Here is a 71,448-nt window from a genome sequence, read left to right on the forward strand (position 1 = left end):
CGGTGTTGGAGCCCAGGAATAGCAGTTCAGGTGGTAGAAAGATGAACACAGCAGGAGACCTGGATGACACCCAATTACTTAATCAGGCAGAGGAGTGGCAAATTCCTGCGAGATCCAGGCCTGGTTCATTTTCAGGAAAGTAAGCCGGTCAACGTTATCGGAGGATAGTCGCATGCGACGGTCTGTTAGTACACCACCTGCGGCACTAAAGACACGTTCCGATAAGACACTAGCCGCAGGGCAAGCCAGCACCTCCAATGCATACTGGCTTAGCTCTGGCCATGTATCCAGCTTAGAGACCCAAAACTTGAATGGGGAAGAGCCGTCTGGGAGTACAGTAAGAGGGCAAGCCATGTAGTCTGTCACCATCTGACGGAACCGTTGCCTCCTGCTGACTGGAGCCGCCGGTGATGGTGTAGACATTTGGGGCAGGCACACAAAAGTGTGCCAGAGTTGTGCCATACTGGGCTTGCCTTGGGCAGAGGCACTGCTTCTGCTCCCTCTTTGGGCAGAGCCTCCCCCACTGCCTCGACGCACTGAGCTGCTTTGTAAAGCACTAGCAGCACTCCTCTCAGTTGGACAGGAGAAGATGATGGAATTCACCAGTGTGTCGTGGTACTCCCGCAATTTACGCTCCCGGGTCAACGCAGGGATGAGGTTTTGGACGTTGTCCCGGTAGCGAGGATCGAGGAGGGTGAACACCCAATAATCAGGCATGTTGAGAATGTGGTCGATGCGGTGGTCGTTTCTCAGGCACTGCAGCATGAAATCCACCATGTGCTGCAGAGTGCCAACTGGCCCAGAAACGCTGTCCCCTGCTTGAGACATGATCTCTGCCCGCTCGTCATCACCCCACCCTCGCTGTACACACTGACCACTGGACAATTGTGTCGCTCCCTCCTCTGGACGGAGCTCTTCCTCCTCCATTGACTCCTCCTCATCCTCCTCACAAATTGGCCCCTTCGTACCCCTTTGTGAGGAACCACGTGGCGCTGACTCTCCAGAAGCTGATGGAAAAGGTGACTCCTCATCCTCCACCTCTTCCACAACATCATCCCTTAACCCTTGCAAAGTTTGCTGAAGCAGGCAGATAAGGGGGACAGTCATGCTGACTAGTGCATCATCTGCACTTGCCATCCGCGTGGAATAATCAAAAGGACGCAAAACCTGGCAGACGTCCTTCATAGTGGCCCACTCTGTGGTTGTGAAGTCTGATCGGCGCTGACTGCGACTTCTTTGCGCCTGATGCAGCTGGTACTCCATAACTGCTTGCTGCTGCTCACACAACCGCTCCAACATATGTAACGTGGAATTCCACCGGGTAGGTAGGTCACATATGATGCGGTGTTCCGGAAGGCGGAATCGGCGCTGCAGAGCAGCAATGCGGGATCTGGCCAAGCTGGAACGCCGCAAGTGAGCACACTCTAGGCGGACCTTGTGCAGCAGGGCATCAAGATCCGGATAGTCCCTCAGAAAACTCTGCACAACCAAATTGAGCACATGTGCCAGACATGGGATGTGAGTGAGGTTGCCAAGGGCCAAAGCTGCCACCAGATTTCGGCCATTGTCACACACTACCATGCCTGGCTGGAGATTCGCTGGCAGTAACCACACATTGCTCTCCTGCTTGATGGCATTCCAGAGCTCCTGCGCTGTGTGGCTTCGATGCCCCAATGAAACTAGTTTCAAGACAGCCTGCTGACGTTTGGCCACGGCTGTGCTCATGTCGGTCATAGGTAAACGTTCACGGGTCCATGTGGAGGTGGACTGTGACGGATCCTGCAGAGAGGAATCTGAGGAACTGGTGTAAGAGGAGGAGTCAATGTGTACAGACTGGATTCCTGCAATCCTTGGAGTGGGCAGGACACGTCCTGCGCCACTCGCACGATCTGTACCTGGCTCAACAACATTAACCCAATGGGCAGTGAGGGAAACATATCGCCCCTGTCCATGCTGACTGGTCCACGCATCGGTGGTGAGGTGGACCTTGCTACTGACGGCGTTCAATAGCGCATGTTTTATGTTTGCCTCAACATGCCTGTGCAGGGCAGGGACAGCCTGCCTGCTGAAGTAAAAGCGGCTGGGCACCTTGTACTGTGGGACTGCAAATGCCATCAAGTCACGGAAGCTGTCAGTCTCCACCAGCCTGAACGAGAGCATTTCCAGGGACAACAGTTTGGCAATGCCTGCATTCAGAGCCTGTGCTCGGGGGTGGTTGGCCGAGAATGCCCGCCTTTTCTCCCATGCCTGTACTACCGATGGCTGTAGAGTAGACTGGGAGTGTGAGGATGACTGGGAAGGTGGTGCTGTGGGTGGAATTACACAAGGTCTCTGGACAACAGTGCCAGAGGTTCTTCCATGGCGATCCAGGGAGGAAGCCAAACCAGCTGTGCGTGAGCTGGAGGAAGAGGCAACACGAGCTGAAGAGGTGGTAGCTGCCGCTGTTGGTTGGCCTACATCTTCAGTCTGTTTCTGTAACTCCACCGCGTGCCTGGTCCGCACATGTTTCCACATATTTGTGGTATTGAGGTTGCTGACATTTTTCCCTCTTTTTACTTTCTGATGACACAGCTTGCATTTGACAAAACAAATGTCATCTGCAACTGTGTCAAAAAAGGACCAGGCACTGCAAGTCTTGGGAGCGCCCTTTTTGACTTTGGAAAGAGACAGGCTCCTAACGGGTGCCAAAGTGGAGGCTACAGGCTCCGCAGTCTTCCCCCTCCCTCTCCCTCTTTGGACCGTAAGGGGAAGCTCTTCCTCAGAGCTGCTCCCACCACTTTCCTGTTCCTCACGCCACAATGGGTCAAGGACCTCATCATCTCCACTACCCTCTGCCACCAACTGCTCCTCCTGTGTAGTCTCGGCAGCACAGTACGCACCAGAAAGCGGCACCTGAGTTTCATCATCAGATGCGTACTGCGCTGTGGTCACCGGAGGCACTGGCCCACCTGCCTCTTCAGAGTCAGAGAGAAAAAGCTGTTGGGCATCACTGCACACTGCCTCTTCTTCCATTTCTCCAATGCTGCTTGGCTGGCCCCCTGTTTCCAAGCCAAGAGATTCAGAGAACAGAAGTAGAGACGGCTCCTGTCCTGGGCTCTCTGACTGCCTGGCCAATTTGGCAGGTAGTGAAGAGACAGATGGCTGCTCTCCAGTGCTCTGTGCCTGAGAGGATGTGGCACTAACTGAAGTCGATGCCGAGGCGTTAGCTGCCATCCACCCGACAACGGCTTCAATTTGGTCTTCACGCAGCAGCGGTGCACGGCGCTCTCCGACAAAGCTGCGCATGAAGGACTGTTCCCTGCTGAAACTGAGTGACGACGAGTCACCGGCGCCCGCAGCAGGCACAGAATCACCACGTCCTCTCCCTGCTCCTCTCCCTGCTCCGCGCCCACGCCCATGTGCCTTACTCCCTGCCCTCTTCATCTTGGTTGACAGATAAAGATAAGCAGAAAAGTACTAAGGCCTTAGTGTGCTTATTCCTGAAATGCTCCTCCTAACAGGTGTAAGAAACACTAATGTTGTAAAGTGTGGACTAAACTTTATTATTTTTCAAATGTGGCCTACACAAGTGTTAAGTTGTGTTTGGTGAACTTTACTTTTTTTTTGTGCAGATCGGGCTACAGAGCTAGTTTAAATCACACGGAGACTGTGCAGACAGCCGTAAACGGCGCTGCAAGGCCAAAAAACCCTCCTCTAGGTTATCCTATGTAGTGTTTTTCCACTATTTAGCTGGAGACGGGTGGAAAGACACTAATAGGAATTTTTTTTTTAAATTTTAAACAGGCTGCACTATTTGAAAAAAAGGAAAATTTTTCTCAAGGTATGAGCCAGTAACGAACCCTGAGCTGAATCCAACCGGCTATGGCTGCACACAGACTACAGGGCGAGCTGGGCTCACATGGAGACCGTGCAGACAGCCGTAAACGGCGCTGCAAGGCCCAAAAACCCCCTCTAGGTTATCCTATGTAGTGTTTTTCCACAATTTAGCTGGAGACGGGTGGAAAAACACTAATAGGGAATTTTTTTTAAAATTTTTAAACAGGCTGCACTATTTGAAAAAAAGGAAAATTTTTCTCAAGGTATGAGCCAGTAACGAACCCTGAGCTGAATCCAACCGGCTATGGCTGCACACAGACTACAGGGCGAGCTGGGCTCACACGGAGACCGTGCAGACAGCCGTAAACGGCGCTGCAAGGCCCAAAAAACCCCTCTAGGTTATCCTATGTAGTGTTTTTCCACAATTTAGCTGGAGACGGGTGAAAAAACACTAATAGGGATTTTTTTTTTTAATTTTTAAACAGGCTGCACTATTTGAAAAAAAGGAAAATTTTTCTCAAGGTATGAGCCAGTAACGAACCCTGAGCTGAATCCAACCGGCTATGGCTGCACACAGACTACAGGGCGAGCTGGGCTCACACGGAGACCGTGCCAACAGCCGTAAACGGCGCTGCAAGGCCCAAAAAAACCCCTCTAGGTTATCCTATGTAGTGTTTTTCCACAATTTAGCTGGAGACGGGTGAAAAAACACTAATAGGGAATTGTTTTAAAATTTTTAAACAGGCTGCACTATTTGAAAAAAAGGGAAATTTTTCTCAAGGTATGAGCCAGTTACGAACCCTGAGCTGAATCCAACCGGCTATGGCTGCACACAGACTACAGGGCGAGCTGGGCTCACACGGAGACCATTCAGACAGCTGTAAACGGCGCTGCAAGGCCCAAAAACCCCCCTCTAGGTTATCCTATGTAGTGTTTTTCCACAATTTAGCTGGAGACGGGTGGAAAAACACTAATAGGGAATTTGAGAAAAAATGTGCAGCAGGCTGCACTATGAGCAAAAAAGGACAACTGTGTGAGGCAGTGTGAACCCCCCCTGAGCTGAATACAACCGGGTATATGGCTGCACACAGACTACAGAGTGAGCTGCACACACACACACAGAGACCTTGCAGAACGCTGTTAAAACAGCGCTGCAAGGCAAGAGCAAGGTGAACAGTGAAGAACACACAGCATTTTGCTAAATTAGCCTTTGGAAAGGAAAATAAAGCAATTAGCTAGCTCAACTGGCCCTCAGTTAGAACACAGCGTCCTGTCCCTAACTGAAATCACAGCAGAGTGAGCGCAAAATGGCGGCAGCGTTTTTTATAGTGCAGAGTGACATCATTTCAGCAGCCAATCACAGCCTTGCCAGTACTTACATGCCCACCATGCTAAACAGGATGTGCCCACACTTCCAATCATTCCTCATTGGCTGCTGCGTTCAGTTTGAATTCTGGGAACTTCCGATTCCGGTATCCGATACGCGGGAAGTATCGGAATTCGGTATCGGAACTCCGATACCGCAAATATCGGCCGATACCCGATACTTGCGGTATCGGAATGCTCAACACTAGCCACGAGGTCATTTGAAAAGCATGTACGCCCAATACATCTCATGAAAAGTGCATGAGATAATATGTGGAAGCCATCAGGAAACTTGCATTTTATTCCCATTTTGGAAAAGATATAAACAAGGATGAATTAAGATCATGACATTCTGATTCAGGGATTTCCAGTGTAAAATTTAAAATCTAATGATAAACTCTCTTTTCTTACAAATTCAAAGATGACAATGGCATGAACAAAGTGTTAGCTGTTCCCGGCAAGGATTATTTTTTTTATGTTTTGAACTCAATTCCCAAATGATATTTTTCATCACAGTATTGTTGATAAGATGTTAATCTACATAACTTAAATAAAACACATTTTTAACTAGGGTTGAGCGAAACGGGTCGAACATTTTCAAAAGTCGCCGACTTTTGACAAAGTCGGGTTTCATGAAACCCGATCCGACCCCTGTGCGGTGTCGGCCATGCGGTACGCGACTTTCGCGCCAAAGTCGCGTTTCAATGACGCGAAAAGCGCCATTTCTCAGCCAATGAAGGTAAACGCAGAGTGTGGGCAGCGTGATGACATAGGTCCTGGTCCCCACCATCTTAGAGAAGGGCATTGCAGTGATTGGCTTGCTGTCCACGGCGTCACAGGGGCTATAAAGGGGCGTTCCCGCCGACCGCCATGTTACTGCTGCTGATCTGAGCTTAGGGAGAGGTTGCTGCCGCTTCGTCAGAAGCAGGGATAGCGTTAGGCAGGGTCCATTAACCACCAAACCGCTTGTGCTGTAGCGATTTGCACTGTCCAACACCACCTTCGGTGTGCAGGGACAGTGGAAGCTACATTTTTTTTTCCCTCAGCGCTGTAGCTCATTGGGCTGCCCTAGAAGGCTCCCTGATAGCTGCATTGCTGTGTGTACGCCGCTGTGCAAACCAACTGCTTTTTTCAAAGCACAAATCCTCTTGTTCCTTCCTTTCTGCACAGCTATCTTGTTTGTTTGTCCACACTTTTTATTTAATTTGTGCATCATTCCACTCCTTATTGCTGCCTGCCATACCTGGCTGAGATTACTGCAGGGAGATAGCAATTGAAGGACAGTTCCTTTTTTTTTTTTTTTTGTGGGAGATTAAGATTGGCATTTCTGCTAGAGTGCCATCAGTGGGAGAAAAATATTGGCCTTTGGGCTTGTGTGCCAGTCCTAAGCGTGCCATCTCTCTCTCTCAGATAGTGGGCCATAGAAAGCCTATTTATTATTTTTTTTATTGGGTTTATAAATTTTCCCTGGAAAAAAAAAAAAAAGTGGGAGATTAATATTGGCCTCTGGGCTTGTGTGCCAGTCCTGAGCGTGCCATCTCTCTCACAAATAGTGGGCCATAGAAAGCCTATTTATTTTTTTGCTTGATTTGGGTTCCAAAATCTACCTGAAAAAATCAATAAATCAATCAGTGGGAGAAAAATATTGGCCTTTGGGCTTGTGTGCCAGTCCTAAGCGTGCCATCTCTCTCTCAGATAGTGGGCCATAGAAAGCCTATTTATTATTTTTTTTATTGGGTTTATAAATTTTCCCTGGAAAAAAAAAAAAAAGTGGGAGATTAATATTGGCCTCTGGGCTTGTGTGCCAGTCCTGAGCGTGCCATCTCTCTCACAAATAGTGGGCCATAGAAAGCCTATTTATTTTTTTGGTTGATTTGGGTTCTAAATTCTACCTGAAAAAATCACTTAATCAATCAGTGGGAGATAAGTATTGGCCTCTGGGCTTGTGTGCCACTCCTGACTCCTGTGTGCGTCCTCTCTCACTCAGTGGGCCCTAGAAAGCCTATTTTTTTTTTTTCTAAATTCTCCCTGAAAAAACCATTTTATTTTATTTGGTTTCTAAATTATTCCTGAAAAAATCATTTTTTTTTTTTCTAAAGTCTCCCTGAAAAAAAAAAAAAAAATCAGTGGGAGATTAATATTGCCCTTTCTGCTTGTGTGCCAGTCTTGACTCCTGGGTGTGCCATCTCTCTCTCTCCAATTGTGGGCCATAGAAAGCCTATTAATTTTTTTGCTTGATTTGGGTTCCAAAATCTACCTGAAAAAAATCACTTAATCAATCAGTGGGAGATAAATATTGGCCTCTGGGCTTGTGTGCCACTCCTGACTCCTGTGTGCGTCCTCTCTCACTCAGTGGGCCCTAGAAAGCCTATTTTTTGTTTTCTTTGTTTTCTAAATTCTCCCTGAAAAAATCATTTTATTTTATTTGGTTTCTAAATTATTCCTGAAAAAAATCATTTTTTTTTGTATTTTTTTTTTCTAAAGTCTCCCTGAAAAAAAAAAAAAAAACAAATCAGTGGGAGATTAATATTGCCCTTTCTGCTTGTGTGCCAGTCTTGACTCCAGGGTGTGCCATCTCTCTCTCTCCAATTGTGGGCCATAGAAAGCCTATTAATTTTTTTGCTTGATTTGGGTTCCAAAATCTACCTGAAAAAATCACTTAATCAATCAGTGGGAGATAAATATTGGCCTCTGGGCTTGTGTGCCACTCCTGACTCCTGTGTGCGTCCTCTCTCACTCATTGGGCCCTAGAAAGCCTATTTTTTGTTTTCTTTGTTTTCTAAATTCTCCCTGAAAAAATCATTTTATTTTATTTGGTTTCTAAATTATTCCTGAAAAAAATCATTTTTTTTGTATTTTTTTTTTCTAAAGTCTCCCTGAAAAAAAAAAAAAAAAAAAATCAGTGGGAGATTAATATTGCCCTTTCTGCTTGTGTGCCAGTCTTGACTCCTGGGTGTGCCATCTCTCTCTCTCCAATTGTGGGCCATAGAAAGCCTATTAATTTTTTTGCTTGATTTGGGTTCCAAAATCTACCTGAAAAAATCACTTAATCAATCAGTGGGAGATAAATATTGGCCTCTGGGCTTGTGTGCCACTCCTGACTCCTGTGTGCGTCCTCTCTCACTCAGTGGGCCCTAGAAAGCCTATTTTTTGTTTTCTTTGTTTTCTAAATTCTCCCTGAAAAAATCATTTTATTTTATTTGGTTTCTAAATTATTCCTGAAAAAAATCATTTTTTTTTGTATTTTTTTTTCTAAAGTCTCCCTGAAAAAAAAAAAAAAAATCAGTGGGAGATTAATATTGCCCTTTCTGCTTGTGTGCCAGTCTTGACTCCTAGGTGTGCCATCTCTCTCTCTCCAATTGTGGGCCATAGAAAGCCTATTCATTTTTTTGCTTGATTTGGGTTCCAAAATCTACCTGAAAAAATCACTTAATCAATCAGTGGGAGATAAATATTGGCCTCTGGGCTTGTGTGCCACTCCTGACTCCTGTGTGCATCCTCTCTCACTCAGTGGGCCCTAGAAAGCCTATTTTTTGTTTTCTTTGTTTTCTAAATTCTCCCTGAAAAAATCATTTTATTTTATTTGGTTTCTAAATTATTCCTGAAAAAAATCATTTTTTTTGTATTTTTTTTCTAAAGTCTCCCTGAAAAAAAAAAAAAAAAACAAATCAGTGGGAGATTAATATTGCCCTTTCTGCTTGTGTGCCAGTCTTGACTCCTGGGTGTGCCATCTCTCTCTCTCCAATTGTGGGCCATAGAAAGCCTATTAATTTTTTTGCTTGATTTGGGTTCCAAAATCTACCTGAAAAAATCACTTAATCAATCAGTGGGAGATAAATATTGGCCTCTGGGCTTGTGTGCCACTCCTGACTCCTGTGTGCGTCCTCTCTCACTCAGTGGGCCCTAGAAAGCCTATTTTTTGTTTTCTTTGTTTTCTTTGTTTTCTAAATTCTCCCTGAAAAAATCATTTTATTTTATTTGGTTTCTAAATTATTCCTGAAAAAAATCATTTTTTTTTTTTTCTAAAGTCTCCTTTTTAAAAAAAAAAAAAATCAGTGGGAGATTAATATTAACATTTGCGCTTCAGTGACAGTCCTGCGTGTGTGGCATCTCTCTCATTTGTTGCCACCAACAACAGAGTGTGTAACATTGTGCCTGATTTTCGTTGTGGTCTCACCCACCTGTAAAGGGGTAGCTAAATCATACTGAAGTTATAGCTCACCGTGTAAGTTGTGTGACAGCAACAAATACCGTTAGTTTGGTAACGTTTTTAAAACAATGAGGAAGTCTGGTGGAAGAGGTCGTGGCCGGGGGCGTTCATTGTCAGCTGGTAATGAGGGTAGTGGTAGTGGTGGAGCATCAGGTGGTCGTGGGAAAAAAAATATTGCACCTAAGTCTGGAGCTGTGGAGCCAGGTTCGTCGTCTGGCTACACAAGGCCTCGAACGCTCCCTTTTCTGGGAGTAGGAAAACCGCTTTTAAAGCCGGAGCAGCAAGAGCAAGTTTTGGCTTATCTTGCTGACTCAGCCTCTAGCTCTTTTGCCTCCTCTCGTGAAACTGGTAAAAGTAAAAGCAGCGCGTCGTTACTGGATGTTCACGGTCAGGGACAAGTCGCTTCCTTGTCCTCCAGCAAAAACGACAACAGAGAAGAATGCAGCAGGCGACACAACGGGTTACTCCATGGAGCTCTTTACACATACCGTCCCTGGCTTAGAAAGTGAAGCAGTTAACAGTCCATGCCCATTACAAGTTGAATCTGACATGGAGTGCACTGATGCACAGCCACAGCCAGACTACTATGCTGGTCCTTTGACTCAGACCACAACATTGCCCTCGCAGGGTGCTGATCAAGAATCAGACCCTGATGAGACTATGTTGCCCCATCACGAACGCTATACCACCGACCGACAAGGTGACACAGACGAAGTTGCACACGAGCTACAAGAAGAGGTAATAGATGACCCAGTTCTTGACCCCGATTGGCAGCCATTGGGGGAACAGGGTGCAGGCGGCAGCAGTTCTGAAGCGGAGGAGGAGGGGTCGCAGCAGGCATCAACATCGCAACAGGTTCCATCTGCCAGGCCCGTATCTTGCCCAAAACGCGTAGCAAAGTCAAAACCTGTTGGAGGACAGCGTGGCCATCCGGTTAAAGCTCAGTCTGCAATGCCTGAAAAGGTATCCGATGCTAGAAAGAGTGCAGTCTGGCATTTTTTTAAACAACATCCATTTGATCAGCGCAAAGTCATCTGTCAAAAATGTTCAACTACCTTAAGCAGAGGGCAGAATCTGAAAAGTCTCAATACAAGTTGCATGCATAGACATTTAACCACCATGCATTTGCAAGCTTGGACTAACTACCAAACGTCCCTTAAGGTTGTAGCACCCTCGGCCAATGAAGCTAGTCATCAACGCAACATCCCTTCCGGCAGTGTAGGGCCAACATTTTCTGCACCACCTGCAGTATCTGTGCAGGTTTCTTTGCCAGGCCAAAGCAGTCAGGGTCAGGGAATCACCAGTTTCGTAGTAGGAAACACTGCATCTAGGGCACCGGCGGCAACAATACCATCTCCCACCGTCTCTCAGTCTGCCATGTCCACCGGCACCCCCGCTAGTTCCACGATCTCCAGCTCTCCAGTCCAGCTCACCCTACATGAGACTATGGTTAGAAAAAGGAAGTACTTAGCCTCGCATCCGCGTACACAGGGTTTGAACGCCCACATAGCTAGACTAATCTCGTTAGAGATGATGCCCTACCGGTTAGTTGAAAGCGAAGCTTTCAAAGCCCTGATGGACTACGCTGTACCACGCTACGAGCTACCCAGTCGACACTTTTTTTCCAGAAAAGCCATCCCAGCCCTCCACCAGCATGTTAAAGAGCGCATCGTCCATGCACTCAGGCAATCTGTGAGCACAAAGGTGCACCTGACAACAGATGCATGGACCAGTAGGCATGGCCAGGGACGTTACGTGTCCATCACGGCACACTGGGTAAATGTGGTGGATGCAGGGTCCACAGGGGACAGCAAGTTTGGGACAGTTCTGCCTAGCCCACGGTCTAGGAAACAGTTGGCTGTAGCCGTTCGCACCCCCTCCTCCTCCTCCTCGTCCTCCTGCAGAAGCGAGAGCTCATCCACAGACCGCAGTCGCACAACCACTCCATCCGCAGCTGCCACTGTTGCACACCAGGTCTCCCATTATGGGGCAGCTACTGGCAAACATCAGCAGGCTGTATTGGCTATGAAGTGTTTGGGCGACAACAGACACACCGCTGAAGTTCTGTCCGAGTTCTTGCAGAAAGAAACGCAGTCGTGGCTGGGCACTGTAGATCTTGAGGCAGGCAAGGTAGTGAGTGATAACGGAAGGAATTTCATGGCTGCCATCTCCATTTCCCAACTGAAACACATTCCTTGCCTCGCTCACACCTTAAACCTGGTGGTGCAGTGCTTCCTGAAAAGTTATCCGGGGTTATCCGACCTGCTCCTCAAAGTGCGTGGACTTTGCTCACATATCCGCCGTTCGCCCGTACACTCCAGCCGTATGCAGACCTATCAGCGTTCTTTGAACCTTCCCCAGCATCGCCTAATCATAGACGTTGCAACAAGGTGGAACTCAACACTGCACATGCTTCAGAGACTGTGTGAACAGAGGTGGGCTGTTATGTTTTTGTGGGAGGATACACATACACGGGCAGGCAGTAGGATGGCAGACATGGAGTTGTCAGGTGTGCAGTGGTCGAAGATTCAAGACATGTGTCAAGTCCTTCAGTGTTTTGAGGAATGCACACGGCTGGTTAGTGCAGACAACGCCATAATAAGCATGAGCATCCCCCTAATGCGTCTGCTGATGCAAAGTTTGACGCACATAAAGGATCAGGCGTCTGCAGCTGAGGAAGAGGAAAGCCTTGATGACAGTCAGCCATTGTCTGGCCAGGGCAGTGTACAGGACGAGGTAGCGGGCGAAGAGGAGGAGGAGGACGAGGAGGATGATGGGGATGATTATATTTTTAATGAGGAAGCTTTTCCGGGGCCACTGGAAATTGGTGGCGCGGCAAGGCCGGGTTCTGGTTTTTTGAGGGACACAAGTGACGTGGATTTGCCTGAAACTGCCCCTCAACCAAGCACAACCGCAGATTTGAGAACTGGAACTTTGGCCCACATGGCGGATTATGCCTTACGTATCCTCAAAAGGGACACACGCATAACTAAAATGATGAATGATGACGAATACTGGTTGGCCTGCCTCCTTGATCCTCGCTATAAAGGCAAATTGCAAAATATAATGCCACATGAGAACTTGGAACTAATATTAGCAACCAAACAATCAACTCTTGTTGAGCGTTTGCTTCTGGCATTCCCTGCACACAGCGCCCGTGATCGTTCTCACACGAGCTGCAGGGGCCAGCAGACCAGAGGAGTTAGAGGGGCAGAAATCAGAAGTGGCGTTGGCCAGAGGGGTTTTCTGACCAGGTTGTGGAGTGATTTTGCTATGACCGCAGACAGGACAGGTACTGCAGCATCAATTCAAAGTGACAGGAGACAACATTTGTCCAGTATGGTTACAAACTATTTTTCATCCCTTATCGATGTTCTCCCTCAACCGTCATTCCCATTTGATTACTGGGCATCAAAATTAGACACCTGGCCAGAATTGGCAGAATATGCATTGCAGGAGCTTGCTTGCCCGGCAGCTAGTGTCCTATCAGAAAGAGTATTCAGTGCTGCAGGTTCAATACTAACAGAAAAAAGGACTCGTCTGGCTACCCAAAATGTAGATGATCTAACCTTCATTAAAATGAACCACAACTGGATTTCGAAATCTTTTGCCCCACCTTGCCCGGCTGACACCTAGCTTTCCTATGAAAAGGTCTTGCCTGTGGACTATTTTGAATGCCTTTTCCAATCTCGTAATTTTCTGCACCTGATTGTCCAGCATACGACATGTTTACACCTCACTAAATGGCCAAACTCCCCACAAGGGGCCGTGGTATCGACACTTGGCGGCAGCACCCGTGAGAGTGCACTTTGTCTGAAGAGGTGGGTGAGCCCGCTTTTGGTCGTCGGCACTGCCACTGGGTCCCTCCTAGTACAATAAAGTGTCTCTGGCGGTGGTGGTGCGCACCCAACGTCAGACACACCGTTGTAATATGAGGGGCCCTGGGCCTGTACCGCCGGCCACAAGACAGTTCCCCCCCCTCAGCTCAAACAGTGCTCTACCACTTGCAAAATTATCTCACAGCTCCACCAATGTTTAGTCTATGCGCTGACATCCTTCAATGCCTGCCACTGACAATACCATTGTATTGACATTTTTGTTATGTTAGGCCTTCGATGCCTGTCTGCGGTCACTCCTTCCACTAGGCCTCCACTGACCACACCACTGCTGCCCGTGTACCCCTGGAACCAATTTAAAATTGCCTACAGCCATGTGTTATTATTTTAGGCCTTCGATGCCTGTCTGCAGTCACTCCTTCCACTAGGCCTCCACTGACCACACCACTGCTGCCCGTGTACCCCTGGAACCAATTTAAAATTGCCTACATTCATGTGTTATTATTTTAGGCCTTCGATGCCTGTCTGCGGTCACTCCTTCCACTAGGCCTCCACTGACCACACCACTGCTGCCCGTGTACCCCTGGAACCAATTTAAAATTGCCTACAGCCATGTGTTATTATTTTAGGTCTTCGATGCCTGTCTGCGGTCACTCCTTCCACTAGGCCTCCACTGACCACACCACTGCTGCCCGTGTACCCCTGGAACCAATTTAAAATTGCCTACAGCCATGTGTTATTATTTTAAGCCTTCGATGCCTGTCTGCGGTCACTCCTTCCACTAGGCCTCCACTGACCACACCACTGCTGCCCGTGTACCCCTGGAACCAATTTAAAATTGCCTACAGCCATGTGTTATTATTTTAGGCCTTCGATGCCTGTCTGCGGTCACTCCTTCCACTAGGCCTCCACTGACCACACCACTGCTGCCCGTGTACCCCTGGAACCAACATCAGAAAATATAAAAATAAGTATTTTGCTTATAAAAAAGAAAATACTGGAGAGATATCAAATGCAGACATTTTAACATTAAAAACAAACACATACAACAAAAATCTGGTACAGTACTAAAAATGGCCACCAGCTACAATAACTTTCTCCTGCAAGTAGTTAACTGAAAGGTTTTTTCAATTTTAAACACAGATATGGCATCCACCGAGTGTTGTCCTGTCGCGTCTTCTTTATATTATTGCCAAGAAGATGCAAAACAATGAAAATAATAAAATCATTATTTACCAAAAAAATAGAGTAAGTCAAAACCACATTGCAAATAAACATTCATTACAAATAAAGAAGCAGGGCGCGTCCGAGGGTGAGTATATACCTAATAAGAATATAATCACCCTTGGACGCGCCCTGCTTCTTTCCGACAGCCTTCCTTCCTAAGAATCAGCCCTTCCGTGGTGTAGAGAGAGGGTTTGTTACACTCCAAGGTGTTCCCCAGGTTGCCTTTCCTGAGCTTCGATCTTCCGGCTCTCGTTTAGTAGTTGTTGGAAACTACGCTGCATTAGGCCTACAAATTGGGTATGGGGTGTAGAGAGATGGTGTGTTCCACTCCAAGGTGTTCCCCAGGTTTCCTCGCCAATGCTTCGATCATCATGCTCTCGTTTAGTAGTTGTTGGAAACTCCGCTGCATTGGGCCTACAAATTGGGTATGGGGTGTAGAGAGATGGTGTGTTCCACTCCAAGGTGTTCTCCAGGTTGCCTTTCCTGAGCTTCGATCTTCCGGCTCTCGTTTAGTAGTTGTTGGAAACTACGCTGCATTAGGCCTACAAATTGGGTATGGGATGTAGAGAGATGGTGTGTTCCACTGTAGAGAGATGGTGTGTTCCACTCCAAGGTGTTCCCCAGGTTTCCTCGCCAATGCTTCGATCATCATGCTCTCGTTTAGTAGTTGTTGGAAACTACGCTGCATTAGGCCTACAAATTGGGTATGGGGTGTAGAGAGATGGTGTGTTCCACTCCAAGGTGTTCCCCAGGTTTCCTCGCCAATGCTTCGAACATCATGCTCTCGTTTAGTAGTTGTTGGAAAATACGCTGCATTGGGCCTACAAATTGGGTATGGGGTGTAGAGAGATGGTGTGTTCCACTCCAAGGTGTTCTCCAGGTTGCCTTTCCTGAGCTTCGATCTTCCGGCTCTCGTTTAGTAGTTGTTGGAAACTACGCTGCATTAGGCCTACAAATTGAGTATGGGATGTAGAGAGATGGTGTGTTCCACTGTAGAGAGATGGTGTGTTCCACTCCAAGGTGTTCCCCAGGTTTCCTCGCCAATGCTTCGATCATCATGCTCTCGTTTAGTAGTTGTTGGAAACTACGCTGGATTAGGCCTACAAATTGGGTATGGGGTGTAGAGAGATGGTGTGTTCCACTAAAGGTGTTCCCCAGGTTTCCTCGCCAATGCTTCGATCATCATGCTCTCGTTTAGTAGTTGTTGGAAACTACGCTGCATTGGGCCTACAAATTGGGTATGGGGTGTAGAGAGATGGTGTGTTCCACTCCAAGGTGTTCTCCAGGTTGCCTTTCCTGAGCTTCGATCTTCCGGCTCTCGTTTAGTAGTTGTTGGAAACTACGCTGCATTAGGCCTACAAATTGGGTATGGGGTGTAGAGAGATGGTGTGTTCCACTCCAAGGTGTTCCCCAGGTTTCCTCGCCAATGCTTCGATCATCATGCTCTCGTTTAGTAGTTGTTGGAAACTCCGCTGCATTGAGCCTACAAATTGGGTATGGGGTGTAGAGAGATGGTGTGTTCCACTCCAAGGTGTCCTCCAGGTTGCCTTTCCTGAGCTTCGATCTTCCGGCTCTCGTTTAGTAGTTGTTGGAAACTACGCTGCATTAGGCCTACAAATTGGGTATGGGGTGTAGAGAGATGGTGTGTTCCACTCCAAGGTGTTCTCCAGGTTGCCTTTCCTGAGCTTCGATCTTCCGGCTCTCGTTTAGTAGTTGTTGGAAACTACGCTGCATTAGGCCTACAAATTGGGTATGGGGTGTAGAGAGATGGTGTGTTCCACTCCAAGGTGTTCCCCAGGTTTCCTCGCCAATGCTTCGATCATCATGCTCTCGTTTAGTAGTTGTTGGAAACTACGCTGCATTGGGCCTACAAATTGGGTATGGGGTGTAGAGAGATGGTGTGTTCCACTCCAAGGTGTTCTCCAGGTCGCCTTTCCTGAGCTTCGATCTTCCGGCTCTCGTTTAGTAGTTGTTGGAAACTACGCTGCATTAGGCCTACAAATTGGGTATGGGGTGTAGAGAGATGGTGTGTTCCACTCCAAGGTGTTCTCCAGGTTGCCTTTCCTGAGCTTCGATCTTCCGGCTCTCGTTTAGTAGTTGTTGGAAACTACGCTGCATTAGGCCTACAAATTGGGTATGGGGTGTAGAGAGATGGTGTGTTCCACTCCAAGGTGTTCCCCAGGTTTCCTCGCCAATGCTTCGATCATCATGCTCTCGTCTAGTAGTTGTTGGAAACTCCGCTGCATTGGGCCTACAAATTGGGTATGGGGTGTAGAGAGATGGTGTGTTCCACTCCAAGGTGTTCTCCAGGTTGCCTTTCCTGAGCTTCGATCTTCCGGCTCTCGTTTAGTAGTTGTTGGAAACTACGCTGCATTAGGCCTACAAATTGGGTATGGGATGTAGAGAGATGGTGTGTTCCACTGTAGAGAGATGGTGTGTTCCACTCCAAGGTGTTCCCCAGGTTTCCTCGCCAATGCTTCGATCATCATGCTCTCGTTTAGTAGTTGTTGGAAACTAATCTGCATTAGGCCTACAAATTGGGTATGGGGTGTAGAGAGATGGTGTGTTCCACTCCAAGGTGTTCCCCAGGTTTCCTCGCCAATGCTTCGATCATCATGCTCTCGTTTAGTAGTTGTTGGAAACTACGCTGCATTGGGCCTACAAATTGGGTATGGGGTGTAGAGAGATGGTGTGTTCCACTCCAAGGTGTTCTCCAGGTTGCCTTTCCTGAGCTTCGATCTTCCGGCTCTCGTTTAGTAGTTGTTGGAAACTACGCTGCATTAGGCCTACAAATTGGGTATGGGGTGTAGAGAGATGGTGTGTTCCACTCCAAGGTGTTCCCCAGGTTTCCTCGCCAATGCTTCGATCATCATGCTCTCGTTTAGTAGTTGTTGGAAACTCCGCTGCATTGGGCCTACAAATTGGGTATGGGGTGTAGAGAGATGGTGTGTTCCACTCCAAGGTGTTCTCCAGGTTGCCTTTCCTGAGCTTCGATCTTCCGGCTCTCGTTTAGAAGTTGTTGGAAACTACGCTGCATTAGGCCTACAAATTGGGTATGGGGTGTAGAGAGATGGTGTGTTCCACTCCAAGGTGTTCTCCAGGTTGCCTTTCCTGAGCTTCGATCTTCCGGCTCTCGTTTAGTAGTTGTTGGAACTACGCTGCATTAGGCCTCCAAATTGGGTATGGGGTGTAGAGAGATGGTGTGTTCCACTCCAAGGTGTTCCCCAGGTTTCCTCGCCAATGCTTCGATCATCATGCTCTCGTTTAGTAGTTGTTGGAAACTACACTGCATTGGGCCTACAAATTGGGTATGGGGTGTAGAGAGATCGTGTGTTCCACTCCAAGGTGTTCTCCAGGTTGCCTTTCCTGAGCTTCGATCTTCCGGCTCTCGTTTAGTAGTTGTTGGAAACTACGCTGCATTAGGCCTACAAATTGGGTATGGGGTGTAGAGAGATGGTGTGTTCCACTCCAAGGTGTTCTCCAGGTTGCCTTTCCTGAGCTTCGATCTTCCGGCTCTCGTTTAGTAGTTGTTGGAAACTACGCTGCATTAGGCCTACAAATTGGGTATGGGGTGTAGAGAGATGGTGTGTTCCACTCCAAGGTGTTCCCCAGGTTTCCTCGCCAATGCTTCGATCATCATGCTCTCGTTTAGTAGTTGTTGGAAACTCCGCTGCATTGGGCCTACAAATTGGGTATGGGGTGTAGAGAGATGGTGTGTTCCACTCCAAGGTGTTCTCCAGGTTGCCTTTCCTGGGCTTCGATCTTCCGGCTCTCGTTTAGTAGTTGTTGGAAACTACGCTGCATTAGGCCTACAAATTGGGTATGGGGTGTAGAGAGATGGTGTGTTCCACTCCAAGGTGTTCTCCAGGTTGCCTTTCCTGAGCTTCGATCTTCCGGCTCTCGTTTAGTAGTTGTTGGAAACTACGCTGCATTAGGCCTACAAATTGGGTATGGGGTGTAGAGAGATGGTGTGTTCCACTCCAAGGTGTTCCCCAGGTTTCCTCGCCAATGCTTCGATCATCATGCTCTCGTTTAGTAGTTGTTGGAAACTACGCTGCATTGGGCCTACAAATTGGGTATGGGGTGTAGAGAGATGGTGTGTTCCACTCCAAGGTGTTCTCCAGGTTGCCTTTCCTGAGCTTCGATCTTCCGGCTCTCGTTTAGTAGTTGTTGGAAACTACGCTGCATTAGGCCTACAAATTGGGTATGGGATGTAGAGAGATGGTGTGTTCCACTGTAGAGAGATGGTGTGTTCCACTCCAAGGTGTTCCCCAGGTTTCCTCGCCAATGCTTCGATCATCATGCTCTCGTTTAGTAGTTGTTGGAAACTACGCTGCATTAGGCCTACAAATTGGGTATGGGGTGTAGAGAGATGGTGTGTTCCACTCCAAGGTGTTCCCCAGGTTTCCTCGCCAATGCTTCGATCATCATGCTCTCGTTTAGTAGTTGTTGGAAACTACGCTGCATTGGGCCTACAAATTGGGTATGGGGTGTAGAGAGATGGTGTGTTCCACTCCAAGGTGTTCTCCAGGTTGCCTTTCCTGAGCTTCGATCTTCCGGCTCTCGTTTAGTAGTTGTTGGAAACTACGCTGCATTAGGCCTACAAATTGGGTATGGGGTGTAGAGAGATGGTGTGTTCCACTCCAAGGTGTTCCCCAGGTTTCCTCGCCAATGCTTCGATCATCATGCTCTCGTTTAGTAGTTGTTGGAAACTCCGCTGCATTGGGCCTACAAATTGGGTATGGGGTGTAGAGAGATGGTGTGTTCCACTCCAAGGTGTTCTCCAGGTTGCCTTTCCTGAGCTTCGATCTTCCGGCTCTCGTTTAGAAGTTGTTGGAAACTACGCTGCATTAGGCCTACAAATTGGGTATGGGGTGTAGAGAGATGGTGTGTTCCACTCCAAGGTGTTCTCCAGGTTGCCTTTCCTGAGCTTCGATCTTCCGGCTCTCGTTTAGTAGTTGTTGGAACTACGCTGCATTAGGCCTCCAAATTGGGTATGGGGTGTAGAGAGATGGTGTGTTCCACTCCAAGGTGTTCCCCAGGTTTCCTCGCCAATGCTTCGATCATCATGCTCTCGTTTAGTAGTTGTTGGAAACTACGCTGCATTGGGCCTACAAATTGGGTATGGGGTGTAGAGAGATCGTGTGTTCCACTCCAAGGTGTTCTCCAGGTTGCCTTTCCTGAGCTTCGATCTTCCGGCTCTCGTTTAGTAGTTGTTGGAAACTACGCTGCATTAGGCCTACAAATTGGGTATGGGGTGTAGAGAGATGGTGTGTTCCACTCCAAGGTGTTCTCCAGGTTGCCTTTCCTGAGCTTCGATCTTCCGGCTCTCGTTTAGTAGTTGTTGGAAACTACGCTGCATTAGGCCTACAAATTGGGTATGGGGTGTAGAGAGATGGTGTGTTCCACTCCAAGGTGTTCCCCAGGTTTCCTCGCCAATGCTTCGATCATCATGCTCTCGTTTAGTAGTTGTTGGAAACTCCGCTGCATTGGGCCTACAAATTGGGTATGGGGTGTAGAGAGATGGTGTGTTCCACTCCAAGGTGTTCTCCAGGTTGCCTTTCCTGAGCTTCGATCTTCCGGCTCTCGTTTAGTAGTTGTTGGAAACTACGCTGCATTAGGCCTACAAATTGGGTATGGGGTGTAGAGAGATGGTGTGTTCCACTCCAAGGTGTTCTCCAGGTTTCCTTTCCTGAGCTTCGATCTTCCGGCTCTCGTTTAGTAGTTGTTGGAAACTACGCTGCATTAGGCCTACAAATTGGGTATGGGGTGTAGAGAGATGGTGTGTTCCACTCCAAGGTGTTCCCCAGGTTTCCTCGCCAATGCTTCGGTCATCATGCTCTCGTTTAGTAGTTGTTGGAAACTCCGCTGCATTGGGCCTACAAATTGGGTATGGGGTGTAGAGAGATGGTGTGTTCCACTCCAAGGTGTTCTCCAGGTTGCCTTTCCTGAGCTTCGATCTTCCGGCTCTCGTTTAGTAGTTGTTGGAAACTACGCTGCATTAGGCCTACAAATTGGGTATGGGATGTAGAGAGATGGTGTGTTCCACTGTAGAGAGATGGTGTGTTCCACTCCAAGGTGTTCCCCAGGTTTCCTCGCCAATGCTTCGATCATCATGCTCTCGTTTAGTAGTTGTTGGAAACTACGCTGCATTAGGCCTACAAATTGGGTATGGGGTGTAGAGAGATGGTGTGTTCCACTCCAAGGTGTTCCCCAGGTTTCCTCGCCAATGCTTCGATCATCATGCTCTCGTTTAGTAGTTGTTGGAAACTACGCTGCATTGGGCCTACAAATTGGGTATGGGGTGTAGAGAGATGGTGTGTTCCACTCCAAGGTGTTCTCCAGGTTGCCTTTCCTGAGCTTCGATCTTCCGGCTCTCGTTTAGTAGTTGTTGGAAACTACGCTGCATTAGGCCTACAAATTGGGTATGGGGTGTAGAGAGATGGTGTGTTCCACTCCAAGGTGTTCTCCAGGTTGCCTTTCCTGAGCTTCGATCTTCCGGCTCTCGTTTAGTAGTTGTTGGAAACTACGCTGCATTAGGCCTACAAATTGGGTATGGGATGTAGAGAGATGGTGTGTTCCACTGTAGAGAGATGGTGTGTTCCACTCCAAGGTGTTCCCCAGGTTTCCTCGCCAATGCTTCGATCATCATGCTCTCGTTTAGTAGTTGTTGGAAACTACGCTGCATTAGGCCTACAAATTGGGTATGGGGTGTAGAGAGATGGTGTGTTCCACTCCAAGGTGTTCCCCAGGTTTCCTCGCCAATGCTTCGATCATCATGCTCTCGTTTAGTAGTTGTTGGAAACTACGCTGCATTAGACCTACAAATTGGGTATGGGGTGTAGAGAGATGGTGTGTTCCACTCCAAGGTGTTCTCCAGGTTGCCTTTCCTGAGCTTCGATCTTCCGGCTCTCGTTTAGTAGTTGTTGGAAACTACGCTGCATTAGGCCTACAAATTGGGTATGGGATGTAGAGAGATGGTGTGTTCCACTGTAGAGAGATGGTGTGTTCCACTCCAAGGTGTTCCGCAGGTTTCCTCGCCAATGCTTCGATCATCATGCTCTCGTTTAGTAGTTGTTGGAAACTACGCTGCATTAGGCCTACAAATTGGGTATGGGGTGTAGAGAGATGGTGTGTTCCACTCCAAGGTGTTCCGCAGGTTTCCTCGCCAATGCTTCGATCATCATGCTCTCGTTTAGTAGTTGTTGGAAACTACGCTGCATTGGGCCTACAAATTGGGTATGGGGTGTAGAGAGATGGTGTGTTCCACTCCAAGGTGTTCTCCAGGTTGCCTTTCCTGAACTTCTATCTTCAGGCTCTCATTAAATTGTGGTTAAACGGAACAACTGCATTTGGCGTACTAGTTCGTTTGGGCCTACTATCGGTGTCTGCCGCTCCTTGCTGTTCTCCTGGTTTCCTGTCCTGAAATTCCGTTTTCAGGCGCTCGTTAAGTAGTTGTTAATGTTAGACTGCATTTGGCCTACTAGTTGGGTTGGGGCCTACTATCAGTGTCAGCCACTCCTTGCTGTTCTCCTCCACTGAACAAAGCTGTGCCGCCTGTTTACTACTGTTGCCAATTTTGAACTGCATTTCGACTACTTACTGATTTGGACCTACTCTCTGTGTCAGCCTCTCATTCCAGTTGTCCTCCACTGCAATGCCCCCTGGTTATTCCTGTGTTACCAATTTTGAACTGCATTTAGCCCACTTTATTCTTTGGGCCTATATCTGTGTTTCCTCCTCATCCTGCCCATTGCCCAGCCAGTGATAGATGAGTCTGCTCGTACATTGACCCATAACGCAACATTCCCCGTGCACGCTACACAACAACATTGTGACCCTGCTGAAAGTCAGGTTGCTCTTCCCGCATACCATACCACCTTACACGGGGACAAAGAGGAAGGTGCAGATGAAAGTGCAGGTTCCTTCATCAGGTGGGGGGAGGAATACTAGTTGGCGACGTCACTGGCACAGGGCCTCTCATAGTATGCAAAAGTGTTGCTGCTGGTGGGAGGCGCCCCCGCCGTGCAAACACACCGCTGTACTTTGAGGGGCCCTGTGCCAGTGCCAATGCCAACGAGTGGGCCCCCCTGCTTGCTCAGGATCACAGCACTTGCAAAGTTGAAATACTTACCTCTCCCTGCTCCACTGCCGTGACGTGGTCCAGATTTCCTGGGCCCACTAATTACTTGAACCAGCCCTACCCACCACAACTTTAGCCAAATGACCCCCAATTTCAAATGCCTTCCAATTATTATAAGGTAAATTACGCTTGACAAGCTTCATTAAGAAGAATGGATGGTTTTGACATTAAAATGGGCACTCTAGGTGTTTTCCTGGCCCCCACTCACTGCCGACTATGCTGCCCCATTGACTTGCATTGGGTTTCGTGTTTCGGTCGATCCCGACTTTACGTCATAATCGGCCGATTTCACTCGACCCGACTTTTGAGATAGTCGGGTTTCGCGAAACCCGGCTCGACTCTAAAAAGGTCAAGGTCGCTCAACTCTATTTTTAACCACTTTGCCTACAGGTGGCAACAAAGTCAAACTTTTCTATTGTCAGTGGAATTACTCAGTTTCCGTTTTCAGTCTTAACACAAGCATCGATGAAGTTATGAAAAGATGAAAGAGCTTCTCGACCCTGATGTGATATCAACACGCAGCCTTCTTTAATGGAGTCAGAAGCGCTACCATTGGGCACAAGGTCAGTTGAAAAGCATGTTTGCTCCAATACTTCACATGAAAAGTGCATGAGATAATATATGGACCCCATCTGGAAATTTGCTACTTTTAATCACAGTTTAGAAAAGACATAAACAGGGCTGAATTAAAATCATCACATTCGGATTCATTGATTTCCAGTTTAAAATTAAATATCTAGTAATAAGCCTTTTTCTCTAAGAAATTCAAAGAAGAAAATGGCATGAACAAAGTATTGGCTGTTCCCGGCATGGATTTTTTTATGTTTTGAACTCAATTCCCAAATGATATTTCTCATCAAAGTATTGTTGATAAGATATTAATCTATATCATTTAAATAAAACACTATTCAACCACTGCGCTGACACATGACAACAACTTTGAGCTATTCTATTGTCAGTAGGATTACGCAGTTTCCGTTTCAATCTTTACCCAAGCATCGATTAAGTTATGAAAAGATAATAGAGTTACTTGACCCCGACGTGATTTGAACATGCAACCTTCTGATATGGAGTCAGACGCGCTACCGTTGCACTACGAGGTCAGTTGAAACGCATGTACGCCCAATACTTCTCATGAAAAGTGCATGAGATAATATCTGGAAGCCATCAGGAAACTTGCAACTTTTACTCCCATTTTGGAAAAGATATAAACAAGGATGAATTAAGATCATGACATTCTGGTTCAGGGATTTCCAGTTTCAAATTTAAAATCTAATAATAAACTCTCTTTTCTTACAAATTCAAAGATGACAATGGCATGAACAAAGTGTTAGCTGTTCCCGGCAAGGATTATTTTTTTTATGTTTTGAACTCAATTCCCAAATGATATTTTTCATCACAGTATTGTTGATAAGATGTTAATCTACATAACTTAAATAAAACACATTTTTAAACACTTTGCCTACAGGTGGCAACAAAGTTGAATTTTTCTATTGTCAGTGGAATTACTCAGTTTCCGTTTTCAATCTTAACACAAGCATCGATGAAGTTATGAAAAGATGAAAGAGCTTCTCGACCCTGATGTGATATCAGCACGCAGCCTTCTTTACTGGAGTCAGAAGCGCTACCATTGTGCACAAGGTCAGTTGAAAAGCATGTTTGCTCCAATACTTCACATGAAAAGTGCATGAGATAATATATGGACCCCATCTGGAAATTTGCTACTTTTAATCACAGTTTAGAAAAGACATAAACAGGGCTGAATTAAAATCATCACATTCGGATTCATTGATTTGCAGTTTAAAATAAAATATCTAGTAATAATCCCTCTTCTCTTAGAAATTCCAAGAAGACAATGGCATGAACAAAGTATTTGCTTTTCCCGGCATGGATTTTTTTATGTTTTGAACTCAATTCCCAAATGATATTTCTCATCAAAGTATTGCTGATAAGATATTAATTTATATCATTTAAATAAAACACTTTACAAACATTGCGCTGACACATGACAACAAAGTTAAGCTATTCTATTGTCAGTAGGATTACGCAGTTTCCGTTTCAATCTTTACCCAAGCATCAATTAAGTTATGAAAAGACTATAGAGTTACTTGACCCCGACGTGATTTGGACACGCAACCTTCAGATCTTGGGTCAGACGCGCTACCGTTGCGCCACGAGGTCAGTTGAAAAGCATATACACCCAATACTTCTCATGAAAAGTGCACAAGAGAATATCTGGAAGCCATAAGGAAACTTTCAACTTTTACTCCCATTTTGGAAAAGATATAAACAAGGATGAATTAAGATCATGACATTCTGATTCAGGGATTTCCAGTTTAAAATTTAAAATCTAATAATAAACTCTCTTTTCTTACAAATTCAAAGAAGACAATGGCATGAACAAAGTGTTAGCTGTTCCCGGCAAGGATTATTTTTTTTATGTTTTGAACTCAATTCCCAAATGATATTTTTCATCACAGTATTGTTGATAAGATGTTAATCTACATAACTTAAATAAAACACATTTTTAAACACTTTGCCTACAGGTGGCAACAAAGTCGAATTTTTCTATTGTCAGTGGAATTACTCAGTTTCCGTTTTCCATCTTAACACAAGCATCGATGAAGTTATGAAAAGATGAAAGAGCTTCTCGACCCTGATGTGATATCAACACGCAGCCTTCTTTAATGGAGTCAGAAGCGCTACCATTGTGCACAAGGTCAGTTGAAAAGCATGTTTGCTCCAATAATTCACATGAAAAGTGCATGAGATAATATATGGACCCCATCTGGAAATTTGCTACTTTTAATCACAGTTTAGAAAAGACATAAACAGGGCTGAATTAAAATCATCACATTCGGATTCATTGATTTCCATTTTAAAATTAAATATCTAGTAATAAGCCTTCTTCTCTAAGAAATTCAAAGAAGACAATGGCATGAACAAAGTATTGGCTGTTCCCGGCATGGATTTTTTTATGTTTTGAACTCAATTCCCAAATGATATTTCTCATCAAAGTATTGTTGATAAGATATTAATCTATATCATTTAAATAAAACACTATTCAACCACTGCGCTGACACATGACAACAACGTTGAGCTATTCTATTGTCAGTAGGATTACGCAGTTTCCGTTTCAATCTTTACCCAAGCATCGATTAAGTTATGAAAAGATGATAGAGTTATTTGACCCCGACGTGATTTGAACATGCAACCTTCTGATCTGGAGTCGGACGCGCTACCGTTGCGCCACGAGGTCAGTTGAAACGCCTGTACGCCCAATACTTCTCATGAAAAGTGCACGAGATAATATCTGGAAGCCATCAGGAAACTTGCAACTTCTACTCCCATTTTGGAAAAGATATAAACAAGGATGAATTAAGATCATGACATTCTGGTTCAGGGATTTCCAGTTTAAAATTTAAAATCTAATAATAAACTCTCTTTTCTTACAAATTCAAAGATGACAATGGCATGAACAAAGTGTTAGCTGTTCCCGGCAAGGATTATTTTTTTTATGTTTTGAACTCAATTCCCAAATGATATTTTTCATCACAGTATTGTTGATAAGATGTTAATCTACATAACTTAAATAAAACACATTTTTAAACACTTTGCCTTCAGGTGGCAACAAAGTTGAATTTTTCTATTGTCAGTGGAATTACTCAGTTTCCGTTTTCAATCTTAACACAAGCATCGATGAAGTTATGAAAAGATGAAAGAGCTTCTCGACCCTGATGTGATATCAGCACGCAGCCTTCTTTACTGGAGTCAGAAGCGCTACCATTGTGCACAAGGTCAGTTGAAAAGCATGTTTGCTCCAATACTTCACATGAAAAGTGCATGAGATAATATATGGACCCCATCTGGAAATTTGCTACTTTTAATCACAGTTTAGAAAAGACATAAACAGGGCTGAATTAAAATCATCACATTCGGATTCATTGATTTGCAGTTTAAAATAAAATATCTAGTAATAAGCCCTCTTCTCTAAGAAATTCAAAGAAGACAATGGCATGAACAAAGTATTGGCTGTTCCCGGCATGGATTTTTTTATGTTTTGAACTCAATTCCCAAATGATATTTCTCATCAAAGTATTGCTGATAAGATATTAATTTATATCATTTAAATAAAACACTTTACAAACATTGCGCTGACACATGACAACAACTTTAAACTATTCTATTGTCAGTAGGATTACGCAGTTTCCGTTTCAATGTTTACCCAAGCATCGATTAAGTTATGAAAAGATGATAGAGTTACATGACCACAACGTGATTTGAACACGCAACCTTCTGATCTGGAGTCAGACGCGCTACCGTTGCACCACGAGGTCAGTTGAAAAGCTTGTACGCCCAATACTTCTCATGAAAAGTGCACAAGATAATATCTGGAAGCCATCAGGAAACTTGCAACTTTTACTCCCATTTTAGAAAAGATATAAACAAGGGTGAATTAAGATCATGACATTCTGATTCAGGGATTTCCAGTTTAAAATTTAAAATCTAATAATAAACTCACTTTTCTTACAAATTCAAAGAAGACAATGGCATGAACAAAGTGTTAGCTGTTCCCGGCAAGGATTATTTTTTTTATGTTTTGAACTCAATTCCCAAATGATATTTTTCATCACAGTATTGTTGATAAGATGTTAGTCTACATAACTTAAATAAAACACATTTTTAAACACTTTGCCTACAGGTGGCAACAAAGTCGAATTTTTCTATTGTCAGTGGAATTACTCAGTTTCCGTTTTCCATCTTAACACAAGCATCGATGAAGTTATGAAAAGATGAAAGAGCTTCTCGACCCTGATGTGATATCAACACGCAGCCTTCTTTAATGGAGTCAGAAGCGCTACCATTGTGCACAAGGTCAGTTGAAAAGCATGTTTGCTCCAATAATTCACATGAAAAGTGCATGAGATAATATATGGACCCCATCTGGAAATTTGCTACTTTTAATCACAGTTTAGAAAAGACATAAACAGGGCTGAATTAAAATCATCACATTCAGATTCATTGATTTCCATTTTAAAATTAAATATCTAGTATTATGCCCTCTTCTCTAAGAAATTCAAAGAAGACAATGGCATGAACAAAGTATTGGCTGTTCCCGGCATGGATTTTTTTATGTTTTGAACTCAATTCCCAAATGATATTTCTCATCAAAGTATTGTTGATTAGAAATTAATCTATATCATTTAAATAAAACACTTTTCAAACACTGTGCTGACACATGACAACAACGTTGAGCTATTCTATTGTCAGTAGGATTACGCAGTTTCCGTTTCAATCTTTACCCAAGCATCAATTAAGTTATGAAAAGATGATAGAGTTAATTGACCCCGACGTGATTTGGGCACGCGACCTTCTGATCTGGAGTCAGACGCGCTACCGTTGCGCCACGAGGTCAGTTGAAAAGCATATACACCCAATACTTCTCATGAAAAGTGCACAAGAGAATATCTGGAAGCCATAAGGAAACTTTCAACTTTTACTCCCATTTTGGAAAAGATATAAACAAGGATGAATTAAGATCATGACATTCTGATTCAGGGATTTCCAGTTTAAAATTTAAAATCTAATAATAAACTCTCTTTTCTTACAAATTCAAAGAAGACAATGGCATGAACAAAGTGTTAGCTGTTCCCGGCAAGGATTATTTTTTTTATGTTTTGAACTCAATTCCCAAATGATATTTTTCATCACAGTATTGTTGATAAGATATTAATCTACATAACTTAAATAAAACACATTTTTAAACACTTTGCCTACAGGTGGCAACAAAGTCGAATTTATCTATTGTCAGTGGAATTACTCAGTTTCCGTTTTCAATCTTAACACAAGCATCAATGAAGTTATGAAAAGATGAAAGAGCTTCTCGACCCTGATGTGATATCAACACGCAGCCTTCTTTAATGGAGTCAGAAGCGCTAACATTGTGCACAAGGTCAGTTGAAAAGCATGTTTGCTCCAATACTTCACATGAAAAGTGCATGAGATAATATATGGACCCCATCTGGAAATTTGCTTCTTTTAATCACAGTTTAGAAAAGACATAAACAGGGCTGAATTAAAATCATCACATTCGGATTCATTGATTTCCAGTTTAAAATTAAATATCTAGTAATAAGCCCTCTTCTCTAAGAAATTCAAAGAAGACAATGGCATGAACAAAGTATTGGCTGTTCCCGGCATGGCATTTTTTATGTTTTGAACTCAATTCCCAAATGATATTTCTCATCAAAGTATTGTTGATAAGATATTAATCTATATCATTTATATAAAACAGTTTTCAAACACTGCACTGCCACATGACAACAAAGTTGAGCTATTCTATTGTCAGTATGCTTACGCAGTTTCCGTTTCAACCTTTACCCAAGCATCGATTAAGTTATGAAAAGATGATAGAGTTACTTGACCGCGACGTGATTTGAACACGCAACCTTCTGATCTGGAGTCAGACGCGCTACCGTTGCGCCACGAGGTCAGTGGAAAAGCATGTACGCCCAATACTTCTCATGGAAAGTGCACAAGATAATATCTGGAAGCCATCAGGAAACTTGCAACTTTTACTCCCATTTTGGAAAAGATATAAACAAGGATGAATTAAGATCATGACATTCTGAATCAGGGATTTCCAGTTTAAAATTTAAAATCTAATAATAAACTCTCTTTTCTTACAAATTCAAAGATGACAATGGCATGAACAAAGTGTTAGCTGTTCCCGACAAGGATTATTTTTTTTATGTTTTGAACTCAATTCCCAAATGATATTTTTCATCACAGTATTGTTGATAAGATGTTAATCTACATAACTTAAATAAAACACATTTTTAAACACTTTGCCTACAGGTGGCAACAAAGTCGAATTTTTCTATTGTCAGTTGAATTACTCAGTTTCCGTTTTCAATACTAACACAAGCATCGACGAAGTTATGAAAAGATGAAAGAGCTTCTCGACCCTGATGTGATATCAACACGCAGCCTTCTTTAATGGAGTCAGAAGCGCTAACATTGTGCACAAGGTCAGTTGAAAAGCATGTTTGCTCCAATACTTCACATGAAAAGTGCATGAGATAATATATGGACCCCATCTGGAAATTTGCTTCTTTTAATCACAGTTTAGAAAAGACATAAACAGGGCTGAATTAAAATCATCACATTCGGATTCATTGATTTCCAGTTTAAAATTAAATATCTAGTAATAAGCCCTCTTCTCTAAGAAATTCAAAGAAGACAATGGCATGAACAAAGTATTGGCTGTTCCCGGCATGGATTTTTTTATGTTTTGAACTCAATTCCCAGATGATATTTCTCATCAAAGTATTGTTGATAAGATATTAATCTATATCATTTAAATAAAACACTTTTCAAACACTGCGCTGACACATGACAACTTGAGCTATTCTATTGTCAGTAGGATTACGCAGTTTCCGTTTCAATCTTTACCCAAGCATCGATTAAGTTAAGAAAAGATGATAGTTATTTGACCCCGACGTGATTTGAACACGCAACCTTCTGATCTGGAGTCAGACGCGCTACCGTTGCGCCACGAGGTCAGTTGAAAAGCATCTACGCCCAATACTTCTCATGAAAAGTGCACGAGATAATATCTGGAAGCCATCAGGAAACTTGCAACTTTTACTCCCATTTTGGAAAAGATATAAACAAGGATGAATTAAGATCATGACATTCTGATTCAGGGATTTCCAGTTTAAAATTTAAAATCTAATAATAAACTCTCTTTTCTTACAAATTCAAAGATGACAATGGCATGAACAAAGTGTTAGCTGTTCCCGGCAAGGATTATTTTTTTTATGTTTTGAACTCAATTCCCAAATGATATTTTTCATCACAGTATTGTTGATAAGATGTTAATCTACATAACTTAAATAAAACACATTTTTAAACACTTTGCCTACAGGTGGCAACAAAGTCGAATTTTTCTATTGTCAGTGGAATTACTCAGTTTCCGTTTTCAATCTTAACACAAGCATCGATGAAGTTATGAAAAGATGAAAGAGCTTCTCGACCCTGATGTGATATCAACACGCATCCTTCTTTAAAGGAGTCAGAAGCGCTACCATTGTGCACAAGGTCAGTTGAAAAGCATGTTTGCTCCAATACTTCACATGAAAAGTGCATGAGATAATATATGGACCCCATCTGGAAATTTGCTACTTTTAATCACAGTTTAGAAAAGACATAAACAGGGCTGAATTAAAATCATCACATTCGGATTCATTGATTTCCAGTTTAAAATTAAATATCTAGTAATAAGCCCTCTTCTCTAAGAAATTCAAAGAAGACAATGGCATGAACAAAGTATTGGCTGTTCCCGGCATGGATTTTTTTATGTTTTGAACTCAATTCCCAGATGATATTTCTCATCAAAGTATTGTTGATAAGATATTAATCTATATCATTTAAATAAAACACTTTTCAAACACTGCGCTGACACATGACAACTTGAGCTATTCTATTGTCAGTAGGATTACGCAGTTTCCGTTTCAATCTTTACCCAAGCATCGATTAAGTTAAGAAAAGATGATAGTTATTTGACCCCGACGTGATTTGAACACGCAACCTTCTGATCTGGAGTCAGACGCGCTACCGTTGCGCCACGAGGTCAGTTGAAAAGCATGTACGCCCAATACTTCTCATGAAAAGTGCACGAGATAATATCTGGAAGCCATCAGGAAACTTGCAACTTTTACTCCCATTTTGGAAAAGATATAAACAAGGATGAATTAAGATCATGACATTCTGATTCAGGGATTTCCAGTTTAAAATTTAAAATCTAATAATAAACTCTCTTTTCTTACAAATTCAAAGATGACAATGGCATGAACAAAGTGTTAGCTGTTCCCGGCAAGGATTATTTTTTTTATGTTTTGAACTCAATTCCCAAATGATATTTTTCATCACAGTATTGTTGATAAGATGTTAATCTACATAACTTAAATAAAACACATTTTTAAACACTTTGCCTACAGGTGGCAACAAAGTCGAATTTTTCTATTGTCAGTGGAATTACTCAGTTTCCGTTTTCAATCTTAACACAAGCATCGATGAAGTTATGAAAAGATGAAAGAGCTTCTCGACCCTGATGTGATATCAACACGCATCCTTCTTTAAAGGAGTCAGAAGCGCTACCATTGTGCACAAGGTCAGTTGAAAAGCATGTTTGCTCCAATACTTCACATGAAAAGTGCATGAGATAATATATGGACCCCATCTGGAAATTTGCTACTTTTAATCACAGTTTAGAAAAGACATAAACAGGGCTGAATTAAAATCATCACATTCGGATTCATTGATTTCCAGTTTAAAATTAAATATCTAGTAATAAGCCCTCTTCTCTAAGAAATTCAAAGAAGACAATGGCATGAACAAAGTATTGGCTGTTCCCGGCATGGATTATTTTATGTTTTGAACTCAATTCCCAAATGATATTTCTCATCAAAGTATTGTTGATAAGATATTAATCTATATCATTTAAATAAAACACTTTTCAAACACTGCGCTGACACATGACAACTTGAGCTATTCTATTGTCAGTAGGATTACGCAGATTCCGTTTCAATCTTTACCCAAGCATCGATTAAGTTAAGAAAAGATGATAGAGTTATTTGACCCCGACGTGATTTGAACACGCAACCTTCTGATCTGGAGTCAGACGCGCTACCGTTGCGCCACGAGTTCAGTTGAAAAGCATGTACGCCCAATACTTTTCATGAAAAGTGCACGAGATAATATCTGGAAGCCATCAGGAAACTTGCAACTTTTACTTCCATTTTGGAAAAGATATAAACAAGGATGAATTAAGATCATGACATTCTGATTCAGGGATTTCCAGTTTAAAATTTAAAATCTAATAATAAACTCACTTTTCTTACAAATTCAAAGATGACAATGGTATGAACAAAGTGTTAGCTGTTCCCGGCAAGGATTATTTTTTTTATGTTTTGAACTCAATTCCCAAATGATATTTTTCATCACAGTATTGTTGATAAGATGTTAATCTACATAACTTAAATAAAACACATTTTTAAACACTTTGCCTACAGGTGGCAACAAAGTCGAATTTTTCTATTGTCAGTGGAATTACTCAGTTTCCGTTTTCAATCTTAACACAAGCATCGATGAAGTTATGAAAAGATGAAAGAGCTTCTCGACCCTGATGTGATATCAACACGCATCCTTCTTTAAAGGAGTCAGAAGCGCTACCATTGTGCACAAGGTCAGTTGAAAAGCATGTTTGCTCCAATACTTCACATGAAAAGTGCATGAGATAATATATGGACCCCATCTGGAAATTTGCTACTTTTAATCACAGTTTAGAAAAGACATAAACAGGGCTGAATTAAAATCATCACATTCGGATTCATTGATTTCCAGTTTAAAATTAAATATCTAGTAATAAGCCCTCTTCTCTAAGAAATTCAAAGAAGACAATGGCATGAACAAAGTATTGGCTGTTCCCGGCATGGATTTTTTTATGTTTTGAACTCAATTCCCAGATGATATTTCTCATCAAAGTATTGTTGATAAGATATTAATCTATATCATTTAAATAAAACACTTTTCAAACACTGCGCTGACACATGACAACTTGAGCTATTCTATTGTCAGTAGGATTACGCAGTTTCCGTTTCAATCTTTACCCAAGCATCGATTAAGTTAAGAAAAGATGATAGAGTTATTTGACCCCGATGTGATTTGAACACGCAACCTTCTGATCTGGAGTCAGACGCGCTACCGTTGCGCCACGAGGTCAGTTGAAAAGCATGTACGCCCAATACTTCTCATGAAAAGTGCACGAGATAATATCTGGAAGCCATCAGGAAACTTGCAACTTTTACTCCCATTTTGGAAAAGATATAAACAAGGATGAATTAAGATCATGACATTCTGATTCAGGGATTTCCAGTTTAAAATTTAAAATCTAATAATAAACTCTCTTTTCTTACAAATTCAAAGATGACAATGGCATGAACAAAGTGTTAGCTGTTCCCGGCAAGGATTATTTTTTTTATGTTTTGAACTCAATTCCCAAATGATATTTTTCATCACAGTATTGTTGATAAGATGTTAATCTACATAACTTAAATAAAACACATTTTTAAACACTTTGCCTACAGGTGGCAACAAAGTCGAATTTTTCTATTGTCAGTGGAATTACTCAGTTTCCGTTTTCAATCTTAACACAAGCATCGATGAAGTTATGAAAAGATGAAAGAGCTTCTCGACCCTGATGTGATATCAACACGCATCCTTCTTTAAAGGAGTCAGAAGCGCTACCATTGTGCACAAGGTCAGTTGAAAAGCATGTTTGCTCCAATACTTCACATGAAAAGTGCATGAGATAATATATGGACCCCATCTGGAAATTTGCTACTTTTAATCACAGTTTAGAAAAGACATAAACAGGGCTGAATTAAAATCATCACATTCGGATTCATTGATTTCCAGTTTAAAATTAAATATCTAGTAATAAGCCCTCTTCTCTAAGAAATTCAAAGAAGACAATGGCATGAACAAAGTATTGGCTGTTCCCGGCATGGATTTTTTTATGTTTTGAACTCAATTCCCAGATGATATTTCTCATCAAAGTATTGTTGATAAGATATTAATCTATATCATTTAAATAAAACACTTTTCAAACACTGCGCTGACACATGACAACTTGAGCTATTCTATTGTCAGTAGGATTACGCAGTTTCCGTTTCAATCTTTACACAAGCATCGATTAAGTTAAGAAAAGATGATAGAGTTATTTGACCCCGACGTGATTTGAACACGCAACCTTCCGATCTGGAGTCAGACGCGCTACCGTTGCGCCACGAGGTCAGTTGAAAAGCATGTACGCCCAATACTTCTCATGAAAAGTGCACGAGATAATATCTGGAAGCCATCAGGAAACTTGCAACTTTTACTCCCATTTTGGAAAAGATATAAACAAGGATGAATTAAGATCATGACATTCTGATTCAGGGATTTCCAGTTTAAAATGTAAAATCAAATAATAAACTCTCTTTTCTTACAAATTCAAAGATGACAATGGCATGAACAAAGTGTTAGCTGTTCCCGGCAAGGATTATTTTTTTTATGTTTTGAACTCAATTCCCAAATGATATTTTTCATCACAGTATTGTTGATAAGATGTTAATCTACATAACTTAAATAAAACACATTTTTAAACACTTTGCCTACAGGTGGCAACAAAGTCAAATTTTTCTATTGTCAGTGGAATTACTCAGTTTCCGTTTTCAATCTTAACACAAGCATCGATGAAGTTATGAAAAGATGAAAGAGCTTCTCGACCCTGATGTGATATCAACACGCAGCCTTCTTTACTGGAGTCAGAAGCGCTACCATTGTGCACAAGATCAGTTGAAAAGCATTTTTCCTCCAATACTTCACATGAAAAGTGCATGAGATAATATATGGACCCCATCTGGAAATTTGCTACTTTTAATCACAGTTTAGAAAAGACATAAAAAGGGCTGAATTAAAATCATCACATTCGGATTCATTGATTTCCAGTTTAAAATTAAATATCTAGTAATAAGCCCTCTTCTCTTAGAAATTTAAAGAAGACAATGGCATGAACAAAGTATTAGCTGTTCCCGGCATAGATTTTTTTATGTTTTGAACTCAATTCCCAAATGATATTTCTCATCAAAGTATTGTTGATAAGATATTAATCTATATCATTTAAATAAAACACTTTTCAAACACTGCGCTGACACATGACAACTTGAGCTATTCTATTGTCAGTAGGATTACGCAGTTTCCGTTTCAATCTTTACCCAAGCATCGATTAAGTTAAGAAAAGATGATAGAGTTATTTGACCCCGATGTGATTTGAACACGCAACCTTCTGATCTGGAGTCAGACGCGCTACCGTTGCGCCACGAGGTCAGTTGAAAAGCATGTACGCCCAATACTTCTCATGAAAAGTGCACGAGATAATATCTGGAAGCCATCAGGAAACTTGCAACTTTTACTCCCATTTTGGAAAAGATATAAACAAGGATGAATTAAGATCATGACATTCTGATTCAGGGATTTCCAGTTTAAAATTTAAAATCTAATAATAAACTCTCTTTTCTTACAAATTCAAAGATGACAATGGCATGAACAAAGTGTTAGCTGTTCCCGGCAAGGATTATTTTTTTTATGTTTTGAACTCAATTCCCAAATGATATTTTTCATCACAGTATTGTTGATAAGATGTTAATCTACATAACTTAAATAAAACACATTTTTAAACACTTTGCCTACAGGTGGCAACAAAGTCGAATTTTTCTATTGTCAGTGGAATTACTCAGTTTCCGTTTTCAATCTTAACACAAGCATCGATGAAGTTATGAAAAGATGAAAGAGCTTCTCGACCCTGATGTGATATCAACACGCATCCTTCTTTAAAGGAGTCAGAAGCGCTACCATTGTGCACAAGGTCAGTTGAAAAGCATGTTTGCTCCAATACTTCACATGAAAAGTGCATGAGATAATATATGGACCCCATCTGGAAATTTGCTACTTTTAATCACAGTTTAGAAAAGACATAAACAGGGCTGAATTAAAATCATCACATTCGGATTCATTGATTTCCAGTTTAAAATTAAATATCTAGTAATAAGCCCTCTTCTCTAAGAAATTCAAAGAAGACAATGGCATGAACAAAGTATTGGCTGTTCCCGGCATGGATTTTTTATGTTTTGAACTCAATTCCCAGATGATATTTCTCATCAAAGTATTGTTGATAAGATATTAATCTATATCATTTAAATAAAACACTTTTCAAACACTGCGCTGACACATGACAACTTGAGCTATTCTATTGTCAGTAGGATTACGCAGTTTCCGTTTCAATCTTTACCCAAGCATCGATTAAGTTAAGAAAAGATGATAGAGTTATTTGACCCCGATGTGATTTGAACACGCAACCTTCTGATCTGGAGTCAGACGCGCTACCGTTGCGCCACGAGGTCAGTTGAAAAGCATGTACGCCCAATACTTCTCATGAAAAGTGCACGAGATAATATCTGGAAGCCATCAGGAATAGTGTTGAGCATTCCGATACCGCAAGTATCGGGTATCGGCCGATACTTGCGGTATCGGAATTCCGATACCGAGATCCGATATTTTTGTGATATCGGGTATCGGTATCGGAAGTGTAAAATAAAGAATTAAAATAAAAAATATTGTTATATTCACCTCTCCGGCGGCCCCTGGACATCAGCGGGAGGATCCGGCGTCCGGCACGGCTTCTTTCTTCAAAATGCGCGCCTTCAGGACCTGTGGTATGACGTCCCGGCTTCTGATTGGTCGCGTGCCGCCCATGTGACCGCCACGCGACCAATCAGAAGCCGCGACGTCATTCCTCAGCTAAAGTCCTAGAATAAGCGCCTTTTAGGACCTGAGGAATGACGTCGCGGCTTCTGATTGGTCGCGCGGCGGTCACATGGGCGGCACGCGACCAATCAGAAGCCGGGACGTCATTCCACAGGTCCTGAAGGCGCGCATTTTGAAGAAAGAAGCCGTGCCAGACGCCGGATCCTCCCGCTGATGTCCAGGGGCCGCCGGAGAGGTGAATATAACAATATTTTTTATTTTAATTCTTTATTTTACACTTTAATATGGATCCCAGGGCCTGAAGGAGAGTTTCCTCTCCTTCAGACCCTGGGATCCATGAGGATACATTCCGATACTTGATGTCCCATTGACTTGTATTGGTATCGGATATCGGTATCGGCGATATCCGATATTTTTCGGGTATCGGCCGATACTATCCGATACCGATACTTTCAAGTATCGGACGGTATCGCTCAACACTAATCAGGAAACTTGCAACTTTTACTCCCATTTTGGAAAAGATATAAACAAGGATGAATTAAGATCATGACATTCTGATTCAGGGATTTCCAGTTTAAAATTTAAAATCTAATAATAAACTCTCTTTTCTTACAAATTCAAAGATGACAATGGCATGAACAAAGTGTTAGCTGTTCCCGGCAAGGATTATTTTTTTTATGTTTTGAACTCAATTCCCAAATGATATTTTTCATCACAGTATTGTTGATAAGATGTTAATCTACATAACTTAAATAAAACACATTTTTAAACACTTTGCCTACAGGTGGCAACAAAGTCGAATTTTTCTATTGTCAGTGGAATTACTCAGTTTCCGTTTTCAATCTTAACACAAGCATCGATGAAGTTATGAAAAGATGAAAGAGCTTCTCGACCCTGATGTGATATCAACACGCATCCTTCTTTAAAGGAGTCAGAAGCGCTACCATTGTGCACAAGGTCAGTTGAAAAGCATGTTTGCTCCAATACTTCACATGAAAAGTGCATGAGATAATATATGGACCCCATCTGGAAATTTGCTACTTTTAATCACAGTTTAGAAAAGACATAAACAGGGCTGAATTAAAATCATCACATTCGGATTCATTGATTTCCAGTTTAAAATTAAATATCTAGTAATAAGCCCTCTTCTCTAAGAAATTCAAAGAAGACAATGGCATGAACAAAGTATTGGCTGTTCCCGGCATGGATTTTTTTATGTTTTGAACTCAATTCCCAGATGATATTTCTCATCAAAGTATTGTTGATAAGATATTAATCTATATCATTTAAATAAAACACTTTTCAAACACTGCGCTGACACATGACAACTTGAGCTATTCTATTGTCAGTAGGATTACGCAGTTTCCGTTTCAATCTTTACACAAGCATCGATTAAGTTAAGAAAAGATGATAGAGTTATTTGACCCCGACGTGATTTGAACACGCAACCTTCTGATCTGGAGTCAGACGCGCTACCGTTGCGCCACGAGGTCAGTTGAAAAGCATGTACGCCCAATACTTCTCATGAAAAGTGCACGAGATAATATCTGGAAGCCATCAGGAAACTTGCAACTTTTACTCCCATTTTGGAAAAGATATAAACAAGGATGAATTAAGATCATGACATTCTGATTCAGGGATTTCCAGTTTAAAATTTAAAATCTAATAATAAACTCTCTTTTCTTACAAATTCAAAGATGACAATGGCATGAACAAAGTGTTAGCTGTTCCCGGCAAGGATTATTTTTTTTATGTTTTGAACTCAATTCCCAAATGATATTTTTCATCACAGTATTGTTGATAAGATGTTAATCTACATAACTTAAATAAAACACATTTTTAAACACTTTGCCTACAGGTGGCAACAAAGTCAAATTTTTCTATTGTCAGTGGAATTACTCAGTTTCCGTTTTCAATCTTAACACAAGCATCGATGAAGTTATGAAAAGATGAAAGAGCTTCTCGACCCTGATGTGATATCAACACGCAGCCTTCTTTACTGGAGTCAGAAGCGCTACCATTGTGCACAAGATCAGTTGAAAAGCATTTTTCCTCCAATACTTCACATGAAAAGTGCATGAGATAATATATGGACCCCATCTGGAAATTTGCTACTTTTAATCACAGTTTAGAAAAGACATAAAAAGGTCTGAATTAAAATCATCACATTCGGATTCATTGATTTCCAGTTTAAAATTAAATATCTAGTAATAAGCCCTCTTCTCTTAGAAATTTAAAGAAGACAATGGCATGAACAAAGTATTAGCTGTTCCCGGCATAGATTTTTTTATGTTTTGAACTCAATTCCCAAATGATATTTCTCATCAAAGTATTGTTGATAAGATATTAATCTATATCATTTAAATAAAACACTTTTCAAACACTGCGCTGACACATGACAACAACGTTGAGTTATTCTATTGTCAGTAGGATTACACAGTTTCCGTTTCAATCTTTACCCAAGCATCGATTAAGTTATGAAAAGATGACAGTTACTTGACCCCGACGTGATTTGAACACGCAATCTTCTGATTTGGAGTCAGACGCGCTACCGTTGCGCCACGAGGTCAGTTGAAAAGCATGTACACCCAATACTTCTCATGAAAAGTGCACGAGATAATATATGGAAGCCATCAGGAAATTTGTAACTTTTAATCCCATTTTGGAAAAGATATAAACAAGGATGAATTAAGATCATGACATTCTGATTCAGGGATTTCCAGTTTAAAATATAAAAATTTAATAATAAACTCTCTTTTCTTACAAATTTAAAGATGACAATGGCATGAACAAAGTGTTAGCTGTTCCCAGCAAGGATTATTTTTTTTATGTTTTGAACTCAATTCCCAAATGATATTTTTCATCAAAGTATTGTTGATAAGATATTAACCTACATAACTTAAATAAAACACATTTTTAACCCCTTTACCCCCAAGGGTGGTTTGCACGTTATGGACCGGGCCAATTTTTACAATTCTGACCACTGTCCCTTTATGAGGTTATAACTCTGGAACGCTTCAACGGATAATGGTGATTCTGACATCGTTTTCTCGTGACATATTGTACTTCATGATAGTGGTAAAATTTCTTTGCTATTACCTGCGTTTATTTGTGAAAAAAATGGAAATTTGGCGAAAATTTTGAAAATTTTGCAATTTTCCAACTTTGAATTTTTATGCAATTAAATCACAGAGATATGTCACACAAAATACTTAATAAGTAACATTTCCCACATATCTGCTTTACATCAGCACAATTTTGGAACCAAATTTTTTTTTTGTTAGGGAGTTATAAGGGTTAAAATTTGACCAGCAATTTCTCATTTTTACAACACCATTTTATTTTAGGGACCACATCTCATTTGAAGTCATTTTGAGAGGTCTATATGATAGAAAATACCCAAGTGTGACACCATTCTAAAAACTGCACCCCTCAAGGTTCTCAAAACCACATTCAAGAAATTTATTAACCCTTCAGGTGTATCACAGGAATTTTTGGAATGTTTAAATAAAAATTAACATTTAACTTTCACAAAATATTTACTTCAGCTCCAATTTGTTTTATTTTACCAAGGGTTACAGGAGAAAATGGACCCCAAACATTGTTGTACAATTTGTCCTGAGTACGCCAATACCCCATATGTGGGGGTTAACCACAGTTTGGGCGCATGGCAGAGCTCGGAAGGGAAGGAGCGCCATTTGACTTTTCAATGCAAAATTGACTGGGATTGAGATGGGACTTCATGTTGCGTTTGGAGAGCCACTGATGTGCCTAAACATTGAAACCCCCCACAAGTGACACCATTTTGGAAAGTAGACCCCCTAAGGAACTTATCTAGAGGTGTGGTGAGCACTTTGACCCACCAAGTGCTTCACAGAAGTTTATAATGTAGAACCGTAAAAATAAAAAATCATTTTTTTTCACAAAAATTATCTTTTTGCCCCCAATCTTTTATTTTCCCAATGGTAACAGAAGAAATTGGACCACAAAAGTTGTTGCACCATTTGTCCTGAGTACTCTGATACCCCATTTGTGGGGGTAAACCACTGTTTGGGCGCATGGGAGAGCTCGGAAGGGAAGGAGTGCCGTTTGACCTTTCAATGCAAAATTGACAGGAATTGAGATGGGACGCCATGTTGCGATTGGAGAGCCACTGATGTGCCTAAACATTGAAACCCCCCACAAGTGACACCATATTGGAAAGTAGACCCCCTAAGGAACTTATCTAGAGGTGTGGTGAGTGTTGTGAATTCTGCTTTTGGGCTCCCTCCGGTGGTTGTACATGGTAATGCAGTTGTCCCTGGGCTGCAGTCCTGGACAGGTGTATCTGCTAATTGCAATTCTGACTGGGGTATTTAGGTTTGCAGGACTCATTAGTCCTTGCCAATTGTCAATGTTTCTTGGGAGGTGTTGGACCTCTGTCTGGCTTCTCCTGCTTAGCTGCGAATTCAGCAAAGATAAGTGTCTGTTTCTTTTTCTATGGCACACATGCTGTGTGCTTGTTTTTTGATTATATTCCTGCTCTGAGTGTAGGATTCTCTGGAGTTGCAGATATACTTTCCACGTCTTTAGTTAGATGGAGGAATTTTTGTATAATCTGCTGTGGATATTTTTGGAAGGATTTTAATACTGACCGCACAGTACTCTGTCCTATCCTTTCCTATTTTAGCTAGAGTGGCCTCTTGTGCTAAATCCTGTTTTCTGCCTGTGTGTGTCTTTCCTCTCCTACTCACAGCCAATATTTGTGGGGGGCTGCCTATCCTTTGGGGTTCTGCTCTGAGGCAAGGTAGAATTCCTATTTCCATCTTTAGGGGTATTTAGTCCTCCGGCTGTGATGAGGTGTCTAGGGTTTGTTAGGTACACCCCACGGCTACTTCTAGTTGCGGTGTTAAGATCAGGATTTGCGGTCAGTACAGTTACCACCTACTCCAGTGAAAGTTTTCATGCTGCTCCAAGGTCACCGGATCATAACAGTACAACTGGCCAACAATGAGTTAAATGCATCTCAGAAGAAAGGAAGAAAGGTGTTGAACCATTTTTTTTTCTTCAGTCTGTTTTGTCTTCTCTTCCCTCTTTATCTCTGGGTGGCTGAGGAGTGTTGTGCTAGCATGGATGTTCAGGAATTAGCTTCTCGTGTAGACCAGCTTGCTGCTAGGGTACAGGGTATTTCTGATTATATTGTTCAAACTCCTGTTTTAGAACCGAAGATTCCTACTCCTGATTTGTTTTTTGGTGACAGGTCCAAATTTTTGAGTTTTAAAAACAACTGTAAACTGTTTTTTGCTTTGAGACCTCGATCCTCCGGTGATTCCATTCAGCAGGTTAAAATCGTCATCTCCCTGCTGCGTGGTGATCCGCAGGATTTGGCGTTTTCCCTGGATTCTGGGAATCAGGCTTTGCTTAATGTAGACTCCTTTTTTCAGGCTTTAGGATTATTATATGATGAACCTAATTCTGTGGATCAAGCTGAGAAGACCTTGTTGGCCCTGTCTCAGGGTCAAGAGGCGGCAGAATTGTATTGTCAGAAATTCAGAAAATGGTCTGTGTTGACTAAATGGAATAATGATGCTTTGGCGGCAATTTTCAGAAAGGGTCTTTCTGAATCCGTTAAAGATGTTATGGTGGGGTTTCCCACGCCTTCCAGTCTGAGTGATTCTATGTCTCTGGCCATTCAGATTGACCGGCGCTTGCGGGAGCACAGAACTGTGTGCGCTGTGGCGTTGTCCTCAGAGCAGATTCCTGAGCCAATGCAGTGATAGGATTCTGTCTAGAACGGAACGACAAGGATTCAGACGTCAGAATAGGTTGTGTTACTATTGTGGCGATGCTTCTCATGTCATTTCAGTCTGCCCTAAGCGGACAAAGAGGATCGCTAGTTCATTTACCATCAGTACTGTACAACCTAAATTTCTGTTATCTGTGTCCTTGATCTGCTCATTGTCATCATTTTCTGTCATGGCGTTTGTGGATTCAGGCGCCGCCTTGAACTTAATGGACTTTGAGTTTGCCAGGCGTTGTGGTTTTCCCTTGCAGCCTTTGCAGAATCCTATTCCTTTAAGGGGCATTGATGCTACACCCTTGGCTAAAAATAAGCCCCAGTTTTGGACACAGGTGTTGTGAATTCTGTTGTCGAGCTCCCTCCTGTGGTTGTGAATGGTACTTCGGCGAGTTCTGTCTATGGGCTCCCTCTGGTGGCTATGAGTGCAGCTGCTGCTTCTGAGGTTCCTTACACAAGTGACGTGGTTTATCCTTTGGTTGGCTGCTCTATTTAACTCCCCTCAGATCGTTACTCCACGCCAGCTGTCAATGTTTTTGCATTGCTTCAGTTCGCTTCTGGATCTCTCTGGTGACCTGCCTTCTCCTGCAGAAGCTAAGTTCCTGATAGTCATTATTTGTTCACTGTTTTCTTGTCCAGCTGGTTATCATGATTTTGTCTTGCTAGCTGGAAGCTTTGGGATGCAGAGTGGCCCCTCTGCACCGTGAGTCGGTGCGGAGGTCCTTTTTGCACACTCTGTGTGGTCTTTTGTAGGTTTTTGTGCTGATCGCAAAGTTACCTTTCCTATCCTCTGTCTATTTAGTAAGTCTGGCCTCCCTTTGCTGAAACCTGTTTCATTTCTGCGTTTGTGACTTTCATCTTTACTCTCAGTCAATATATGTGGGGGGCTTCCTTTACCTTTGGGGAATTTCTCTGAGGCAAGGTAGGCTTTATTTTCTATCTCTAGGGCTAGTTAGCTCTTAGGCTGTGAAGAGGCGTCTAGGCCGAGTTAGGTATGCTCCACGGCTATTTTTAGTGTGTGTGATGGGATTAGGGCTTGCGGTCAGCAGAGTTCCCACATCCCAGAGCTCGTCCTGTATGAGGTTTAACTATCAGGTCATTCCGTGTGCTCCTAACCACCAGGTCATAACAGTACAGCTGGCCCAAAGTATTAATGCATCTCAATAGAGGGATAAGAGAACTTCTGAGACCATTTTTTTTCTTTGCACTGTGTTTTGTCTTTCTTTTCCCCTAGACCTTTGGGTCGTTCAGGACACAGGTGTAGATATGGACATTCAAGGTCTGTCCTCTTGTGTGGATCATCTCACTGAAAGGGTACAAAACATTCAAGATTTTGTGGTTCAGAATGCTATGTTAGAGCCTAGAATTCCTATTCCTGACTTATTTTCTGGGGATAGATCTAGGTTCTTGAATTTCAAAAATAATTGTAAACTGTTTCTGGCTTTGAAACCCCGCTCCTCTGGTGACCCCGTTCAACAGGTAAAAATCGTTATTTCTTTGTTGCGTGGTGACCCTCAAGACTGGGCATTTTCCCTTGCGCCAGGAGATCCTGCATTGCGTGATGTTGATGCATTTTTTCTGGCGCTTGGATTGCTTTATGATGAACCAAATTCAGTGGATCAGGCAGAGAAAATCTTGCTGGCTTTGTGTCAGGGTCAGGATGAAGCGGAGGTGTACTGTCAGAAGTTTAGAAAGTGGTCTGTGTTACGAGCAGGTGATTCAGAACCACAATGGACCTAGTGGTTAAGAGCACACAAAGTGACCTGATAGTTACTAACATAGGACGAGCTCTGAGACGTGGGAACTCTGCTGACCGCAATCCCTAATCCTATCATACCACACTAGAGGTAGCCGTTGATTGCGCCTAACGCTCCCTATGCAACTCGGCACAGCCTGAGAAACTAACCAGCCCTGAAGATAGAAAAATAAGCCTACCTTGCCTTAGAGAAATTCCCCAAAGGAAAATGCAGCCCCCCACATATAATGACTGTGAGTTAAGATGAAAATACAAACACAGAGATGAAATAGATTTTAGCAAAGTGAGGCCCGACTTACTGAATAGACCGAGGATAGGAAAGATAGCTTTGCGGTCAGCACAAAAACCTAAAAACAACCACGCAGAGGGGCAAAAAGACCCTCCGCACCGACTAACGGTACGGAGGTGCTCCCTCTGCGTCTCAGAGCTTCCAGCAAGCAAGAAAAACCAATATAGCAAGCTGGACAGAAAATATAGCAAACAAAAGTAACACAAGCAACTTAGCTTATGCAGGGCAGGCAGGCCACAAGAACGATCCAGGAGAGAGCCAGACCAATACTGGAACATTGACTGGAGGCCAGGAACAAAGAACTAGGTGGAGTTAAATAGAGCAGCACCTAACGACTTAACCTCGTCACCTGAGGAAGGAAACTCAGAAGCCGCAGCCCCACTCACATCCACCAGCGGAAGCTCATAGACAGAACCAGCCGAAGTACCACTCATGACCACAGGAGGGAGCTTGAACACAGAATTCACAACAGTACCCCCCCTTGAGGAGGGGTCACCGAACCCTCACCAGAGCCCCCAGGCCGACCAGGATGGGCCAAATGAAAGGCACGAACCAGATCGGCAGCATGAACATCAGAGGCAAAGACCCAGGAATTATCTTCCTGACCATAACCCTTCCACTTAACCAGGTACTGAAGTTTCCGTCTCGAAATACGAGAATCCAAAATCTTCTCCACTATATACTCCAACTCCCCCTCAACCAAAACCGGGGCAGGAGGATCAACGGATAGAACCACAGGTGCCACGTATCTCCGCAACAATGACCTATGGAATACGTTATGGATGGAAAAAGAAGTTGGAAGGGTCAAACGAAAAGACACAGGATTAAGACCCTCAGAAATCCTATACGGACCAATGAAACGAGGCTGAAACTTAGGAGAGGAAACTTTCATAGGAATATAACGAGATGACAACCAAACCAAATCCCCAACACGAAGTCGGGGACCCACACAGCGCCTGCGGTTAGCGAAACGTTGAGCCTTCTCCTGAGACAATGTCAAATTGTCCACCACATGAGTCCAAATCTGCTGCAACCTATCCACCACAGTATCCACACCAGGACAGTCAGAAGACTCAACCTGCCTTGAAGAGAAACGAGGATGGAAACCAGAATTGCAGAAAAACGGCGAAACCAAAGTAGCCGAGCTGGCCCGATTACTAAGGGCGAACTCAGCCAAAGGCAAAAAAGACACCCAATCATCCTGATCGGCAGAAACAAAACATCTCAGATATGTTTCCCAGGTCTGATTGGTTCGTTCAGTCTGGCCATTTGTCTGAGGATGGAAAGCCAAGGAAAAAGACAAATCAATGCCCATCCTAGCACAAAAGGCTCGCCAAAACCTCGAAACAAACTGGGAACCTCTGTCAGAAACGATGTTCTCCGGAATGCCATGTAAATGAACCACATGCTGGAAGAACAATGGTACCAAATCAGAGGAGGAAGGCAATTTAGACAAGGGTATCAAATGGACCATCTTCGAGAAGCGATCACAAACAACCCAAATGACCGACATTTTTTGAGAGACGGGGAGATCCGAAATAAAATCCATAGAGATATGTGTCCAGGGCCTCTTCGGGACTGGCAAGGGCAAAAGCAACCCACTGGCACGAGAACAGCAGGGCTTAGCCCGGGCACAAATCCCACAGGACTGCACAAATGAACGCACATCCCGCGACAGAGACGGCCACCAAAAGGATCTAGCCACCAAATCTCTGGTACCAAAGATTCCAGGATGACCAGCCAACACCGAACCATGAACCTCAGAGATAACTCTACTCGTCCATTTATCAGGGACAAACAGTTTCTCCGCTGGGCAACGGTCAGGTCTATTAGCCTGAAATTTTTGCAGCACCCGCCGCAAATCAGGGGAGATGGCAGACAAAATTACCCCCTCCTTGAGAACACCCGCCGGCTCAGACAAACCCGGAGAGTCGGGCACAAAACTCCTAGACAGGGCATCCGCCTTCACATTTTTAGAACCCGGAAGGTACAAAACCAGAAAGTCAAAACGGGAGAAATACAGCGACCAACGAGCCTGTCTAGGATTCAACCATTTGGCAGACTCGAGATAAGTCAAGTTCTTATGATCAGTCAAGACCGCCATGCGATGCTTAGCTCCTTCAAGCCAATGACGCCACTCCTCGAATGCCCACTTCATGGCCAGCAACTCTCGATTGCCAACATCATAATTACGCTCAGCAGGTGAAAATTTCCTGGAAAAGAAGGCGCATGGTTTCATCACCGAGCCATCAGAACTTCTTTGCGACAAAACAGCCCCTGCTCCAATCTCAGAAGCATCAACCTCGACCTGGAACGGGAGCGAAACATCTGGTTGACACAACACAGGGGCAGAAGAAAAACGACGCTTCAACTCCTGAAAAGCTTCCACAGCAGCAGAAGACCAATTGACCACATCAGCACCCTTCTTGGTTAAATCAGTCAACGGTTTAGCAATACTAGAAAAATTATTGATGAAGCGACGATAAAAATTAGCAAAGCCCAGGAACTTTTGCACTCTTCAGAGATGTCGGCTGAGTCCACTCATAAATGGCCTGAACTTTAACAGGGTCCATCTCGATAGTAGAAGGGGAAAAAATGAAACCCAAAAATGAAACCTTCTGAACACTAAAGAGACACTTTGACCCCTTCACAAACAAAGAATTTGCACGCATGACCTGGAACACCATTCTGACCTGCTTCACGTGAGACTCCCAATCATCCGACAAGACCAAAATATCATCCAAGTATACAATCAGGAATTTATCCAGGTACTCTCGGAAGATGTCATGCATAAAGGACTGAAACACTGATGGAGCATTAGAAAGCCCGAATGGCATAACCAGGTACTCTGTTAAAAATCATTATTGCTCAAAAATATCTAATCAAGACTTAACCAGGTGCGTTATTCTTAAAAGAAAAATGTCATGATATTCTGACGAAAGTATAGTGGTTTATTGAGTTATCCACCATCGCAGCAAAAACATAAAAGGTAGATGAAACAATTACAAACAGAGTGTCCATGTGTAAATATCAGCGCTTTTCTTGTTACCCATCTTTCCAAGGTCCTGAATGGTAAGAGTCATCTGTCTGTGTGAAGTCTGAAGTCATCATAGCATGGAGTAGCTAACAGCTGTTGTTCCTCGTGTCTTGTCCCATGTCCATGGAGAATGATGGTGAAGGAAGGGAGATGACCGTCCCACGTGACCAAAGCCCCCCACCCTCCTTAGAGACGTTATTTATATGGTTTCTACAGATCACGTGTCTTCTGTATATGGAGTTAACTTATACTCTGAGCTACATACACAGAAATAGCTTTTCATAGTGTCAGCAAGAAGCAATGTGCTCAGTACAGAATAAAAATAAGAATAATTAATATTTAACAATTCCCCCTTTTGAGGGTGACAGACATTGATTGGAACCCTCAAATTAAAATATTAATAAAATCTACTTTCTTCTTTGGCAAAATGATGTAATAAATAATATTATTAATAATAATATAGTTATATGTTCTCAATAATATAATGATATGTAAATTCATGTTATGGTAATTCATGTTATGGTAAGCCGTGACTAATATTCATATAAAATATATATTATACTTCCCTATATCTACTTGAAGCATCTCAGGTGTGATGTCATCTGATCTTCATATTGATGTCTTCTTGGTTCTTTTAAACAATCTTTATTATAAGTCTTTTGTAATAGATGATAGCATGTAGATATGTAGAGACTGTGTGTCATGTGTCAATCAAAGTCCATAAATTCAAATGTTGATAAGAAAACAAAGTCCATAGATGAAATGTAGCTTTAATATCTGTGCAGTGTCACCTTTAGAGACCTGGACTTACATTGGCTCGCCTTGGAAATCATCTGGAATCCTCATATCGTCCGCACTGGTCTTGGGACAGGTGTGACGTCTTTGGTCAGCACAGCAAGGGTTACATTGACTCTTCCTTGCCAAACATAGCACCATAACCAGTCCTTAGTGCACAGGACACATGTCAGGGTTGTAGCGTCCTGACAATTACCTGAGTGTTCACCAGCTTTCATGGAAGTCTTATAGGTGATAGGAAACCACTGGAACGTAATAACACAGTTCATCTTTGATACTGTACTCATATTTGTCAGTGCTGGATGCTGTAGTTGTTGTCAGTGGTGACATGTATTGTATTTGACACAGTCTATTACTCAGAAATCATAGCATTGTTACCTTGTGGAACTTCTGGATAACGGCTTTTCTTCTTGCAACTTTTAAGAATCAATTGAATTTAGAAAAATGAAAAGTCTTTATTAACGTATCTCCGGTATCTTGATTGAAGTCTTCATTCCCTATTCTATACCAAATCTGGTAATTTCCCTAACTTATAATATCACAGCGTACCATAGCAATCAATAATATCCATATAATTATTAAATGATATTAAAATGGAGTTTATATTTGGAAAAATAAAATAATAATAATAATATATGATATATTATTAACCATATTCCTCATGTGATTGGACATTTTTATGTCATAGGTGTAATTTCTTTTTGAACCCATAGCTGTCAGTGTGTCTTTTATGTAACAAGTGCTGATATTTAGTATTAAAAATTTATTAATTTATGTTCAGTAGACCAATAATATGTAAGTATGTATAGCCATGAACCAAAATAAGTATATATATATGAATGAATGAATGAGTGAAAGAATTGTTGTATTTAACTCAGAATTGAAATTTTCTTATATAATGAAACCATATGATCACTATATTTGATCAAGCAATATTCTTGTATTAGACATTACTTTATGAAATATAGATTTTTTCTTGAGATAAAAAAATAAAAATGAAAAATAGAAAAATAAAAATGAGAATAAAAAATAAAAATAAGAATAAGGCCTTTATATGTTGATGACAAATGCTGAGGTTTTGTCTCAGTAACACATTCCCTTAATATTTTCCTCATGTAGATGTTGTCATAACCTTGGATCACCAAAATATTGAAATTATGCAACTTTGCATATAATACCCTTCATTAGAGGAAAAAATGACTTTTATAATATTTAATGTTATTGTACCCAATAATACCCTATTAATATTTCTTCTTTATTAAAATGTGAGAAAAAGAGGTATTGATGAAATGTGATGATGAGATCAGGATCAAAAACACATTTCCCCCTTAATATCAAAAAATATTATTTTATGAAAAAATTAATTTGTAAAAACCCAAGTGAAAAATCATTATTTTTATAACTGTCATATCAGCTTGTGCCATATATTTGTTTGAAGATGTGTACTCATCTATGTAACCATAAAAAAACACTTAATATGAAAAAAATTATAATTTGGAAAATGTTATTGTACTTATTCACTAATAATCACTAAAGAAATATATGTTGAATAATAATATTTAAATATATCTTAATATTCTAATAATTTAACTGAATCTTATTTTCTCATTAACACAAGGTGTTTTTTTTTTTTTCTTTCATACATACCATAAATCATGAGGCCTCAGTCAAACTGTGCATACACATTCCACATTCCACATACCACGCTCTGGTCACTCTTACATTACACACTTATGTCAAATTCACTCAGCAGCTGCTCATATGTTCTCTCACCTGTCACATGTGACTCACATAGACGTTCACAATACATTTCACATACAAAGAATAAAAAACATGTATATTAACCCAAAATATTGTATCCTAATTATCAATCAATGCGCATTGTAATCTATTAAATTTAGTATTCTAATATTTCTTTGAATATTCCCCAAATATTATCTAACAGTATCAGTATGTTTTAAACTATAGAAAGGACTGGACTCATTTACAAGAAACTTGAGTTGAATGTTCTAACGCTATTTCGGTACAAGCCTGTAACTGAAACCCTTTGAATGTAAGGCTGAGGAAAATTCCTAAAATTAAAAAACAAGGCTATATGATATTCCTTAACTCACAGCTGTCACGTCATGCACCATGCAGTGGAAAAAACATAATGTTACAGAAAAATATGTAGTACACACATTTTTAGGTTATTAGATATATTATTTATTTTTAAGTGTTAAATATATATAAAAATCATGCAGTTAATATAACTTCCTGTGTGAATAAGACATAAATTCATGAAACAGGTATTTTTTGTTCAATCCTTGCTTTGAAAATAAAATTCTAAGGGAAAATGAAAGATAAAGGTTAATTTCATATTTATTTCAAAACAAAATAATTTAGATATCTTATACATATGTATATATTTAATAATTGTATTTAATTGTAAAAAATGGCCCTCGGGCGTATTAAATGCTGTTTTCCATTCATCGCCCTGTTTAATGCGCAAAAGATTATACGCACCACGAAGATCTATCTTGGTGAACCAACTAGCCCCCTAAATCCGAGCAAACAAATCAGACAGCAGCGGCAAGGGGTACTGAAATTTGACCGTGATTTTATTTAGAAGGTGGTAATCAATACAAGGTCTCAGCGAACCATCCTTCTTGGCCACAAAAAAGAACCCTGCTCCCAATGGCGATGACGACGGGCGAATATGACCCTTCTCCAAGGATTCCTTTACGTAACTCCGCATAGCGGCGTGCTCAGGCACAGACAAATTAAACAGTCGACCTTTAGGAAACTGATTACCAGGAATCAAATCGATAGCGCAATCACAATCCCTATGCGGAGGTAGGGCACTGGACTTGGGCTCATCAAATACATCCCGGTAATCCAACAAGAACTCTGGGACCTCAGAAGGGGTGGATGATGAAATAGATAGAAATGGAACCTCACCATGTACCCCCTGACAACCCCAGCTGGACACAGACATTGATTTCCAATCCAATACTGGGTTATGGACTTGTAGCCATGGCAACCCCAACACGACCACATCATGCAGATTATGCAACACCAAAAAGCGAATATCCTCCTGATGCGCAGGAGCCATGCACATGGTCAGCTGGGTCCAGTACTGAGGCTTATTCTTGGCCAAAGGCGTAGCATCAATTCCTCTCAATGGAATAGGATACTGCAAGGGCTCCAAGAAAAACCCACAGCGCCTAGCATACTCCAAGTCCATCAAATTCAGGGCAGCGCCTGAATCCACAAATGCCATGACAGAATAGGATGACAAAGAGCAGATCAAAGTAATGGACAAAAGAAATTTCGACTGTACCGTACCAATGGTGGCAGAGCTAGCGAACCGCTTAGTGTGCTTAGGACAATCGGAGATAGCATGAGTGGAATCACCACAGTAAAAACACAGCCCATTCCGTCGTCTGTGTTCTTGCCGTTCAGCTCTGGTCAAAGTCATATTGCATTGCATAGGCTCAGGTTTATGCTCAGATAATACCGCCAAATGGTGCACAGTTTTACGCTCACGTAAGCGTCGATCGATCTGAATGGCCAAAGACATAGACTCATTCAGACCAGCAGGCATAGGAAATCCCACCATGACATCCTTAAGGGCTTCAGAGAGACCCTTTCTGAAAATTGCTGCCAGAGCACATTCATTCCATTGAGTGAGCACAGACCACTTCCTAAATTTCTGACAATATATCTCTACCTCATCCTGACCCTGACACAAAGCCAGCAAGATTTTCTCTGCCTGATCCACTGAATTAGGTTCATCATAAAGCAACCCGAGCGCCAGAAAAAACGCATCAATATCACATAATGCAGGATCTCCTGGCACAAGGGAAAATGCCCAGTCTTGAGGGTCGCCACGTAATAAAGAAATAATGATCTTTACTTGTTGAACTGGGTCACCAGAGGAGCGGGATTTCAAAGCCAGAAATAGTTTACAATTATTTTTGAAATTCAGAAACTTAGCTCTATCTCCAGAAAATAACTCAGGAATAGGAATTTTAGGTTCTAACATAGGATTCTGAACCACTAAATCTTGAATGTTCTGAACACTTATAGCGAGATTATCCATCAAAGAGGACAGACCTTGAATGTCCATGTCTACACCTGTGTTCTGAACCACCCTGATGTAAAGGGGAAAAGAAAGACAAAACACAGTGCAAGGAAAAAAAAATGGTCTCAGAACTTCTCTTTTCCCTCTATTGAGAAGCATTAGTACTTTGGGCCTCCAGTACTGTTATGAGCAGGTGATTCAGAACCACAATGGACCTAGTGGTTAAGAGCACACAAAGTGACCTGATAGTTACTAACATAGGACGAGCTCTGAGACGTGGGAACTCTGCTGACCGCAATCCCTAATCCTATCATACCACACTAGAGGTAGCCGTGGATTGCGCCTAACGCTCCCTATGCAACTCGGCACAGCCTGAGAAACTAACTAGCCCTGAAGATAGAAAAATAAGCCTACCTTGCCTCAGAGAAATTCCCCAAAGGAAAAGGCAGCCCCCCACATATAATGACTGTGAGTTAAGATGAAAATACAAACACAGAGATGAAATAGATTTTAGCAAAGTGAGGCCCGACTTACTGAATAGACCGAGGATAGGAAAGATAGCTTTGCGGTCAACACAAAAACCTACAAACAACCACGCAGAGGGGCAAAAAGACCCTCCGCACCGACTAACGGTACGGAGGTGCTCCCTCTGCGTCTCAGAGCTTCCAGCAAGCAAGAAAAACCAATATAGCAAGCTGGACAGAAATATAGCAAACAAAAGTAACACAAGCAACTTAGCTTATGCAGGGCAGACAGGCCACAAGAATGATCCAGGAGAGAGCCAGACCAATACTGGAACATTGACTGGAGGCCAGGAACAAAGAACTAGGTGGAGTTAAATAGAGCAGCACCTAACGACTTAACCTCGTCACCTGAGGAAGGAAACTCAGAAGCCACAGCCCCACGCACATCCACCAGCGGAAGCTCATAGACAGAACCAGCCGAAGTACCACTCATGACCACAGGAGGGAGCTTGACCACAGAATTCACAACAGGTCTGTGCTTACTCAGTGGAATGAATGTGCCCTGGCGGCAATTTTCAGAAAGGGTCTTTCTGAAGCCCTTAAGGATGTCATGGTGGGATTTCCCACGCCTGCTGGTCTGAATGAGTCTATGTCTTTGGCCATTCAGATCGATCGGCGCATGCGTGAGCGCAAAGCTGTGCACCATCTGGCGGTATTCTCTGAGCATAGGCCTGAGCCTATGCAGTGTGATAGGACTTTGACCAGAGCTGAACGGCAAGAACACAGATGTCAGAATGGGCTGTGTTTTTACTGTGGTGAATCCACTCATGCTATCTCCGATTGTCCTAAGCGCACTAAGCGGTTCGCTAGGTCTGCCATCATTGGTACGGTACAGTCTAAATTTCTTTTGTCCGTTACTCTGATTTGCTCTCTGTCGTCCTATTCTGTAATGGCATTTGTGGATTCAGGCGCTGCCCTGAATTTGATGGACTTGGAGTTTGCCAGGCGCTGTGGTTTTTTCTTGGAGCCCTTGCAGTATCCTATTCCATTGAGAGGAATTGATGCTACGCCTTTGGCCAAGAACAAGCCTCAGTACTGGACTCAATTGGCCATGTGCATGGCTCCTGCACATCAGGAGGATATTCGCTTTTTGGTGTTGCATAATCTGCATGATGTGGTCGTTTTGGGGTTGCCATGGCTACAGGTCCATAATCCTGTGTTGGATTGGAAATCTATGTCTGTGTCCAGCTGGGGTTGTCAGGGGGTACATGGTGATGTTCCATTGCTGTCAATTTCGCCTTCCACTCCTTCTGAAGTCCCTGAGTTCTTACCAGATTACCAGGATGTATTTGAAGAGCCCAAATCTGGTGCCCTACCTCCTCATAGGGATTGCGACTGTGCTATTAATTTGATTCCTGGTAGTAAGTTTCCTAAGGGCCGTATGTTTAATTTATCTGTGCCAGAGCACACCGCTATGCGGAGTTATATAAAGGAATCCTTGGAGAAGGGTCATATTCGTCCGTCGTCGTCACCATTGGGAGCAGGGTTCTTTTTTGTGGCCAAGAAGGATGGTTCTTTGAGACCTTGTATTGATTACCGCCTTCTTAATAAAATCACAGTCAAATTTCAGTATCCTTTGCCGCTACTGTCTGATTTATTTGCTCGGATTAAGGGGGCTAGTTTGTTCACCAAGATAGATCTTCGTGGTGTGTATAATCTTGTGCGAATTAAACAGGGTGATGAATGGAAAACGGCATTTAATACGCCCGAGGGCCATTTTGAGTACCTGGTTATGCCATTCGGGCTTTCTAATGCTCCATCTGTGTTTCAGTCCTTTATGCATGACATCTTCCGAGAGTACCTGGATGGATTCATGATTGTATATTTGGATGACATTTTGGTCTTTTCGGATGATTGGGAGTCTCATGTGAAGCATGTCAGAATGGTGTTCCAGGTCCTTCGTGCGAATTCCTTGTTTGTGAAGGGGTCAAAGTGTCTCTTTGGAGTTCAGAAGGTTTCATTTTTGGGTTTCATTTTTTCCCCTTCTACTATCGAGATGGACCCTGTTAAAGTTCAGGCCATTTACGATTGGACTCAGCCGACATCTGTGAAGAGGTTGCAGAAATTCCTGGGCTTTGCTAATTTTTATCGTCGCTTCATCGCTAATTTTTCCAGTATTGCTAAACCGTTGACTGATTTGACCAAGAAAGGTGCTGATGTGGTCAATTGGTCCTCTGCGGCTGTAGAGGCTTTTCAGAAGGTGAAGCGTCGTTTTGCTTCTGCCCCTGTGTTGTGCCAGCCAGATGTTTCGCTCCCTTTTCAGGTTGAGGTTGATGCTTCTGAGATTGGAGCAGGGGCTGTTTTGTCGCAAAGAAGTTCTGATGGCTCGGTGATGAAACCCTGTGCCTTCTTTTCTAGAAAATTCTCGCCTGCTGAGCGCAATTATGATGTGGGCAATCGGGAGTTGTTGGCCATGAAGTGGGCATTTGAGGAGTGGCGACATTGGCTTGAAGGAGCTAAACATCGCGTGGTGGTCTTGACGGATCACAAGAATTTGACTTATCTCGAGTCTGCCAAACGGTTGAATCCAAGACAGGCTCGATGGTCGCTCTTTTTCTCCCGTTTGGATTTTGTGGTTTCATACCTTCCGGGATCTAAGAATGTGAAGGCTGACGCCCTGTCGAGGAGTTTTGTGCCTGACTCTCCGGGTGTACCGGAGCCGGCGGGTATTCTTAAAGAAGGGGTAATTTTGTCTGCCATTTCCCCTGATTTGCGGTGTGTGCTGCAAAAGTTTCAGGCTGATAGACCTGACCGTTGTCCTACGGAGAAACTGTTTGTCCCTGATAGATGGACTAGTAGAGTTATCTCTGAGATTCATTGTTCAGTGTTGGCTGGTCATCCTGGAATCTTTGGTACCAGAGATTTGGTAGCTAGATCCTTTTGGTGGCCTTCTTTGTCACGGGATGTGCGTTCTTTTGTGCAGTCCTTGTGCTCAGGCTAAGCGCTGCTGTTCTCGTGCCAGTGGGTTCCTTTTGCCCTTGCCGATCCCGAAGAGGCCCTGGATGCATATTTCCATGGATTTTATTTCTGATCTCCCTGTTTCTCAAAAGATTTCGGTCATTTGGGTGGTTTGTGATCGCTTCTCTAAGATGGTCCATTTGGTACCCTTATCTAAATTGCCTTCCTCCTCTGATTTGGTGCCTTTGTTTTTCCAGCATGTAGTTCGTTTGCATGGCATTCCAGAGAACATCGTCTCGGACAGAGGTTCCCAGTTTGTTTCAAGGTTTTGGCGGTCCTTTTGCGCTAAGATGGGCATTGATTTGTTTTTTTCTTTGGCTTTCCATCCTCAGACTAATGGCCAAACCGAACGAATTAATCAGACTTTGGAGACATATCTGAGATGCTTTGTTTCTGCTGATCAGGATGATTGGGTGTCCTTCTTGCCTTTGGCTGAGTTTGCCCTTAATAATCGGGCCAGCTCGGCTAAATAAATTTCTCCGTTTTTCTGTAATTCTGGTTTCCATCCTCGTTTTTCTTCAGGGCAGGTTGAACCTTCGGACTGTCCTGGTGTGGATGCGGTGGTGGACAGGTTGCAGCAGATTTGGACTCATGTGGTGGATAATTTGACATTGTCCTAGGAGAAGGCTCAACTTTCGCTAACCGCCGGCGTTGTGTTGGTCCCCGACTTCGTGTTGGGGATTTGGTTTGGTTGTCATCTCGTCACGTTCCTATGAAGGTTTCCTCTCCTAAGTTTAAGCCTCGTTTCATTGGGCCATATAAGATTTCTGAAGTTCTTAATCCTGTGTCATTTCGTTTGGACCTTCCAGCTTCTTTTGCCATCCATAATGTGTTCCATAGGTCATTGTTGCGGAGATACGTGGCGCCTATGGTTCCCTCCGTTGATCCTCCTGCCCCGGTGTTGGTCGAGGGGGGAGTTGGAGTATGTGGTGGAGAAGATTTTGGATTCTCGTGTTTCGAGACGGAAACTCCAGTACCTGGTCAAGTGGAAGGGTTATGGTCAGGAAGATAATTCCTGGGTTTTTGCCTCTGATGTTCATGCTGCCGATCTTGTTCGTGCCTTTCATTTGGCTCATCCTGATCGGCCTGGAGGCTCTGGTGAGGGTTCGGTGACCCCTCCTCAAGGGGGGGTACTGTTGTGAATTCTGTTGTCGATCTCCCTCCTGTGGTCGTGAATGGTACTTCGGCGAGTTCTGTCTATGGGCTCCCACTGGTGGCTATGAGTGAAGCTGCTGCTTCTGAGGTTCCTTACACAAGTGACGTGGCTTATCCAATGGATTTGGTTGGCTGCTCTATTTAACTCCCCTCAGATCGTTACTCCATGCCAGCTGTCAATGTTTTTGCATTGCTTCAGTTCGCTTCTGGATCTCTCTGGTGACCTGCCTTCTCCTGCAGAAGCTAAGTTCCTGATAATAATAATAATCTTTATTTTTATATAGCGCTAACATATTACTTTACAGTTTTTCACACATTATCATCACTGTCCCTGATGGGGCTCACAATCTAGAATCCCTATCAGTATGTCTTTGGAATGTGGGAGGAAACCGGAGTGCCCGGAGGAAACCCACGCAAACACGGAGAGAACATACAAACTCTTTGCAGATGTTGTCCTGGGTGGGATTAGAACCCAGGACCCCAGCGCTGCAAGGCTGCAGTGCTAACCACTGTGCCACCGTGCCGCCCGTAGTCATTATTTGTTCACTGTTTTCTTGTCCAGCTGGTTATCATGATTTTGTCTTGCTAGCTGGAAGCTTTGGGATGCAGAGTGGCCCCTCTGCACCGTGAGTCGGTGCGGAGGTCCTTTTTGCACACTCTGTGTGGTCTTTTGTAGGTTTTTGTGCTGATCGCAAAGTTACCTTTCCTATCCTCTGTCTATTTAGTAAGTCTGGCCTCCCTTTGCTGAAACCTGTTTCATTTCTGCGTTTGTGACTTTCATCTTTACTCACAGTCAATATATGTGGGGGGCTTGCTTTACCTTTGGGGAATTTCTCTGAGGCAAGGTAGGCTTTATTTTCTATCTCTAGGGCTAGATAGTTCTTAGGCCGTGACGAGGCGCCTAGGTCTGGTCAGGAGCGCTCCACGGCTATTTTTAGTGTGTGTGATAGGATTGGGGCTTGCGGTCAGCAGAGCTCCCACATCCCAGAGCTCGTCCTGTATGAGGTTTAACTATCAGGTCATTCCGTGTGCTCCTAACAACCAGGTCATAACAACAGGTGACCATGCGCATGGCGCCAGCCCATCAGGAAGATTGTCGATTTCTGGTGTTGCATAATTTGCATGATGCTATCGTGCTGGGTTTTCCATGGTTGCAGGTACATAATCCTGTGTTGGATTTGAAGTCCATGTCTGTGACTAGTTGGGGTTGTCAGGGGATTCATAATGATGTTCCTTTCATGTCAATCTCCTCTTCTTCCTCTTCTAAAATTCCAGAGTTTTTGTCTGATTTTCAGGATGTATTCGATGAGCCCAAGTCCAGTTTCCTTCCACCGCACAGGGATTGCGATTGTGCTATTGACTTGATTCCAGGCTGTAAGTTTCCTAAGGGTCGACTTTTCAACCTGTTGGTGCCTGAACATACCGCCAGGCAGAGCTATATTAAGGAGTCTTTGGCGAAAGGGCATATTCGGCCATCTTCTTCACCGTTGGGAGCGGGGTTCTTTTTTGTTGCTAAAAAAGATGGCTCCTTGAGACCCTGTATTGATTATCGCCTCTTGAATAAAATCACGGTCAAGTTTCAATACCCTTTACCTTTGCTTACCGATTTGTTTGCTAGGATTAAGGGAGCTAGTTGGTTTACGAAGATTGACCTTCGGGGGGCATATAATCTTGTTCATATTAAGCAGGGTGATGAATGGAAAACTGCATGTAACACGCCCGAAGGCCATTTTGAATACCTTGTGATGCCATTCGGGCTCACTAATGCTCCATCTGTTTTTCAGTCCTTCATGCATGATATCTTCCGGACTTATATTGATAAGTTCTTGATTGTATATTTGGACGATATTTTGATTTTTTCCGATGATTGGGAGTGTCATGTGGAACAGGTCAGGATGGTATTTCAGATCCTTCGTGACAATGCCCTGTTTGTGAAAGGGTCTAAGTGTCTATTTGGGGGTGCAGAAGGTTTCTTTTTTGGGCTTCATTTTTTCTCCCTCGTCTATTGAGATGGATCCGGTTAAGGTTCAGGCCATTCATGATTGGATTCAGCCCACATCCATGAAGAGCCTTCAGAAATTTTTGGGTTTTGGAAATTTTTATCGCCGTTTCATTGCTAATTTTTCCAGCGTGGTTAAACCCTTGACCGATTTGACGAAGAAAGGCGCTGATGTGGCGAATTGGTCCTCTGCGGCTGTCTCTGCCTTTCAGGAGCTTAAACGTCGATTTACTTCTGCTCCGGTGTTGCACCAACCGGATGTTTCTCTTCCGTTTCAGGTTGAGGTTGACGCTTCTGAGATTGGGGCAGGGGCCATTTTGTCTCAGAGGGATCCTGTTGGTTCCTTAATGAAACCGTGTGCCTTCTTTTCCCGTAAGTTTTCGCCTGCTGAACGCAATTATGATATCGGCAATCGGGAGTTGTTGGCTATGAAGTGGGCGTTTGAGGAGTGGCGACATTGGCTTGAGGGAGCTAAGCACCGTATTGTGGTCTTGACCGATCATAAGAATTTGATTTACCTCGAGTCTTGCAGACGGCTGAATCCTAGACAGGCTCGATGGTCATTGTTTTTTTCCCGTTTTGATTTCGTGGTCTCGTACCTTCCAGGTTCTAAGAACATTAAGGCTGATGCCCTCTCTAGGAGTTTTTTGCCTGATTCTCCTGAGGTCTTAGAACCGGTCGGTATTCTGAAAGAAGGGGTTGTCCTTTCTGCCATTTCCCCTGATTTACGACGGGTTCTTCAGGAATTTCAGGCTGACAAACCTGACCGCTGTCCTTTGGGGAAACTGTTTGTTCCTGACAGATGGACTAGTAGAATGATTTCTGAGGTTCACTGTTCCATGTTGGCTGGTCATCCTGGCATTTTTGGTACCAGAGACTTGGTTGGTAGGTCCTTTTTGTGGCCTTCTTTGTCGCGTGATGTGCGTTCTTTTGTGCAGTCCTGTGGGACTTGTGCGCGGGCCAAGCCTTGTTGTTCCCGTGCTAGTGGGTTGCTTTTGCCATTGCCAGTCCCTGAGAGGCCCTGGACGCATATTTCTATGGATTTTATTTCTGATCTTCCGGTTTCCCAGAGGATGTTGGTTATCTGGGTTGTTTGTGACCGGTTCTCTAAGATGGTTCATTTGGTGCCTTTGCCTAAATAGCCTTCCTCTTCGGATTTGGTTCCATTGTTCTTTCAGCATGTGGTCCGTTTGCATGGTATTCTGGAGAATATTGTGTCCGACAGAGGTTCCCAGTTTGTTTCTAGGTTTTGGCGGGCCTTTTGTGCTAGGCTGGGCATTGATTTGTCTTTTTCTTCTGCGTTTCATCCTCAGACAAATGGTCAGACCGAGCGAACTAATCAGACTTTGGAGACTTATTTGAGATGCTTTGTGTCTGCTGATCAGGATGATTGGGTGGCTTTCTTGCCATTGGCCGAGTTTGCTACTTCGGCTACTTCGGGCTAGTTCGGCTACTTTGGTTTCGCCTTTCTTTTGTAATTTTGGTTTTCATCCTCGTTTTTCTCCTGGGCAGGTTGAGCCTTCTGACTGTCCTGGTGTGGATTCTGTGGTTGACAGGTTGCAGCAGATTTGGGCTCATGTGGTGGACGATTTGGTGTTGTCTCAGGAGGAGGCTCAACGTTTTGCTAACCATCGTCGGTGTGTTGGTTCCCGGCTTCGGGTTGGGGATCTGGTCTGGTTGTCTTCCCGTCATGTTCCTATGAAGGTTTCTTCCCCTAATAGGATTTCTGAGATTATTAATCCGGTGTCTTTTCAACTGGCGCTTCCGGCCTCTTTTGCAATCCATAATGTCTTCCATAGATCTTTATTGCGGAAATATGTGGAGCCCGTTGTTCCTTCTGTTGATCCTCCGGCCCCTGTGTTGGTTGATGGGGAGTTGGAATATGTTGTTGAGAAGATTTTGGATTCCCGTTTTTCGAGGCGGAAGCTTCAGTACCTTGTCAAATGGAAGGGTTATGGCCAGGAGGATAATTCTTGGGTTTTTGCCTCTGATGTCCATGCCGCTGATTTGGTTCGTGCCTTTCATCTGGCTCATCCTGATCGGCCTGGGGGCTCTGGTGAGGGTTCGGTGACCCCTCCTCAAGGGGCAGTACTGTTGTGATTTCTGCTTTTGGGCTCCCTCCTGTGGTTGTAGGTGGTAATGCAGTTGTCCCTGGGCTGCAGTCCTGGACAGGTGTATCTGCTGATTGTAATTCTGACTGGGGTATTTAGGTTTGCAGGACTCATTAGTCCTTGCCAGTTGTCAATGTTTCTTGGGAGGTGTTGGACATCTGTCTGGCTTCTCCTGCTTGGCTGCCAATTCAGCAAAGATAAGTGTCTGTTTCTTTTTCCATGGCACACAAGCTGTGTGCTTGTTTTTTTATTATATTCCTGCTCTGAGTGTATTAGTCTCTGGAGTTGCAGATATACTTTCCACGTCTTTAGTTAGATGGAGAAATTTTTGTATAATCTGCTGTGGAAATTTTTGGAAGGGTTTTAATACTGACCGCACAGTATTCTGTCCTATACTTTCCTATTTTAGCTAGAGTGGCCTCTTGTGCTATATCCTGTTTTCTGCCTGTGTGTGTCTTTCCTCTCCTACTCACAGCCAATATTTGTGGGGGGCTGCCTATCCTTTGGGGTTCTGCTCTGAGGCAAGGTAGAATTCCTATTTCCATCTTTAGGGGTATTTAGTCCTCTGGCTGTGATGAGGTGTCTAGGGTTTGTTAGGTACACCTCACGGCTACTTCTAGTTGCGGTGTTAAGATCAGGATTTGCGGTCAGTACAGTTACCACCTACTCCAGTGAAAGTTTTCCTGCTGCTCCAAGGTCACCGGATCATAACAGGTGAGCACTTTGACCCACGAAGTGCTTCACAGAAGTTTATAATGCAGAACCGTAAAAATAAAAAATCAATTTTTTCACAAAAATTATCTTTTCGCCCCCAATTTTTTATTTTCCCAATGGTAAGAGAAGAAATTGGACCACAAAAGTTGTTGCACAATTTGTCCTGAGTACTCTGATACCCTATATGTGAGGGTAAACCACTGTTTGGGTGCATGGGAGAGCTCGGAAGTGAAGGAGCGCCGTTTGACCTTTCAATGCAAAATTGACAGGAATTGAGATGGGATGCCATGTTGCGTTTGGAGAGTCACTGATGTGCCTAAACATTGAAACCCCCCACAAGTGACACCATTTTGGAAAGTAGACCCCTAAGGAACTTATCTAGAGGTGTGGTGAGCACTTTGACCCACCAAGTGCTTCACAGAAGTTTATAATGCAGAACCGTAAAAATAAAAAATCATTTTTTTTCACAAAAATTATCTTTTCGCCCCCAATTTTTTATTTTCCCAATGGTAAGAGAAGGAATTGGAACAAAAAAGTTGTACAATTTCTCCTGAATATGCTGATACCCCATATGTGGGGGTAAACCACTGTTTGGGCGCATGGGAGAGCTCGGAAGGGAATGAGCACCGTTTGACTTTTCAATGCAAAATTGACAGTAATTGAGATGGGACGCCATGTTGCGTTTGGAGAGCCACTGATGTGCCTAAACATTGAAACTCCCCACAAGTGACACCATTTAGAAAATTAGACCCCCTAAGGAACTTATCTAGATGTGTGGTGAGCACTTTGACCCACCAAGAGCTTCACAGAAGTTTATAATGCAGAGCCGTAAAAATAAAACAAAAATTTGTTCCCACAAAAATTATTTTTTAGCCCCCAGTTTTGTATTTTCCTGAGGGTATCAGGAGAAATTGGACCCCAAAAGTTGTTGTGCAATTTGTCCTGAGTGCACTGATACCCTATATGTGGGGGGAACCAGTGTTTGGGCGCATGGGAGGGCTCGGAAGGGAAGGAGCGCCATTTGGAATACAGACTTAGATGGAATGGTCTGCAGGCATCACATTGTGTTTGCAGAGCCCCTAATGTACCTGAACAGTAGAAACCCCCCACAAGTGACCCCATATTGGAAACTAGACCCCCCAAGGAACTTATCTAGATGTGTTGTGAGAACTTTGAGTCCCCAAGTATTTCACTACAGTTTATAACGCAGAGCCGTGAAAATAAAAAAAAAATTTCCCCTCAAAATTATTTTTTAGCCCCCAGTTTTGTATTTTCTCGAGGGTAGAAGGAGAAATTGGACCCCAAAAGTTGTTGTCCAATTTGTCCTGAGTGCGTTGATACCCCATATGTGGGGGGAACCACCGTTTGGGTGCATGGGAGGGCTCGGAAGGGAAGGAGCGCCATTTGGAATGCAGACTTAGATGGAATGGTCTGCAAGCGTCACATTGCGTTTGCAGAGCCCCTAATATACCTAAACAGTAGAAACTCCCCACAAGTGACCCCATATTGGAAACCAGACCCCCTCACGAACTTATCTAGATGTGTTGTGAGAACTTTGAGCCCCCAAGTGTTTCACTACAGTTTATAATGCAGAGCCGTGAAAATAAAAAATCCTTTTTTTTCCCCACAAAAATTATATTTTAGCCCCCAGTTTTGTATTTTTCCAAGGGTAACAGGAGAAATTGGACCCCAAAAGTTGTTGTCCAATTTGTCCTGAGTACGCTGATACCCCATATGTTGGGGTAAACTCCTGTTTGGGCACACGGGAGAGCTCGGAAGGGAAGGAGCACTGTTTTACTTTTTCAACGCAGAATTGGCTGGAATTGAGATCGGACGCCATGTCACGTTTGGAGAGCCCCTGATGTGTCTAAACAGTGGAAATCCCCCAATTATAACTGATACCCTAATCCAAACACACCCCTAACCCTAATTCCAACGGTAACCCTAACCACACCTCTATCCCAGACACACCCCTAACCCTAATCCCAACCCTATTCCCAACCGCAAATGTAATCCAAACCCTAACCCTAACTTTAGCCCCAACCCTAACTGTAGCCTTAACCCTAGCCCTAACCCTAACCATAACCCTAACCATAACCCTAGGCCCAACCCTAACCCTAGCCCTAACCCTAGCCCTAACCCTAACCCTAGCCCCAGTGGCGTAACTACCGCGGTCGCAGCGGTCGCCATTGCGACGGGGCCCGGCTGGTCAGGGGCCCTCCGCCCGGCAGGTCAGAGGCACCGGCCGACACCATGTTGCAGTGCAGGAGGAGATCCCTCCACACGGCAACAGTCCCAGGCGTATCTAGGGGGAGGGGGCAGCCGGGGTATGGGAGAGGAACTTGGAAGCAGCTCCAGTCAGCACTGTGAGACTGTGACAGCGTCTCCTGCTCTGAGCCCCGGGACTGAAGGAGAGAGCGGGGGAGGGGCGGGACATGACAGCGGTGTGCAAGCAGGAGACTCTGAGGAGCTGCAGGTTAATATCAGCCTCCCCTTTACCAGAGAGGAGTGTGAGATGTGTGTATGAGCTGGTGTGTTTGTGTGTGATATCTATAGTGTGTGCGTGTGTGTGTGTGTGTGTGATATCTATAGTGTGTGTGTTATATATGTAGTGTGTGTGTGTGTGTGATATCTGTAGTACGTGTGTTATATATGTAGTGTGTGTGTGTGTGATATCTGTAGTGCGTGTGTTATATATGTAGTGTGTGTGTGTGTGTGATATCTGTAGTGCGTGTGTTATATATGTAGTGTGTGTATGACATCTGTAGTGTGTGTGTGTGATATCTGTAGTGTGTGTGATATCTGTAGTGTGTGTGTGATATCTGTAGTGTGTGTGTGTGCGTGTGTGTGATATCTGAAGTGTGTGTGTGATATCTGTAGTGTGTGTGAGGCAGGGGTGTAACTATGACAGACTGGCAAGTCAGGGGACTGATAGCTCAGAGGCACCCGACTGCCCCCGTTGCAGCCGCCGCAGTGAACTATACCGGCGTTTATGATGCCGGTACAGTTCAAAGCAATGATGGAGGAGAGAGCGTCAGCTGATGCTCCCTCTCCCATCATTCCCTCTGCCTCTGACACTGCATGTGCGTGATGACATCACTTCATCGCGCACCCGCTGTGTGTGGGGCCAAGGCAGTGCAGCATCTGCACAGGTGATGGTGGCCGCCATATTGGCAAAGCCTGTGGCGGCTGCTGGGACCGGGAACAGGCGGTTCCGGAGCTAGTGGGGGGCATGTGGACCAAGCCGCCCAGGAGGGGGATGCCGCAGCGGCTCAGCCATATGGAGGATCCGGGGATGAACATGGAGGTGTACGGGACCGGCGGAAGTGAGGTGTGTCTGCTGCCCGTGTGTCGCTGTCTCGGCCCCCAGCGTCCCTGGCCCCCTGTGACACCAGCCCCGTTTCGTCCCTGCTGTCCCGTGCCCCATGTCCTAGTAGGTCCCCAGGTTCAGGTCATGGTGCTCCTCTGGAGCACCTTGTTCCTCCTCCCCTGGTCTCCCAATGCTCCTCATCTACCATGCCCTGAGTCCTCCTGCACCCCCCATGCATTCCCTGCCCCTTGTCCCCGTGTGACTCGTCTGCCCTGCTCTCAAGTCTCCCCTGTCCCCTTTCTCACCGTGTGTTCTCCATCTACCCTGTCCTTGTAATCCCTGTGCCCCCTTCTTCCCTCCTCCCAAGTCTCCCCCCCCCATCTTCCTCTGTCCCCTTGCGTCCCTATCTACTCTGCCCTCGGAGTCCCCTTGTGTCCTCTTGTGCCTGTCTCCATTGCACCCTAGTCCCCGTGTGTCCCATTGTGCCCTTCTCCCCTTCCTCTTAGTCCCTATGAGTCCCCTTGTGCTTCTATCCCTTGTCCCCGTGTGTAGCCTTGTGTCAGTGTCCCTTGCCCACTAGTCCCTGTGTGTCCCCTTGCGCCTGTCTCCCTTGTCCCCTTATGCTTGTGTCCCTTGTCCCTGTGTGCCAGTCTTCCTTGCCCATTAGTCCCTGTGTGTCCCCTTCTCAGTCTCCCTGACCAACTAGTCCCTGTGTGTCCCCTTGTGCCAGTCTCCCTTGTCCCCTTGTGTCAGTCTCCCTTGCCCACTAGTCCCCTTGTAACCTTCTCCCCTGCCTCCTAGCCCCCACGTGTCCCCTTGTGCCTGTCTTCCTTGCTCCCTAGCCCCCCTATGTTACCATTGTGCCTGCCTCCCCTACTCCCCTTGTCCCCTGCCCCCTAGTCACCATTTGCTCATGTCTTTCTCACTGCCCCTGTATGGAGGGGCTGCATTACACTGTGAGGGGGGCTGCATTATATTCTATGGGGGTTACATTGTATTGTATGGCAGGGCTGCAGTACACTCTGTGGGGTGGCTGTATTATACTATATGTGGGCTGCATTATACTGAATTGAGGACTATGGGGAATATATTATACTATATGAAGAACTATGGTCCATCATACTATGGGAAGTGAATTGTACAACATGGATGACGATGGCGGTGCATTATACTATATGGAGCACTATGAGGAGTGTATTATACTATATGGAGGACTGAGCAGTGTATTTTAATATATGGAGGACTATGTGGAGTGTATAATACTAAATGGAGGACTGAGTAGTGTATTATACTATATGGAGGACTATGAGGGGTGTATTATACTATATGGAGGACTGAGCAGTGTATTATACTATATGGAGCACTACGAAGAGTGTATTATGCTATATGGAGCACTATGAGCAGTGTATTAAACTATATGGAGGACTATGAGGAGTGTATTATATTATATGGAGGACTGAGGAGTGTATTATACTATATGGAGGATTGAAGAGTGTATTATACTATATGGAGGACTGAGCAGTGCATTATACTATATGGAGCAGTACGAAGAGTGTATTATACTATATGGAGCACTATGAGCAGTGTATTATACTATATGGAGGACTATGAGGAGTGTATTATACTATATGGAGGACTGAGGAGTGTATTATACTATATGGAGGACTGAGGAGTGTATTATACTATATGGAGGACTATGAGGAGTGTATTAAACTATATGGAGGACTATGAGGAGTGTATTATACTATATGGAGGACTGAGGAGTGTATTATACTATATGGAGGACTGAGGAATGTATTATACTATATGGAGGACTGAGGAGTGTATTATACTATATGGAGGACTGAGCAGTGCATTATACTATATGGAGCACTACGAAGAGTGTATTATACTATATGGAGCACTATGAGCAGTGTATTATACTATATGGAGGACTATGAGGAGTGTATTATACTATATGGAGGACTGAGGAGTATATTATACTATATGGAGGACTGAGGAGTGTATTATACTATATGGAGGACTGAGGAGTGTATTATACTATATGGAGGACTGAGCAGTGCATTATACTATATGGAGCACTACGAAGAGTGTATTATACTATATGGAGCACTATGAGCAGTGTATTATACTATATGGAGGACTATGAGGAGTTTATTATACTATATGGAGGACTGAGGAGTGTATTATACTATATGGAGGACTGAGGAGTGTATTATACTATATGGAGGACTGAGCAGTGTATTATACTATCTGGAGCACTACGAAGAGTGTATTATGCTATATGGAGGACTATGAGGAGTGTATTTTAATATACGGAGGAGTGTATTATACTATATGGAGGACTGAGGAGTGTACAATACTATATGGGGGACTATGGGGAGTGTATTATACTATAAGGAGTACTATGGGGGTGCATTATACTTCTCATATGGATCCCCATGACTTCTATGTTAGCCCCTGATGAGTATAATGGTTTATTTTCTTTTATACATTACATAACAATGGCAGTACGGGGGACAAATATATGCCAGGATGGGGCCCTGGATAGTTATGCAACTGAGGTCACACTATACAACTTTGCAATAAAGCTATAGTGTGCAATATTAATAGGGAAAATGTGAATTTGGGTGGAAAATATTTTGGCATGGTGGGGGGCCCCATTTGAAAGTTCGCACCGGGGCCCATAACTTTGTAGTTACGCCACTGCCTAGCCCTAACCCTAACCCTAGCCCTAACCCTAGCCATAACCCTAGCACTAACCCTAATGGGAAAATGGAAATAAATACATTTTTTTATTTTTTTATTTTTCCCTAACTAAGGGGGTGATGAAGGGGGTTTGATTTACTTTTATAGCGGGTTTTTTAGCGGGTTTTTTAGCGGATTTTTATGATTGGCAGCCGTCACACTGAAAGACGCTTTTTATTGCAAAAATATTTTTTGCGTTACCACATTTTGAGAGCTATAATTTTTCCATATTTGAGTCCACAGAGTCATGTGAGGTCTTGTATTTTGCAGGACGAGTTGATGTTTTTATTGGTAACATTTTTGGGCACGTGACATTTTTTGATCGCTTTTAATTCCGATTTTTGTGAGGCAGAATGACCAAAAACCAGCTATTCATGAATTTCTTTTGGGGGAGGCATTTATACCATTCCGCGTTTGGTAAAATTGATAAAGCAGTTTTATTCTTCGGGTCAGTACGATTACAGCGACACCTCACTTATATCATTTTTTTTATGTTTTGGCGCTTTTATACGATAAAAACTATTTTATAGAAAAATAATTATTTTTGCATCGCTTTATTCTGAGGACTATAACTTTTTTATTTTTTTGCTGAGGTTGCTGTATGGCAGCTCGTTTATTGCGGGACAAGATGACGCTTTCAGCGGTACCATGGTTATTTATACCCGTCTTTTTGATCGCGTGTTATTCCACTTTTTGTTTGGTGGTATGATAATAAAGTGTTGTTTTTTGCCTCGTTTTTTTTTTTTCTTACTGTGTTTACTGAAGGGGTTAACTAGTGGGACAGTTTTATAGGTCGGGTCGTTACGGACACGGCAATACTAAATATGTGTACTTTTAGTGTTTTTTTTTTTATTTAAAGAAATGTATTTATGGGAATAATATATATATTTTTTTTCATTATTTAGGTTTTTTTTTTTTTTTTTACAGACTTGGAATTTTTTTTTAAACTTTTTTACTTTGTCCATGGGGGACAATACAGATCGGTGATCTAAAAGTTTGCACAGCACTCTGTCAGATCACCGATCTGTCAAAGAGCGCTGCAGCGTTACCAAGTGCCTACTCTGAGCAGGCACTTGGTAAGCCACCTCCCTCCCTGCAGGACCCGGATGCCACGGCCATATTGGATCCGGGCCTTGCTGCAGGGAGGAAGGTAGGTGACCCTCGCAGCAACGCGATCACATCGCGTTGCTGCGGGGGTCTCAGGGAAGCCCGCAGGGAGCCCTCTCCCTGCGCGATGCTTCCCTGCACCGCCGGCACATCGCGATCATGTTTGATCGCAGTGTGCCCGGGGTTAATGGGCCGGGGTTAATTTGCCGGTCCATAACCGCTCCTGGCACATAGTGCCGGATGTCAGCTGCGATAAGCAGCTGACACCTGGCGGCGATCGGCCGCGCTCCCCCCGTGAGCGCAGCCGATCGCCCTGGATGTACTATTCCGTCCTTGGGAAGTAGGGCCCGCCCCGCATGGACGGAATAGTACGTCCATTGGCAGAAAGGGGTTAAACACTTTGAATACAGGTGGCAACAAAGTTGAATTTTTCTATTGTCAGTAGAATTACGCTGTTTCCGTTTTCAATCTTAACACAAGCATCGATTAAGTTATGAAAAGATGAAACAGTTACTTGACCCCGACGTGATTTGAACACGCAACCTTCTGATCTGGAGTCAGACACGCTACCGTTACGCCACGAGGTCAGTTGAAAAGCACGTATGCTCCAATACTTCTCATGAAAAGTGCATAAGACAATATATGGAAGCCATCAGGAAATTTGCAACTTTTAATCCCATTTTGGAAAAGATATAAACAAGGATGAATTAGGATCATGACATTCTCATTCAGGGATTTCCAGTTTAAAATTTAAAATCTAATAAGAAACTCTCTTTTCTTACAAATTCAAAGATGACAATGGCATGAACAAGGTGTTAGCTGTTCCCGGCAAGGATTATTTTTTTTATGTTTTGAACTCAATTCCCAAATGATATTTTTCATCACAGTATTGTTGATAAGATGTTAATCTACATAACTTAAATAAAACACATTTTTAAACACTTTGCCTACAGGTGGCAACAAAGTCGAACTTTTCTATTGTCAGTAGAATTACGCAGTTTCCGTTTTCAATCTTAACACAAGCATCGATGAAGTTATGAAAAGATGAAATAGTTACTTGACCCTGATGTGATATCAACACGCAGCCTTCTTTACTGGAGTCAGAAGCGCTACCATTGTGCACAAGGTCAGTTGAAAAGCATGTTTGCTCCAATACTTCACATGAAAAGTGCATGAGATAATATATGGACCCCATCTGGAAATTTGCTACTTTTAATCACAATTTAGAAAAGACATAAACAGGGCTGAATTAAAATCATCACATCATTGATTTCCAGTTTAACCCCTTCCCGACCCATGACGCCACGTAGGCGTCATGAAAGTCGGTGCCAATCCGACCCATGACGCCTATGTGGCGTCATGGAAAGATCGCGTCCCTGCAGATCGGGTGAAAGGGTTAACTCCCATTTCACCCGATCTGCAGGGACAGGGGGAGTGGTAGTTTAGCCCAGGGGGGGTGACTTCACCCCCTCGTGGCTACGATCGCTCTGATTGGCTGTTGAAAGTGAAACTGCCAATCAGAGCGATTTGTAATATTTCACCTATTATAACTGGTGAAATATTACAATCCAGCCATGGCCGATGCTGAAATACCATGGCTGGAAATACTAATGTGCCCCCACCCCACCCCACCGATCGCCCCCCCAGCCCCCCGATCTGGCCGGTACACTGCTCCGGCTCCCCTCCGTCCAGTGCTCCGCTCCCCCCCGTGCTCTTGTCCGCTCCCCCCGTGCTCCAATCACCCCCCGTGCTCCAATCACCCCCCTTGCACTCCGATCCACACCCCCCGGTGCTCCGTTCCATCCCCCCGTGCTCCATTCAGCCCCCCCGTGCTCCGTTCCACGCCCCCCGTGCTCCGTTCCACCCCTCCCGCGCTCCGATTCCCCCCCCGTGCTCCAATCCCCCCCCGTGGTCCCCCCCCACCCCATCATACTTACCGATCCAGCCGGGGTCCCGTCCGTCTTCTCCCTGGGCGCCGCCATCTTCCAAAATGGCGGGCGCATGCGCAGTGCGCCCGCCGAATCTGCCGGCCGGCAGATTCGTTCCAAAGTGCATTTTGATCACTGAGATAGATTATATCTCAGTGATCAAAATAAAAAAAATAATAAATGACCCCCCCCCCTTTGTCACCCCCAT

General features: G+C 43.4%; 15 non-coding genes across 15 annotated transcripts; all 15 read right to left on the reverse strand.

Moving 5' to 3' along the window:
- Nucleotides 1-24,706: 24,706 nt before the first annotated feature.
- Nucleotides 24,707-24,778, reverse strand: TRNAL-CAA (transfer RNA leucine (anticodon CAA)). Its single transcript has one exon. It is a non-coding gene; the product is annotated as a tRNA-Leu (tRNA).
- A 1,006-nt stretch (nt 24,779-25,784) lies between these two features.
- On the reverse strand, nt 25,785-25,856 carry TRNAW-CCA (transfer RNA tryptophan (anticodon CCA)). Its single transcript has one exon. It is a non-coding gene; the product is annotated as a tRNA-Trp (tRNA).
- Nucleotides 25,857-26,862: 1,006 nt separating this feature from the next.
- On the reverse strand, nt 26,863-26,934 carry TRNAW-CCA (transfer RNA tryptophan (anticodon CCA)). The gene has a single exon. It is a non-coding gene; the product is annotated as a tRNA-Trp (tRNA).
- Nucleotides 26,935-27,940: 1,006 nt separating this feature from the next.
- Nucleotides 27,941-28,012, reverse strand: TRNAW-CCA (transfer RNA tryptophan (anticodon CCA)). Its single transcript has one exon. It is a non-coding gene; the product is annotated as a tRNA-Trp (tRNA).
- Nucleotides 28,013-29,018: 1,006 nt separating this feature from the next.
- On the reverse strand, nt 29,019-29,090 carry TRNAW-CCA (transfer RNA tryptophan (anticodon CCA)). The gene has a single exon. It is a non-coding gene; the product is annotated as a tRNA-Trp (tRNA).
- A 1,000-nt stretch (nt 29,091-30,090) lies between these two features.
- Nucleotides 30,091-30,162, reverse strand: TRNAW-CCA (transfer RNA tryptophan (anticodon CCA)). The gene has a single exon. It is a non-coding gene; the product is annotated as a tRNA-Trp (tRNA).
- A 1,000-nt stretch (nt 30,163-31,162) lies between these two features.
- On the reverse strand, nt 31,163-31,234 carry TRNAW-CCA (transfer RNA tryptophan (anticodon CCA)). Its single transcript has one exon. It is a non-coding gene; the product is annotated as a tRNA-Trp (tRNA).
- Nucleotides 31,235-32,236: 1,002 nt separating this feature from the next.
- On the reverse strand, nt 32,237-32,308 carry TRNAW-CCA (transfer RNA tryptophan (anticodon CCA)). The gene has a single exon. It is a non-coding gene; the product is annotated as a tRNA-Trp (tRNA).
- A 1,002-nt stretch (nt 32,309-33,310) lies between these two features.
- On the reverse strand, nt 33,311-33,382 carry TRNAW-CCA (transfer RNA tryptophan (anticodon CCA)). Its single transcript has one exon. It is a non-coding gene; the product is annotated as a tRNA-Trp (tRNA).
- A 1,002-nt stretch (nt 33,383-34,384) lies between these two features.
- TRNAW-CCA (transfer RNA tryptophan (anticodon CCA)) lies at nt 34,385-34,456 on the reverse strand. Its single transcript has one exon. It is a non-coding gene; the product is annotated as a tRNA-Trp (tRNA).
- Nucleotides 34,457-35,458: 1,002 nt separating this feature from the next.
- TRNAW-CCA (transfer RNA tryptophan (anticodon CCA)) lies at nt 35,459-35,530 on the reverse strand. The gene has a single exon. It is a non-coding gene; the product is annotated as a tRNA-Trp (tRNA).
- Nucleotides 35,531-36,531: 1,001 nt separating this feature from the next.
- TRNAW-CCA (transfer RNA tryptophan (anticodon CCA)) lies at nt 36,532-36,603 on the reverse strand. The gene has a single exon. It is a non-coding gene; the product is annotated as a tRNA-Trp (tRNA).
- A 1,785-nt stretch (nt 36,604-38,388) lies between these two features.
- On the reverse strand, nt 38,389-38,460 carry TRNAW-CCA (transfer RNA tryptophan (anticodon CCA)). The gene has a single exon. It is a non-coding gene; the product is annotated as a tRNA-Trp (tRNA).
- Nucleotides 38,461-39,464: 1,004 nt separating this feature from the next.
- TRNAW-CCA (transfer RNA tryptophan (anticodon CCA)) lies at nt 39,465-39,536 on the reverse strand. The gene has a single exon. It is a non-coding gene; the product is annotated as a tRNA-Trp (tRNA).
- Nucleotides 39,537-69,827: 30,291 nt separating this feature from the next.
- On the reverse strand, nt 69,828-69,899 carry TRNAW-CCA (transfer RNA tryptophan (anticodon CCA)). The gene has a single exon. It is a non-coding gene; the product is annotated as a tRNA-Trp (tRNA).
- Nucleotides 69,900-71,448: the final 1,549 nt, after the last annotated feature.

This window comes from Ranitomeya imitator, chromosome 4, assembly GCF_032444005.1.
Source record: "Ranitomeya imitator isolate aRanImi1 chromosome 4, aRanImi1.pri, whole genome shotgun sequence".
Lineage (NCBI taxonomy): Eukaryota > Metazoa > Chordata > Amphibia > Anura > Dendrobatidae > Ranitomeya > Ranitomeya imitator.